The sequence below is a fragment of the Adiantum capillus-veneris genome, chromosome 6 (genome assembly GCF_014529385.1).
Source record: "Adiantum capillus-veneris isolate H3 chromosome 6, ASM1452938v2, whole genome shotgun sequence".
Lineage (NCBI taxonomy): Eukaryota > Viridiplantae > Streptophyta > Polypodiopsida > Polypodiales > Pteridaceae > Adiantum > Adiantum capillus-veneris.
This window is the reverse complement of record NC_140936.1, coordinates 159570738-159642826: the sequence shown is the minus strand read 5'-3', so window position 1 is coordinate 159642826 and position 72089 is coordinate 159570738. Positions and strand designations below refer to the sequence as shown.

The window sequence follows — 72089 nt, the reverse complement described above, 5'->3', positions numbered from 1 at the left end:
TATTGTTTGATAAGTTGATATTGGTTGATATGAAGGTTTGGTTGATCATGTTTGAAGAATCATCTAAAGAGATGAATTATTGGAAGGATATCTTTTGTGCCTTGCGGTTAGCAAGATGATTCCGCGGTTAGCGGAGATTAAGCTGAGGTTATCGGCTCTCTTTTGTTCCTCGCGGTTAGCGGGATGTCTTGCGGGTAGCGAGATGCCTGCAGTTAGCAAGATGCCTCGCGGTTAGCGAGATGGGAAGGTTGCGCAATTCGCGGTTAGCGAATAAATCCTTTGAAAGAGAAAGAGAAAGTCTGCGGGTAACGGGGCAAAATCATAAGAAATTGAAAAAGTTATTGAAATATAGGACTGTATTCATTAGGCCTTGTTTGAATTGTTTTGGTATTATTTGAAGGGCTGTATAAAAGAACGTGTGTACGGAATTAATTAAGAAACACGGTTTGTATATGTAAAACAGTGTGGTAGTAATTAGAAAACAAGCTAAAAAGTGTGAGTGTGGGGTGGAAAGTGGCGGATGGCTCAGGATGTCAGTCAAGGATGGGTGGTCTCGATTAGTTGAGAAACTCTTCACTCCCCCTTATTAAGAGAAGAAAAATTAGTGACTCATTGTGCCAAGAGTCAAGATGTCCCAAATATACGTGCACCTGAAATCTATGGACCCGATCAATTGGATACTTTTCACAAGATTACTAGCTAGTTTAGACTATGTCTCATATCATATTCAGGGTTTATGAATGACGATCGTGTCTCTTAAACGTGGGGGAAAAGGCGTTTATGTTACATGGATGCAAATGATGGGGGTTGCAGAGACAGTAGGAGATCTACGTATGGCTATCTTTTCATATTTGTAGAAGCCATTTCTTGGAGATCATCTCTACAAGATTATACGCCTTCTTACACTATAGAGGCTGAGTACCTTGCAGTGTCACATGTCAGCAAGGAAGCTATATGGTTGGCACGATTAGTGGAAGATTTAGACATTCGGCAGGTTCCAATTTTGCATTGTGATACTCAAGAGTGTCATTGCTTTGGCAAGAAATCCCGTGTTTCACTCCAAGTAAAAACACATTGAAGTGAGGTATCATCTCATATGGGATGCATTGACGGATAAGCACTTAGTGCTTGCCAAGGTCCAAATTGATGACAACCTAGTAGATGCTCTTATGAAGAGCCTAACTACAGAGCAGTTTGGGCATTGCATCGAGTTAATGGGTATAGGGTGAATAAATTTGTACAAGGGTGAAGTTATCATGCTTCATGATTGTACATACTAGCTGTAGTCGCTGCCACTTATGGCCACATTGGCCTTTAAGTGGGAGATCCTATTCCCTCTAAGCCCACTAATTACTAACTCTTCTATTGTATACTCATATATTTTAAAAAGAGATACGCAAGCTCCTTCTACCCCAAGGTGTTGTGTTTCCCCCCTTCTACTATGTTCTTTCCCACTTCCCCACACATGAGCATGGATGTAGCAGCCTTCACAATCTCTTTACACAATCAACCATTAGGTATGAGACTGGAGATAAGCAAGTAGTTATATTACTTTAAGACTTTCTGAGAGGAATTAGAAGGAAGATGACTAGATTGGGAGTACTATGCTCTAAGGAGCTCGTTGAATTGATGGCTCATACAATCTTAAGGAGGTTTCCATTTTCATGTTTGAGTGATTTAATGACCAAATGTCAACCTTATTACGAATATCAAAATTCATAGAAAATTCTCAAATTCTTTAATATGGTGTTAAACATAGTTTATTCAACTCTAAACAGTACTATTCTCATCTTTTAACCAAGAGAGGTAAGGCCTCTCCCTACCTGCTTACCTATAGTCTGTTTGCCCTACTTGGTCACCTTTAAATAAAATACATTAGCTGGGAATATACCCCCCAAAAATACTTTTGCCCCACCCTTCGTCATCTCCTCATCACGGTTTGTGCGCCAGCGCGGCCGGTGTCCCTGCCCTCCACCCTCCCTCATGCAACAACCCTCCTCCGTGCAGGCCTCAACCATCTCCAGCACCACGTCCTACTACTTACACAAGTGGATCGAGAGAGAGAGAGAGAGAGAGAGAGAGAGAGAGAGAGAGAGAGAGAGAGAGAGAGAGAGAGAGAGAGAGAGAGAGAGAGAGAGAGAGAGAGAGAGAGAGAGAGACGTCCTGCAACAGCTCATCAAGTCTATTTTATACAACCCCCTACCAACAATCTGCAAAGGGTATTGGCTATCTCATCTAAGTGCAGGTTTGTGCTGAAGGTCACGTAAGGGTGGAGAGAGAGAGAGAGAGAGAGAGAGAGAGAGAGAGAGAGAGAGAGAGAGAGAGAGAGAGAGAGAGAGAGAGAGAGAGAGAGAGAGACAAAGAGAGAGCCCAGACCTTGCCCTGGTCTTTTCTCTCTCCTCCCTCTCCCTCCATGCCATCCAACCCCTCAAATCTTTGCCCAAGACAACTACTCCAGCCTGTAGACGTCGCATGGAGAGGAGAAGAAGAAGAAGAGTTCCAGCCTGCAGACGTCGCAAGGAGAGGAGAAGAAGAAGAGAATTTTAACGTCGTAGGAAACTATCCGAGAGAGAGAGAGAGAGAGAGAGAGAGAGAGAGAGAGAGAGAGAGAGAGAGAGAGAGAGAGAGAGAGAGAAATGGCATGCCAACCGCTTCACAAATCATCTTCCTCTTAATGAGCCTATTATTTTATTTTATTTCAGCTAGTACCCCCTACTGTCGGGTCCATTTTAGTCTTATTATGGAGAATCTCCGTAGATACATTTGCCCCAACCTAGCGAAATTATCAATCGCGAAGCAAATTCTAGGACTCACGATCATCGATCAAAACCATTCGGGCTAACAATGTTCTCGGCATTTCGTGACCCTGGGAAACGTACACGCTCGTCATGTCCGCAATCCCTGTTCCTCTTATCATCACAGCATGTGTCTTTCCCTACGCCTGTCGCCCTTGGGGCCTTGCCGGCCTCTGCACTAGACCGATTGCTCCTCTTTGTTGGCAATACATATCATCAGTCGATCACTTAGTATGCCATTCAATTACCAAATCCTAGAGGAGCTATGCTCTAGAAAACCACATTATGATCATTTGCGTGTCTTTTAATGCGAGCATATGCACATGTGTCCAAAGAGCTTCAAAAAAAGCTAGACCCAAAGTAACACGAGTGCATTTTCCTTGGTTGTGATGCAGATGGAGAGATGGGATATCGTCTCTGGCACCCAAAATCTATCATCTCCAGCGCCCAAAATCTTGCAAAGTAATTCAAATTTCACATGTTATCTTCAACAAATCAAAGATGCACAAGAAACTTATTGAAGAGGTTGAGTACAAAAAAGTCACATTCGAGGACACTACCTCAAAATCTATGAAAACCCAAAAGACTAGTGATGTACCTTCCACTAGTAACGTTCCAATCAACAAGGTAGAGAGCAGTAGTTAGTCTTTGAGACGATTTACTAGATCCTCACATCCACCTGAGCGATTTCAACCATGGTTGGACTATGTCATGCTAATTGATTGTGGGGAGCCATATTGTTACAAAGAAGCCATGCAAATGGATGACAAGGTCAAGTGGGAGCAAGCCATGCAATCTGAGTACAACTCGATTGTTAGAAATTAGACATGGGACTTGGTTGAATTTCCAAAAGGCAAGTAGGCCTTACCTTGCAAATGGGTTTACAAGAAGAAGTTTACATCTGATGATCTCAAGCCTACGTACAAGGCTCAATTGGTTGCTAAGGGTTTCGTGCAGCAAAATGGATTTGATTTTGATGAAATCTTCTCACCATGGTCAAGATGACTACACTACGCACAATGCTTGGCCTTGTAGCCATGGAGGACATGGAACTTGTCCAAATGGATGTGAAGGCAGACTTTCCTCACGGGGATCTAGAAGAGGATGTCTACATGACGCAATCTGAAGGTTTTGAACAACTTACAAGGGAGGAGCTTGTATGCAAACTCAAGAAAGCACTTTATAGTTTAAAGCAGGGTTCAAGATAGTGGTATCAAAATTTGATCTAATATAGTCCCAAGAGTGGGACCGGATGCGGAGAGTGCATGAGAGGAAAGGAGAGAAGGGGGAAGAAGAAGACACAGCACTTGGTGGAGCTATTTAGAGTAATACCTATCAACTCCTTATTGACATTATAACCAAATGAATAAGAGTAAGTGGATGGGCGCCCGGCCATAACCGGCCATGGGGCTTGAAACCTAACAATCTCCCACTTGAGAGCCAACGTGGCCCAAAAGGCTAAAGAATGTAGGGGTTAGTTTGTACAAATGTACACACGTGAAGCATGACTGTAGCTTCACCCTACATCCATCATCTTTATGTAATGTGCAAACCGCTATAAGGCTAATCTCTTCGTTAGAGCATCCACTGGGTTTTTATCTGTGTGAACTTTGACTAACTCAATGCGTTTGCTAGCCAAAATATTTTGTACCACATGATACCTGATCTCTATGTGTTTTGACTTGGAGTGAAACACAGGGTTCTTTGCTAACGCATGTGTACTCTAACTGTCGCAATGTAGCATTGGAGTCTGGTGTATACTAAGGTCTCCCACTAGACGAGATAACCACACAGCTTCCTTACTTGAATTGAAAATTGCAACATACTCTGCCTTAGTGGTGGAAAATGAAGTGCAATTCTGGAGGCACGATCTCCAAGAAACTGCTGCTCCAGCGAACAAGAAAATGTAGCAAAATGTGGATCGCCTAGTGTCCACACAACCCACATAATCCGAATCAGTGTATCCAACTATGGATGCATCATTATTCCCAAAGCGTAAGCACTTGCTAGCTGAGGCCTTGATGTATCTCAAGATATGTTTCACTTCTTCCCAATGCTTTCTATCTGGATTTTCCATATACCTGCTGACCACTCCCACTGCATATGCAATGTCTGGTCGTGTGCTAACCATGGTGAACATGAAACTACCAACTACCAAAGAATACGACACCTTTTCCATCTTTGGCTTTTCAACATCCAATTTGGGACAATCGTGCTTGCTAAGGTTTTTGTATGCAACCATTGGGATACTCAATGTTTTCCCCCTTTTGCATATGAAAACATTGCAAGACCTTGTGAATATACTCTGCTTATGAGAGTTCAAGTATACCACGCTTACGATCTCTCTTGATACGCAAACCAACAAAATGGTGTGCATCACCCAAATATTTCATAGCAAACTGCTTGCTTAAGGCATCCTTGAGAAGTGCAATCTCATCTTTGGACTTCTCGGCTCTAAGCATATCATCCACGTACTAAATCAAAATAATGAGGGAACCATCGTTCAACCTCCTTGTGTACAAGCAGTGATCCTCTTTCCTCCGTATGTAACCCTGGGACTAAATATACTTATTGAACTTGATGTACCATTGCCTTGAGCCTTGATTTAACCCAGACAAAGCTTTCTTGAGTCTACAAACCAGTTCTAACCGTATTGGCATCTCGGGCTTTATCGCAAAACCTTCTAATTGTTTCATGTATACATCCTCTCCATGAAGAAACTATGTCTTCACATCTTTTTGGACCAATTCCATGTCCTTGATGGCTATTAAACCAAGCACAAGACACAATGTAATCATATTGACCATGGGAGAAACGATCTCATCAAAATCCACGCCTTTTGTTTGCCACAACCCTTTAGCACCCAATCTTGCCTTATACTTAGGCTCATGATCATCAGTGGTTTACTTCTTCTTGTACACCCATTTGCATGGCAATGCCTGTTTACCCACGGGTAACTCTATCAATTCCCAAGTTTCATTTGCTAAGATCGAGTTATACTCGGATTGCATAGTCTCTTCCCACTTCACACTATCGTCCATTTGAATGGCCTCTTTGTAGCAAGTAGGCTCACAGCAATCAGTGACTAGCAAATAGTCCAATCTTGGCTAAAAAGGCTCAAGTGCACGAGATGTAAGAGTAGATCTCTGAAGTGCCTGAGTGCTAGATTTCGCTCTCTTTGGAGCAACATGTGTGTGTGTGTGTGTGTGTGTATGTGTACTAGTGGAAGGTGCATCACTAGCACATCCAACATTCTGTGTAACTGGTGGTGAGGCAATATCTTCAAACCATACTCTATGATACTCAATGTCTTTCACTGGGTTTCTATGCATCTTAGACTTGTTGAATATCACATGTAAGCTACATTTAACCTTCTTAGATTATAGGTACCAAAAACGATATCCCATCTCTCCGTCCACACCATATCCAATGAAGATGTGTTTATGTGATTTGGGGTCCAGCTTTTGTTTAAGCGCTTTTGGCACATGTGAGAATGCCTCACACCCATATGCACGTAATCTGTCGTAATTGGGTTGTTTGCATGTCCACATCTCCTGCAGAACCTTGTACTACAATGGTGTACTAGGTAACCGATTGATAAAAAAGGTAGCCATTGTAACAGCTTCTTCCCAAAATTCTTGAGGTAATTCAGTCATAGACAACATAGAAGTGACACGTTCCTAAATGGTTCTATTCATCCTCTCAGCTACATCGTTCTTAGCAGGTGTATAAGGTGTGGTAAACTGTCTTCTAATGCCTTGTTTAGTGCAAAATACTTGAACTCGGAGGAGATGTACTCACCTCCATTGTCACTTCACAAAGCTTTAAGCTTTCTACCCAATTGGTTCTCAACCAGGGCTAAGAACTTCTGAAAGACACTAAAGATGTCGCTCTTCTAATTCAAGATATAAACCCACACCTTTCTACTAGAGTCATCTATGAATTTCAGGAAGTATAGTGCTCCCACTAGAGACTTCACTGGCATAGGTTGTAATGTACCCAGCATTTTTTCAATAAAGCTATTTCATTTACTTTGCAAAAGTGCTTAAGTTTCGCATTTTGTTAAGTCATAAAGCATTCCTGCGGAACGATCGGATTGAAAATCGGACTCTAGAACTATTAATTATGATCTTTATTCACTTGGAAGCAATAGGTTGAAAAAACTTAAGCCTCTGGTCTACTTCCAAAAATAAGAGTTGACCCTCAAGAAAGAAGGAGTGTTGTTAGGAAAGGAGGAGTATTTTTAGAAAACAGAGAGGAGGGAGTCAAGTTTAGAGTTCTTGTCTTGGAAGCCAAGCTTCTTTTGAAATTAGAGAATCAAAATCGTGTATCAGAATGCTTCAAAGCACACAAAAAAAAGAGCCGTGAATGTGTGTGAGCTTATCTTTTTGCTTTTTGTTATTCTTAGCTTATGCTTTTGGCTCTTAAGAGCCTGTATAAAGGCCCCTCTTCCCTCACTTTCAAGGACACACACACACAAAAGTTCCAGAAGCGGAAGCTCTCTTGCCATAATGTTGGAGTTACCTTCTCTCCCTCAACCTCTCAACCTCAACCCATCTCTAACTCTCTCTCTACCATCGTCGTGTTGCCCTTTGGATTCTTGAATTCTCTTTCTCTCTTTCCCTTTTCTCTTTCGCGATAGGATGACCCCGAAGCGAGTGACTCAAAGCTTGAAGGAGGCTCCCGTCGTTCCATCTTTAAGGAAGGTGCAAAAGAAGGTATCACCTACTCCAATCACAACTCAAGCAGAGGTATTGGCTCCACAAGAAGTTGAAGCCGTCCAACCTCCAACACGAGCAGTAATCGAACATGCCGCTAATCCGGTAAGACAAATTTATAATTCTGCATTGCTATTCATATTGACTTGGGAAGCTAAGCATAGAGGTTCCCTTAAACCATCCAACAAACGTGATTATATCACAAGAAACAAGCATATGTTTTCATAGATTAGTAAAAGAGTTGTTTGATAAATTGAAACTCTTTGTTAAATTGTTATTGCTTGATAAATTGTTATTGTTTGATAAGTTGATATTGGTTTATATGAAGAGTTGGTTGATCATGTTTGAAGAATTATTTAAAGAGAAGAATTATTGGAAGAATATCTTTTGTGCCTCGCGGTTAGCAACATGATTCCGTGGTTAGTGGAGATTAAGCTGAGATTATCGGCTCTCTTTTGTTCCTCGCGGTTAGCGGGATGCCTCGCGGGTAGCGAGATGTCTCGCAGTTAGCAAGATGGGAAGGTTGCGCAATTCGCGGTTAGCGAATAAATCCTTTGCAAAGGCTCTGTTGGTTAGACAGAGAAAGTCCGAGGGTAGCGGGGCAAAATCATAAGAAATTGGAAAAGTTATTGAAATATAGGACTGTCTTCATTAGGCTTTGTTTAAATTGTTTTGGTATTATTTGAAGGGCTGTATAAAAGAACATGTATACAAAATTAATTAAGAAACATTGTTTGTATATGTAAAACAGTGTAGTAGTAATTAGAAAACAAAATAAAAAGTGTGAGTATGGGGTGGAAAGTGGGGGCTGGCTCAAGATGTAAGTCAAGGATGGGTGGTCTCGATTAGTCGAGAAACTCTTCACTCCCTCTTATTAAGAGAATAAAAATTAGTGACTCATTGTGCCAGGAGTCGAGATTTCCCAAATATACGTGCACCTGAAAGCTATGGACCCGATCAGTTTGATACTTTTCACAACATTACTAGCTAGTTTAGACTATGTCTCATATAGTTTATGAATGGCGGTCGTGCCTCTTAAACGTGGGGAAAAAGGTGTTGTCTATGTTACTACAAGGATGCAAATTATGCGGGTGCAGAGACAGTAGGAGATCTACGTATGGCTATATTTTCATATTTGCAGAAGCCATTTCTTGGAGATCATCTCTATAAGATTATACGTCTTCTTTCACTATAGAGGCTGAGTATGTTGCAGTGTCAAATGTCAGCAAGGAAGCTATATGGTGGCACGATTAGTGGGAGATTTAGACATTCAACAGGTTCCAATTTTGCATTGTGATGCTCAAGAGTGTCATTGCTTTGGCAAGGAATCCCGTGTTTCACTCCAAGTCAAAACATATTGAAGTGAGGTATCATCTCATATGGGATGCGTTGATGGATAAGCACTTGGAGCTTGACAAGGTCCCAATTGATGAAAACCTAGTAGATGCTCTTATGAAGAGCCTAACTACATATCAATTTGGGCATTGCATCGAGTTAATGGGTATAGGGTGAATAAATTTGTACAAGGGTGAAGCTATCATGTTTCATAATTGTACATACTAGTTGTAGTCGCTGCCACTTATGGCCACATTGGCCTTTAAGTGGGAGATCCTATTCCCTCTAAGCCCACTAATTACTAACTCTTCTATTGTATACTCATATATTTTAAAAAGAGATACGCACGCTCCTTCTACCCCAAAGTGTTGTGTTTCCCCCCTTCTACTGTGTTCTTTCCCCCTTCCCCATACATGAGCATGGATGTAGCAGCCTTCACAATCTCTTAACACAATCAACCATTACGTATGAGACTGGAGAGAAGCGAGTAGTTATCCTACTTTAAGACTTTCTGAGAGGAATTAGAAGGAAGATGACTAGATTGGGAGTACTATGCTCTAAGGAGCTCGTTGGATTGATGGCTCATACAATCTTAAGGAGGTTTTCATTTTCATGTTCGAGTGATTTAATGACCAAATGTGAACCTTATTACGAATTTCAAAATTCATAGAAAATTCTCAAACTCTTTAATATGGTGTTAAACATAGTTTATTCAACTCTAAATAGTACTGGTTTTCCTCTTTTAACCAAGAGAGGTAAGGCCTCTCCCTACCTGCTTACCTATCGTCTGTTTGCCCTACTACTAGGTCAACTTTAAATAAAATACATTAGCTGGGAATATACCCCCCCCCCCCCCCCCCCCCCCAAAGAAAATACTTTTGCCCCACCCTTCGTCATCTCCTCATCAAGGTCTGTGCGCCTGCGCGGCCGGTGTCCCTGCCCTCCGCCCTCCCTTATGCAACAGCCCTCCTCCGTGCAGGCCTCAGCCATCTCCACCACCACGTCCCTAGTGCTTGCACAAGTGGATAGAGAGAGAGAGAGAGAGAGAGAGAGAGAGAGAGAGAGAGATGTCCTGCCAACAGCTCATCAAGCTATCTCCTCTAATTGCAGGTCTATGCTGAAGGTCACGTAAGGGTGGAGAGAGAGAGAGAGAGAGAGAGAGAGCCCAGACCTTGCCCTGGTCTTTTCTCCCTCCTCCTCCTCTCCCTCCATGCCATCCAACCCCTAAAATCTTTGCCGAAGACAACTACTCCAGCCTGTAGACGTCGAATGGAGAGGAGGAGGAGAAGAAGAAGACATCCAGCTTGCAGATGTCGCATGGAGAGGAGAAGAAGAAGAAGAAGAGAATTCTAACGTCGTAGGAAAAAAAAAAAATATATATATATATATATATAGAGAGAGAGAGAGAGAGAGATGGCATGCCAACCTCTTCACAACTCATCTTTCTCTTAATGAGCCTATTTTTTTGTTTTATGTCAGCTGGTACCCCCTACTGTTGGCTCTTATTATGCAGAATCTCCGTAGATACCTTTGCCCCAACCTAGCAAAATTATCAACCGCGAAGCAACCTCTGGGACTCACAATTGTGGATCAAAACCGTTCGGGCTAACAATGTTCTTGGCATTTCGTGACCCCTGGGAAACGTACATGCTCTTCATGTCCGCAATCCTTGTCTCTCTTATCATAGCATGTGGCTTTCCCTACGCCTGTCGCCCTTGGGGCCTTGCCCACCTATGCACTCGACCAGTTGCTCCTCTTTGTTGGCCTCCCTCCATTCGGTATGGCGCACCACATGCCTCCTTCTTGCCTGCCTTTTTGTGTCCTCCTCCCCGGCACCTGCAACTTTGCTTTCATTCATTTTTGCCTAGCAAAACAAAACTAGAGGTCAAGGGGGGTGAAGGTGAGGGTTTTTAAGCACACCCACTATGGTTTAAGCCTTGAGACATGTGGGTGTGGGTGAGTGGACGCAATCCAGTAAAACTAGTCAAGCGAAGCTTCAAATGGCTTTCTCTTTTTAAAAAACAAGTCCTTTAAATTGAGAGGGTGTGATATTTTTTGCAAAGTGGGAGTGGTCTGCCCTCCCATCCGCCGAAAATGTGGCGACTAAGTTGTTGTGCTCTCAGTTGGCGACAATTGTGGCAAGTCTACTGCTCGTTGGTGGCATCGTTAGATAGTGATGGTAGATATAAGGCTTCCCTTCAAAACCCGCGGTTTCTGTTGCTCAACTTTGATTTTGATTTTTGTCTAGTATGTTGGTGCCTCCTGTGCCAAGTTTATCTTTGTCGAATGTTGATGCATTGTACATGGCTATTTCCTTTTCCTTTTTCTTTTTAGCATTATTGTTGTTGAGTATGGGCTCCCTGTAAAGCCCTTGAATAGTATGGGTTGAATTGGTGTACTTGTAAACTGTCTGGGTCTCTCATGGCATTGTGGGTGCATCAGCTTGTTATATTTTTTGTTTTTTTAATACAAATTTAGTGTACACTATGTAAGTATTGCTATAAAATGAAATAAAGTTCATGTATATACCAAGAATATAGTAAGATTATTTACACTTCACACATGATCTTCAATGAATTAAAGAGGCATAAATAGTCTATGTAAGAGGTTGAGTACAAAAGTGTCACATTTGAGGATGTTGAGGCTCAAATTTGGTGACAACTTAGAAATCTAGTGAGGAGCCTTCCACTAGCAACGCTCCAAAGAGAGCAGAGAGCAATAGTCAAGGTTTGAAATGCTCTAGTAGAGCTTCACATCCACTTGAGCGATTTCAGTTAGATGTGGATTATGTCATGCTAACTGACTATAAAGAACCATCGTGTTGCCGTACGGATGGATGGTAAGTTGTAGTGGGAGCAAGCTATGCAATTAGAATATGATTGATTATAAAAAATGAGACTTGAGAATTGGGCACATGCAGTGGTATCAAAAGTTTGAAACATTTATGTAGTCTCATGGATATAAAAGGAGTGAAGAGAATCAGTGTTTGTATACAAAGAAGCTCAATCATACTTTACTCATTCTTCTTGTGTTATATGTTAATGGCATGCTAATTGCTGGGAAGAACTCTCACAAAATTGCCAATTTGAAGCAAATGTTAAGTCAAACTTTTGCTATGAAAGATTTAGGAGAAGTGTGATAGATTCGAGGGAATTTTTCAATTGTTTCAAGAATCGTACATTTGTCAGGGATTGCAACATTTCGATATGCAGGGGGGAGGCATTGTGTACCCCAATGTCGGCATATGTGAAATTTAGCAAGGATGATTCTTCTAAATAGGGTGCTGAGAAAACCAAGATGGCTATGATTTCATATTCCAATGATTGGCAAGTCTCTCTACAATTCCCTAAGCACTTTATAGGAGGTCAACAAAAAGGAATGACATCTTCAAAGCCCAAACTTTGAGATCATTGCAGTACAATTATATCAATGTTGTGTTGATGAGATCATTTAGCGCTCCATTCCTCGGCATGGGCAGGAGGCTGTGCTCACTAAAGCACATGAAGGGATTTGTGTAGGATATTTTGCAGGAGAAGCAATAGCACGCAAAGTGTTGCATGAAAGGTCAACTTTGTTCAAAGATGCAAACTTATAGGAGTAAAGTTAAAAGGTAGGTCTCAAAATGGTTGGTATGAGCTGGCAAAATCTTATATTAGACTCTTACGAATAAATCTATTTCAATGTTGATGACATACATGGCTATGCATATGCTCAATGGCATAACTTTTTCAATATTCATGCAAAGGAACATGTTGAATTTAAAATGTATTCGCCAAAGAAGCTTATGAAATTCCAAATTCAGGAAGGGACAACAATCTAAAATTATGAAATGAGTTCAATGTGATCTTTAGTCAACTACAAGCTTACAAGGTTCAAGGTATAATAAGCAATGTCTTGCGTACTACTTGTTAATCACTTGGGATACTTTTAGGATGATGTGAATCTTTACTTATTGAGGAATTGAACCAAAAAAATGTTGGGAGCTCTTAAAGTCAAGCTCATGCAATTAGAGAAAGATCCTATTCTACCATAAAAAGGTTATGTGAATAAGATTGATATAACTAGAAGAAAGAGAGAAAGAAGAATGAAAAGAAATTAAAAGAGAAGAAACCTTGCACAAAGCTGGCGGAAATTAATATAGTTAGTTTTGAATCAAGAGATTGTGACAATCTATAGATTCAAAACAACATCTAGCTATGAGGATAGTTGCTTTGACAACAATACTAATTGTACCCTCTAAAATTACACCACATATTCAAAAGCATCCATTTAATATGACTTTGGATCAGAATTAGTTTTGCTACATAAGATGCATCAAGAAAAGGTGTTGTGCAATTGGGCAAAATAATAATGCTTGCGGCAAAGTTGCATATTTGCTGTGCGCATTTTAAAGTTTTACCAATGGTTTTTCTTTTACATTCAAGGAAATGAGACATTTTTTCAAGCTTAATAAGAATTTTCATACTAAGTACCGTATCACTTTGGTCTGTTCTTAAAAAACTGGAGCCATATACATGCTACAAGCATAAACGGTATTGAACAAGTAATCACCGATATTAGTCTTGTCTCATTTTGGTCACATAATTTCACTTTTTTATTTGTGAATATTCTGGTAAACAAATACAACTACTACCTAAAACAGCAACAAGCAAAGAAGTGGAAATTTTAAGCTTGTTCACAATGATGCTATGGACCTATGCCTAGCTAGCTCTAGGAGGTGCTCGATATTTTGTAATGTTTACTGATGATAAACCATGGAAGGTGTGAGTGTTTGCTCTTAGTAAATTGGAAGTAGTTTCTTATTCTTATTCCGCTATTGATTATGTTCTGTGTTTGATGGACCTTCCGTCAGAGGCTGCACTTGGGATGAGATAAAAATAATCTGATAAATTTGAAGTATCTCACGGAATGTTGCACCAAGGTACAGGGAAAGCACAAGTAGTGTCCTTTCCCATAATGACGACCAGTGGAGGCTGAGAGCTATAGTACAGGGGAAAGGACACTAGATGCCCTTTCCCGGTCGTAAAGTGTCCCTGGGAGGGGGTAAAAAACTATTCCACTTTGGCAAAGGGAGAGGAGGCCAATTCATTCATACCGGATGTTGAACTGTCAGCTGTACAGGCGCTCTGCCATCGCCATCATACTTTCCTGCTGCTGATGTGTTGCATACTGATGAAATGCAGGCCTGCAGGCATTTGAACTGCTGACTTTGGCAAAGAACTGCAACTATGACCGAGGTAAATGTCCCACCAGAGTGATACCTGACATGTTTCTATGCTGCTGATCTCGCTTTCATTGGCCACATCAGTTCAAACAATTACATTTGCATTTAACACAATCCAAAGAGAACTGGAGTGCCAACAAAAAGGTTTCCCAAAATGTGCTCTGTAGATATTAAAAATGAATGAACACACAAGGGGAAAAAATAGTAGAGTCATGTCTGTAATGCTCACCAGACCATGACCAAGAATAACAATATTAACATCATAGTCCGGCATTGCTAGTTCCAATCACTTTGCATGTGCAAGTATTCTCTAAATCAATGAGCTACAGAAGCAAGCCTTTGCAATCTATTTACCTTGCCAAGTAAAGCACGTGACTCGCTGCCTGCCCGAAATTTTCATTCTTGCTCTCTGCGAACACTTTCGATGGTAAGCAGCTTGGTATGATCTTAGCACAAATGCATTGGTAAGCTTCAACTGCACAGCAACGATCTGTGTCAATTACGGGTAGCCTTAGTCATTAACCTCATCAATGCTCAAAGAGGAATGCAAGCTTAACTAATATCTCTTCACTTAAGAGTAACTTTGTTAAGTCACCAGCCTCCCACACCGAGATTTGCATGTTGATTGACGTTTTGCATCAACCTTGCAAGGACTAAAGTTGGATAAGTGCCATTACATGCTCATCTGTCATCAAAAGCTAGTGCTTCAGGAAGTTGGAAACTGGCACACATCAGCAACCTCTCAGAATCGAGTGACTTCACAGAGTACAATTCAATAGCCTCAGTCGCAAGTCCAAGCCTGTCGACAATGAGCTGGACAACATAACACTAGCATCAGTCGATCTATTCTGGACCATTGATTCATATTCATGATATATACCAGAGGGGCTTACCTGACCAAAGTCTCTTTTATAATTTGATGTGTCACTGAACCCATATACAGAGACAGTTGGCAATGGCTGATTAGCAGGCCAAGTCTTTCGATTGAATGCCCCTTTCAAGGCATCTGGTCAAAATATCAAACCAACATTTAATAGTTGGGCAAAAAAGTGTTTGACAGCACTTGCTGTTCCAAACATTAGATCCCAAAGCGTTGCGACAATTGATGAATGAAAGAAACACAGATCAAGTCAATCCACTTCAGTTAGTTAGATTCCGACTAAATACAGGTTTTTTTTTTAAAAGAAAAAAGAATTAATTGCACTCTGTGGAACAGGGATCTGGCTCCTTATCTATTAATTGCTCCCATCTCTCCTTAGCTTTACTCAAGTATGCACCGTTGAATTTGCGGAGGCTAAATTTCCACTTCTCTCAATGGCTCTTCCTTGGTGTTGATCTTTTGAAAATGAATTGGTCATGAGTCAATGCCAAGCTACATAGTGGGTACCACATGCATGCTTCACGCCGTCTCTCATTCATTAAGCACCTCATTTGTCAACCCCCCTAAAAAACTAAGCTTTCTTCCCTTCCAAATTCACGTACTAAAACTTCTTGCTTGAATGTGTCTGCCACTACTCATAGATGTCATCGAGTACGTGTCAGTTGCCTTTCCCTCTGGTTTTCAAATCCCTTGAGCCTCCCCATGTCTTTGGCAAATGCTAAGCACCATCCACTACCAATTAATTACTAAAACTTTTTCCTGAATGTGTCAACCAATACGATGTTATTGGTGATCTAGTCTCAAGGAATCACAGTACACTTATTCTGGGTGTCATTGAGATATTCAACCTACACACAAGGCCTTTCGATTGCCATGTTTTTCATAGAAGTAAAGACTGTCAGTTGCAGACATGCTTTTCCAGGGAGGCGAAGCAAACTTCACAACCAAAAGACAGATATATAAATCAACAAAAACAACTTGAAAGAGCAGAATGATTGTACCTTTGACAGTCTCTGCCCTTGTTGGCAGACTGAATACAATTTGAGTCATCAACACAGGTCTCTTGAAAGCGAGCAGCTTCCTCAGAAAAACACAGCACTCCATATTGTACAGCTGGAGTAAAACAGCTTGGGTCAATTCAACCACCAAGTACAATTTCACAAGACACTATACTTGTAGTACAGCCGTATGTCGACACAACTGTAGAACCACTCTGTTTTTGTGAAAAAGAGAAATAAGGCCACTCACAAGCCACAATAATTTGACACACGCACAATTTTTTCCAAGGAACACTGTCATTTTTATCCACATGTTAACATCACTCATTGTTTTCTAAGACAGATACAAAATGTTCCAGTCTTATTTGAATAGTATCTACCTTTTGAAATCAAGAACATCATCAGCTTTAGTATCATCCATCTCCGCCTCAGTCAAAAGTTCGCGTTTCAAGTGTTAAACGAATATAACGAATGAAAGCACCAGTGATGTGACCTGTAAAGGAGGCTAGCCACCTCGAGAGTCTAACCGCACAACACGTAAAAATCATGTGCCAAAAGCGCCAGAAACATGACTAGGGTGGCTTTTTTCAAGCCTATAAGCCTTTTCTTTAGCTATGTGATAGAAGGCCTCAGGATATAATAACAGTACCTTCATTAGAGCTCTGATGAGGTCGTGACTTGCCAGCTTGATAAAGAAAGCAGAACACCTTAAAAGCTCTACCTCAAACCAGATAGGTACCCATGCAGCCTGGACAAGTTTATGCCACCCTAGTTGGATATACTCCTGACAATAATTTAAAAAATATGTGCTTGCAAATGTCCACCTATAGGCCATTGTAACTTCCTCGCTAAGAAGAGGTTGAGATATGCACTACTGCTTTGCTTCTTGGCCATACTAGTTCCATCTCCTCAGGTGGGATCCTTACCTAGAACCTTGCTAATTTGATCATCTATCCAAAGAACCACAACGCCTCATCGCAATCTACCAATCACAATGCCACCTGCCACTGTCCAGCAATCTGAACAGCGGCTAAAAATTTCTTTTTAAAACTACTCCATTTGGTAGTCTCCCTCTCTTATCCATCCATTTCCCGCAATGGCTCAAGGACCACCCTACATACTAGCATACTCTTCTTTATTAACCAGAATCTTCACAGATCCACCCCCCCCACCACCACCACCCCTCTCTCTTGCAATCCCACCCCACCCCCCACCCCCGGCAGTTAAAGCAGGCAGTCAGAAATTCGCAGAAATTTTTTCAGCGCAGAATTTCAAATATTGCAGATTTTTCAGAAAATAGCAGATTGCTGAATTTCAGAAAATTGCAGAAATTGAATATAGTAGTCCAAAAGTGCAAAGAAGAAATGGCCGAGACCATTAACAAGATCAACCGCCACCTATTAGGGACAATAAAACTGCTCGAAGATCGCGTTTTGGACCAAGAAAGCAAAATCACTGCAATGGGAGATTGTGTGACGGCCCAAGACGAAGAGATTGCATCACTCAAGAAGGAGCTCGCTGAGGCACAATCACGAAACACGCTCGAGGAAGGAGAATTGCAACCCTTTGTAATAGAAGAACTCAACACAATCAAAGAGCACGTGCGAGCCATCAAAGAGGGGGAAGAGAAGCATAAAGAAATGACGACCTCTTGTGTGGACGTTATCACAAAGACTCAACAGAAAGCAGATGAGGCTGAGAAATGGATTGAGGTTGCCAAGAAAGGGAAAAGTAAGGAAACAACATCCACACCCACCATTATCAACCTGACACTAGAAGAGGAGCAAAGAAAACGAGTACGCTCTCTACATGTGAGAATTTGCGGCCTTAATGACAAAAATAATGTAGATGAAGAGGTAAAAGAACTCATGGCTTTGATGGGAGTTCATGAGCCGATGCACTCAAGAGCTTGGAGAGTGGGCAACAAGAAAAGTGAGAGCAAGGGGGAAACCTCGAAAGAAAGAGCACTTATCCTTTGTTTTCCCTCCATGGAAGCGAAGGACTTTTTGAAGAAGAGACCAACTCTTAAGAAGACAAGCATCTTTCTTGGGATGACCTTACCCTCTCACAGGTCGCCCATATGCAAGAAGTAATGCCAGAGATTAGAGCGGCAAGGGAAAAAGGCAAGATTGCTTTTTACCGAGATGGAAGAGTGGTGATATTGGAGCCACGCTCCACATGATGGTGTGAAACCTATGGGACCACACTCAAAGTTGCTACCTGGAATTGTAATGGATCTATGCGTCTTGATGTGGGTGCTTTTGAGGAGAGTTTTAACGAGAGAGACATCATCTTCTACTCTGAGACACACCACGCCCTTGGGCAGTCTATGCCTCACATGAGTAGATACAGATGGGAGACAGCTTGTAGACAGGAGACACGATAAGAGCACAGAGGGCGGGCTCAGGAGGAGTGGCAGTGTTATTCAGGAAGGAGTTGCAGCCATTGATACATATAGCTCGCAGGGATGAGCAAGCTAGGTACATGTGGGTGAGATTGAGGGCAAAGACTGGCAGATATCTCTACATTGCTATTCGCTACTTTCTCCCGAGTACGTCGGTATATGCACCACCCAGAGGACAGTCCCCCTTCTCTATTTTGGATGATGACATATGGGAATTCTCTAGAGATGGTGACATTATCATTCTAGGGGACTTCAATGACACTATTTTATGATACTTCAAAGGAGATGCTGAGAGAGTTGGATGTTGCAGAGACGGGCCTATCTAAACTATCACACGATGGGGAACATACTGAGTGTGGACGGCACTTGATAGACATGGGGACTGCGCATGGATTGGCCATCTTGAATGGTCTACAGAGATTTCCCGTTGCGGGAGGTTTTACATGCTTTCCACATAGACATGGAGCCAGCACAGTGGATTATGTCATGGCACAACCAAGCCTCATCTCTAGTATCCAGGATCTCATAGTTGGGCCCAAACCTGTTGGGGTGGCAGTGGATCATGCTATTGTGTCGTTGACCATTTCTTTCCAGTTCAGTGTAGCACACAGTCCACATGTAGCAGCCCCTACTCACTACACCTTCACGCGGGAGACGGATTCTGTATACATAGACGGGATCTACGCCTATGTACTGAGGAGCCAGGGCGACCTCTGGAGGAGCTTACTACTATACTGACACAGACATTACATGATGTAGCAGCAAAGGCATACCCACACACCCAGCCTGAGCATAGACGCCGTTCTGGGAGCATGCCTCAGAACAGCTAGCTGGTATGATGAGGAATGCCGCCAGACTAGAGCTAGACTTCAGAGGGAAGTGCTTTTGGGGGACATCACTCACAGACAGTCACAGATTGACTTCCGACGCCTAGTGCAGCGGAAGAAAAGGGCATTTTTGGCTCGACTATTGATGTGCAGATTACAGGAGATGGGAGTACCCATGGAGCTCATTTGGGGGATCATGGCATTGTACAGATAAGTAGTAGGGCATGTACGCACCTCAGAGGGTCTATCTACACCGATTCACTCCACTATTGGGCTGAAGCAAGGCTGCCAGCTCTCTCCTACTCTATTTGGTATGTATGTGGATGAGGTTTTTGACTACATTGAGAGAGATGGGGATAGAGGTGCACTGTTGGCAGGGACATGGATTCCGCTATTGTTATATGCTGATGATATTGTGTTGATCTACGACGCTCCGGAGGGGATGCAACCTCACTTGAATGCTTTGCATAGGTTTGCCCATGAAAGTGGTTTGTCTGTCAACCTTGGTAAAACCAAGGTCATGGTATTTAATACCACCCCACAGTGGATTAGGAGGTCAGCGCCCGCATTCACATACGGCCAAGAGACGGTGGAGTATACAGATGCTTACACTTACCTTGGAGTGGTTTTTAGTGGACTAGCATTTTCATTGAGGAGAGTAGCAGAGACTAGATTGACCAGAGCCCATTCCACATTGGGTAGATTGGAGAGGATGTGTTCACAGGTTCAGTTTCAGGATCCTCGGACGAAGCTCTGGCTCTTTAACACTTTGGTGGCTTCTGCATTGCTCTGTGGAGCTGAGATCTGGGGGCCTTCATTGGATCATCACGGGAGGACAGGTCGCACTCATGGATGGGGGGACATGGAGAAGCCCCTGGTCTCTATGGTCTCGCGGCTCATTAGAGCCAAGGCTTCAGTACCACGTGCCATTATCTGAGTAGAGCTAGCTGCCCCCCCACTAGTGGTTGAGGCGCTCACCAGATCTGTCTCCTTCATACACCGCATATGGAAACGTCCCAAAGACGGCTACGCCCACCTTGCACTTGAGTCCTCTTGACAGTTAGCCATGCAAGGAGATACAGCATGTTGGTACAGGGAGATGACATCATGGTTCCAGACGCATGGGTTCATTATAGACAGATTGCACCCCTTCCAGTACTCACTGGATGCACCCTCTTTGACTCTTACACAATCCGAGATTGCCAGGCTCATCCGTCAAGACCGAACTCAGCTAGACACCAAGAGGACATGGATACGGCCAACACAGGAGCTGGGCACGAAGGTGGCTTTCTACAGAGAACATCTTCTCCAGCTTACGACGGACGGTTTTGTGACAAGGCCCAGATACATGGACACCCACTTGTCTCATGGGATACAGTGTGCTATTGGCCAGATACGCACATCTTCACACCAACTGCAGATCGAGACTGGGAGATACAGCGGAGTACCAACAGAGGCCAGGACATGCCCCTTGTGTGACATGGAGCCTGAGACAGAGTTACACTACACATGCCACTGCCCCGTCTACTACGAGATACGAGGCCACTTCCACTGCTTGTTCAGAGAGGGCTTTGGACCACTCTCCAAAGTCATGAGGTACAAGGATCAGAGATGCCTGGGTTTGTTTCTGCTCGAGCTGCGCAGACACGGAGAGAGCCTGATGAGAGGAGAGGCCAGCCAGTCTCAGAGACACATCACAGACTTCTTTAGAGCAAACATTGGACACTCGGAGGAGCTACTACCACAGCAGATCTTGTCGCCTCACACCAGAGGCACACTAATCGACCGAGCGACTGAGTTGGGGAGATCCAGACGCCCACGACTGTGGAGGACTACACAGCATCGATGGAGGCTACATCAGAGGATTCGGATCACTTTGGCCCGACATGCACGACGCCCGATCAGACTGCTGACCATGGAGGAGATTGATGAGATCCGCCAGCGACCAATGCTAGATCTCTTGTGACTTGTGATTTAGCTATCCCGACTAGCTGCTTAGTTCACACCTACCAATTCATGATTTCATAGTATTTATATTTTATCATTTTGTCATTTCATTTTGTTACTCTGACTTTATATCAAATCCACCACATTGTAACACTCTGGTCTCATAGGTCATTTTGGCCTTTTGAAGACGTTAATATAACATTTCATTTCATTTCATCTCTCTCTCTCTCTCTCTCTCTCTCTCTCTCTCTCTCTCTCTCTCTCTCTCTCTCTCTCTCTCTCTCTCTCTCTCTCTCATCACATCACATCTGCTCTTCAGACATCAGCCATCAGCTCTTTCCTACACACCACCCATACAGGTCACACACCCCCCCCCCCCCCCCCACAGGGACCATGCCACAAAACCGTTGGTGTGATGATGAGTGCAAAGATCTCTACCGCCGGCTGCGTGCACAACGGACTCTTGGAGAGTCCACTGATTAGGAGGCCAGACACCAGATAAGACACTCACACACTGGCAAGCTTTCGAGGAGGCACAGGAGCTAGAGCTATATCACCTGTTTATGGGCATGGACAGTGCCACAGCATGGCGCACCCTCTAGGAGCCATGACCGACTACCCTCATTCAGGATCTATAGGTGTGGCTCGTCTAGGCATACAAACTCTAAGAGGTGCCAAACCAGCCTCCGATTCCACAACCTCCCAGGCCTCGACCCACAAGCTCCTCCTCCTTCACAGTGGAGATGGTCAAGAAGACCATCCACCGACTATAGCAACGCCGATCATCAGACCATACAAGTTTACAAAGTGAGCACCTCATTTATGCAACCGCCACGATAGCCCCGTTGATTGCACATGCATTCAACCGGGCTTTAGGAGAGGAGTGGACCAAGCACACGATTGTGCCGATCCACAAGACTAGAGACACTTTGGACCCAGGGAATTACAAGACTATCATGATCGGCCATACAATGGCCAAGCTATATGGGGCAGTTCCTGAGGTTGAGCTTAGTTCTTACGGGGAGGTTGAGGGCCTACGGGCTCCTGGCTAGGTAGGGTTCGGGCGGACCTTCTCTACTATTGACCACATCTTAGTTCTGAGCTGCCTCATTGATGGGGCAAAGGTGCGGAAGAAGAGGCCTTACTGCTGCTTTGTGGATTTCTGCAAAGCGTTTGACACCGTCCGATGAGAGAGTCTATTTCGACGACTCCAGAGTCTCGGGATACCTTCGGAGATGATATGGGCCACCTACGCTCTCTATGAGGGAGTGACTAGGAGAGTTCGTTGCCCAGGCGATATGTTAGAGTCTATTGTTGGCACCATTGGTGTTAAGCAAGGATGCCCCCTCTCCCGAACCCTCTTCGGACTCTACATCGACGAGATCTCCAACTACATCCTATGAGCAGGAGGGGCAGGAGCGGACCAAGCAAGTATCACAGTCCACATTATGCTATATGTTGATGACATTTTACTGATTTCAGAGTCACGAGAGGGCCTATAGAGCCATCTGAGAGCTTTAGATGAGTTTTGTACCATTAGGGGACTCACAGTGAATCTTGGGAAAACCAAGATTATGATCTTCCACACCTCGAGAACAGTACGACGAGCAGCCACATTTACAGTAGCAGTAGGACCAGTAGAGGTGGTCCATCTACCTGGGAGTCCCATTCACCAACAAACAAGGGCCCTTCTCCATGGCACAGGCCGCCACTAACAGACTCACCAGAGGATATGTAGCACAGGCCATGCTAGAGCAAAGATGCCATCAGGCACACTTTCAGGAGCCTCGCACGAAGGGGTGGCTATTCGACACATTAGTCACTCCAGCCCTGATGTATGCAGCAGCAGTGTGGGCACCCGGATTGACTGATAGCCAATGGGCACGGATTGAGAGACGACAGATCTATATGATTTCTCGCCTATTTCGAGGCAAGCACATAGTGCCTCCGAATATCATCAAGCCAGAGCTTGCCCCTCCACCACCACCACCACCCATGTTAGTGGAGGCACTCTTCCAGAGAGTCTGCTTCATCCAAAGAGTGCGAGAGCTCCCGACGACAGACTCACACAACAAGTATTTGAGTCAACTATATAGATATCAAAGACTGGATACGACAGAGCATAGTGCACACATATTAGAGCATGGTTCGGAGCACACGGCCTTGACCTGGAGAGTTTGCCACCTTTCCAGTATGACCCCGACTCCCCCCAGCTTAATCTCTCACGTAGTGAGAGAAACATAGTAATCCGATAGGAACTCTGGCAGCTCTATATAAGACAGACTATGATCGCATCCCCCCTCCGGCAGAAGATGTCACACCATAGAGACCATTTTCTTACCGTACTTGAGGATGGGTTCATGTAGCGACCATGCTATATGGACACCTACATGCCACATAGCTCACAGGTGGCAATTCGTCAGCTCAGAGTGTCATCACACAGACTAGAGATCGAGGTGGGGCAAGCTCTTCCCATGGAGGAGAAAGTGTGTAGAGTATACAAAGAGGAAGTGGAGAGCGAGGATCATTTTGTTTGCAGATGCAGAGCTTATGCGGATAATAGAGGCCGATACGAGCCCCTATTCAGAGGGAAGCCTACCTTCCGAGATATCATGCACTCTCGAGATCAGAGACAGCGGGGATGCTAGTTTGCCGGCATCTGTAAGTTGGCTCCATTCTTCAGGGCTTTGACACGTCAGCAGTTTGTGACAACTCATTTCCGAGAATTCCAATCCATCAATCAAACACCGAGTTCATACTGAGCAGAGTGTTTCAATCATTCAATTCTAGCTATGTGGCCATCTCATCCCTCGAAACTCTTGATGCACTTACGACAGTCCCATTCAATCATTCATCATGGTTCAAAATTCATGATTCTTATTGTTATCAGGTTCATTCTAGAGTTGTCATTGCTCCCAATTGCATTCATCATCATCGATTTCACCTGTTAACTGCACAAAAATAGCAAGCTCTTCCAGAAAACATTAATTTCATACCGAACACATTATTTCAATCATTCGGTCTAGTCATCTCATCCGTTTAGAAGTCTTGATGCACCTAGATCCCTGTGTAGCCATCTCATCCCGCAAGAACTCTTGATGCGCTCACCACAGTATCCAGTCATCTCATTCATATGGGAATATTGATGTACTAGAATCTTATTTCATCATTCATCATTCCTCATGCATCATCATTCAAATTTCAAAACAAAATTCATCATTTTTTATCTTGAATCGACGGATTCATTCCTGAGCTGCCATTGCTCTCGATTGCTTTTAGACCAATTTCCTTGCCATGTCACCCTCGATTTCACCTGCAAAACAAACAAAATTTTAAGCAATGGTTCACCTCGTGCAAAAGAGTTAATAACCGGCTCCACGCTTCCAAATGCTTTCATATGCATGTTCCTTGCTCCTAGTAGTTATTTGCACAAAGATAACAAGAGCTTCCAAAATCATAAATTCCACACATACTGAAGTTTAAGTTGTTGAATATAAGATCTATTCGTGTCACTGTGTAGAGCTTGTTGAGAGGATCAACTTTGCCTTCTATCGCATATCCAAATTCTCAACCGTTGAAGAGATTTTTAAGGGTCTTCCAGTAAACTTTCCTATCAAAAATTTGTCCTATTCTTCATTCTCTTCTGGAATTCCCGCGGCGGATTTCAACTTTTCTTTGCCTGCCCACCGAGAGATTTATCTCTGTCAGATTCTCCGTGAAAACGCATGTATACTCTTTGGCTTTTAATGGCTTATGCCCTATAAGACAGAGCCATGAAGACGAGAGCGCGCCCGATGCGCGATGAAGTAAGGATGGGAGTGGCTAATAAGTCCAGGGTCAGGACACCTAGATTCTTCAATACAATTTCCAAAGTGCCCAAGTGCCCTGTTTACTCTTTGATAGGACTTGTATGCTTTGAGAAAAGCACACGTCTAATGCTCTGATACCGCTGTAACAAGCTTGGGCACCATGGTAACACGGAACGGGCGGAACGGGGGGTAATCGTACCGAAACGACGTTCCGGCCGGTTCTGTGCCCCGAAACGGTGTCCGGAACGGAAAAGCGTTCCAGATCCGGAACTTAACAAGGGAACGGGCAGAACGGGCATCCGGAACGGCCAGGCGGGACGGGCAACAAAATTGAGAGAGAGAGAGAGAGAGAGAGAGAGAGAGAGAGAGAGAGAGAGAGGTAGCAGTTTGGAGGAGATTTCAAACCTCTCAAGACTAACACAAGGGAGGGGCCGGGGGTCCTTTTTTCTTTAAAAGCTATCAATATGGCTCAAGCGGAACGGGCAACCATCAATACGGCTCAAGCGCCATCAATATGACACAACTTACAAGCTTCATTGGGGGGGAAGGTGGGTATCCTTCCCATCCTCTCCTAGATAATCCAAACCCTCAAGCTCTCAAGAGTAAAAAACAGGCCCCCCCGCATGGCATATTTTAGGTTTACGGTTCCGGTCCCCCGTTCCCGTTCTACTGTTCCGAGGTCCCCCCCCCCCCCCCCCCCCCCATTTTCGGGAACGCTTTGGAGGCCCCCATTCCCGTTCCCGTTCTGTGTAACTATGTTGGGCACCCCACGTCGGGAATCTGGCACGACACACTAGAGAATCACTTAAAATACTTCACAATTTTATCACACTTTCAAAAGAGAGTTGACACGGCCCGGCGTAGTTCCGTGCCCAGAGGTATTGGCCCCAAAAGCTGGCGCCACTTATCGGTATTTATTTTTATATTAATGCTTGAGCAAAGTTACAACACCTGAGGGACCTCTGCTCTCAAACTATGCGTCCAGATGCTCTACAGAGTGAGGCCCCAAGGGTCTATTTATTCTTAAAAGGGATGCCCCAAAAGCAATTAAACTCAAAAGCATCTGGTCTAAAATCTTCCCCCAAAAGCAGTCACTACAATTTGCGAAAATCCGTACAGCAGCCACGTTAACATGTCAACGCATAATGCGAAAATCTGTACTGCTGACAGGTGTGAAACACGGGTTTGCCGCACAGCCTGCAACATCACTTATCTTGCCGCGGGTGGTCATGCCACGTCATCAGTTTATGACAAGTTTAATGATGAACAATGAACCAATATGTCTAAATTGGATAAGGAATGACAAGAATTTTTGCACACACGGCCTGATTGTTTCTCTGAAGGCCTAGAATGAAGAAAAATCAAGTAAAAGAACTTCTAGAAAAGGGTCTCATCCAATCTAGCATACGTCACCTTACTATTCTCTGGTATTGCTAGTACTAAAGAAAGACGGATCTTGGAGAATGTGCATTGACTATAGAGCTCTTAATAAAATCACCATCAAGAACCGATTCCCTATCCCAAGGATCGATGATCGATAGACTACAGGGATCCTCTTGTTTTAGCAGAATTGATCTAAAGAGTGGATATCATCAGATTCGAATTGCTCCACGGGATGTCTACAAGACAGCTTTTCGGACAACCTTTGGCTTGTACGAATATTTGGTTATGCCTTTTGGACTTACGAATGCTCCAACAAAACATTTAATCAGATGATGGATAGGATTTTTCGAGAGTATCGATCTTTTGTGGACATTTTCTTTGACGACATTATAGTTTTCTCCAAGAATGAAGCAGAGCATAGACATTATCTACTACAGGTCTTTCAAGCTTCGCGAAAGCATAGATTGGTTATCAATGCCAAAAAGAGTGAGTTTTTCTTACCGGAGATACATTTCTGAGGCACATCGTCTCAGCATGAGTGTAGATAGACCCGGCCAAAATTGACACTATCCGTGATTGGCTTGACCTAAAAAATGTTCATGAAGTTCGAAGCTTTTTGGGCTTGTGCTCTTATTATCAACGGTTCATTCGAAAGTTTGCAGAGATAGCTTCACCTTTGCATTTACCGACTCAAAAAGGAGTCCTTTTCACGTGGGGACCGACAGAGGTGGCCGCTTTTCAGACGCTCGAAGAAAAATTGACTACCGGACTAGTGTTGGCTTTGCCAGACTTGCAAAAGCCATTCGAAGTTTATTGTGATGCTTGTGGTCGTAGTCTGAGAGCAGTTTTGATGCAAGAAGGCCATGTTATTACTTATGAAAGCAGGATGTTTTCACGGCCAGAGTTGGTAGCACAGATCTATGAGAAAGAGCTATTGGCAGTGATCTATGATCTTACACAGTGGCGACACTATTTACTCGGAGTTGATTTCACAGTCTTTACGGATCATCAGAGTTTACGCTACTTGTCACAATAGCAGCTTTCGGAAAAGCAGATACGATGGGCTAAAATCCTGTCACAGTTTCACTTCCAGATCAGGGACAGAAGAACTTAGTGGCAAATGCATTGTCTCGAAAGTCCTTGGTTCTGGCTATATCCGTGATTCAACACCGAAGCTTCGAGGATATGGTTGACCAATACGCCACAGATCTTGACTTTGCTGACACTTTTACATGGATATAGAATAGGGAGACTATTTCAGGCTATTCCATATGGAACGGCTATTTGATGCGGAAAATGATGTTGTGTGTTACACAACCTTTGAGGGTAAAGGTCTTGACAGAGTACCATTGTCCACCTTTTACGGGTCACTGTGGCATAGATACCACCTTGAAGGGTGTGGAGCATTACTTCTTGTCACGTGACACATCCCAACCCTATGTGTCCGTGGACAAGCTACACCATAGCAGGGTTCCCGTGAGTTCAATCAGTCTAGAATAGCAGTGATCTGGCACTTTTGTGAGTCTATTCGTAGACCGTGCATGCCCAGTCACTTAGCATAGATGCATATCCTTGGTTGCACACACCATGATCATCGGAATTCCCATCAGAATCCATTCGCATCAATTAGGGGAATTTCCAGTGTATTTAGCCTATTTTCCTATTTTTGGTTATTTTCACTTATTATTTTTAAGTGACTTTCCAACAAAAGAAGGTAGGGCAATTTTGCTAAGTTAATATATAAGCAAACCCAAGTTAGCACTTTCTGGCAGAAGAGGCAGCAGGAGCTTCCCGCTCAACAGGCAACTTCTCAACAGTACCCCCCCTCAGCATCAGATCCATCGCCATCACCACCCCTCCCTTGGCGTTTTTCTCCCACAGCTTCCTAGATCCAGCATCGCCATCAACCACCATTGCCTGGCGTTTTACCCACAGCAGATCAGCGTTTTTCTCATGACAATCATTAGCGATTTCAGCCATTGACTAACGCTAGCTAGCTTCAGTAGCAGATTTCAGCGTTTTTGTGGCAGATCAGCAGTAGCGTTTTTGGCAAGTAAAAGGACAGCCCAGCGTTAATGATTCTCAGCCAAAAGGTGCCACAGTTCAGCGTTTTTGGACCAGCCCTCTCAGCGTTTTGATCAGCAGATTTCAGCCTTGAAGAAACGCAGGTTTCAGCAGACCAGTCGCAGTAGAACCACGCCAAGTTGGTTGCCGAAGTTCCCCCCAGCTTTAGCCCAAGAAAACGCAGCCAAAACAGTCATTTTCAGCCACCAAAACAGTCCCCGAATTCAGCGATTAGAAGATCCCAGATTTCAGCCGTCACCACCGTCGGCGGCGGCGGCATAGTCCCATTGCATCAGTCCATTGCATTCGCATTGTACACCTTTGCAATCAAAGTAGACCACTCTCGCCGACGAGAGTGGGGCCTTCGGAGGAGGGTTTTACAACCTCTCGGGTGTCGTATCTCTTCTCTCTCCTTCTCTCAGTCTCATTCACTTGCACGCACAATATCCACTCACTTTGTTCGTGATCATGGCACTCTCCATAAGACGGAAAGCTCTCTCTTTCCCTAAAAACTAAAAGGAACCTTGAGCAATAAAGATCACTAATCTTGAGAAAATACAACATTCATTCCGCTACACATAACACTTCTATTGGCCGAGGCTCAAAACAGATGTGGATGACTTTGTTCGCAATTGTTTAGTATGTCAAAAAGTCAAGATTGACAGGCATAAGGCACATGGACTTTTACAGCCTTTACCATTCCCTTCCGCCCCTAGGAAAGCATTGCTATGAATTTCATCTTTGATCTCCCCAAGACTCAAAGTGGGCACGATGGCATTTGGACAGTCATTGACAAATTTAGCAAGCAAGCTCACTTTATTCCAATAAAGAGGACGGTCAAGCCTGATCACTTGGCAAGACTGTTCATTGCTCAGATTTTTCGGTTACATGGCATGCTTAAGACAATAGTTTCGGACAGAGATCCTCGATTAACAAGTATGAAAGCAGAGCCCCAAAAGCCATAAACTCAAAAGCAAGGAGTCCCAAAAGCAATTGACTCCAAAATCTTTCCCGAAAAAGCATCAGCACAACCTTCAAAATTCCGTAAACGCAAAAAACTTGGATTCCGTAAAGGCTGCCACATCAACCGTCAGCGTGTTTCACAGGCGTCCATACAACTGCCACGTCAGCGCGCCGTACATCCTGTCAACGCCATTGCGGTGGTCTTTATTGTCTGCCACATCATCAGACTACAGTGTGTCTCCGGGTGGCACTGCCACGTCATCAATTTGTGACATACCCCCCCCTCTTGAAAGAATTGTAATCGCCCTCGATTACGCCTGCAAAACAAACAAAGGCCGTAAACCATTTCAACAAACACTGACTCTAGGTACCGACGCACTAGACATGACACATCTAGCACTTGTACAAAGACAACAGTCACATCACTGCACATGACATCACAGGACATCACATGACAAAATCAATCACAAAAAAATTCATTCCAAATCTCAGACCATGACTGTCAGCAACGTATTTAGTAACCGCATCTAGATCCATCCCGGACCTCATTGATGTCGGATTAACTAATCCTTACTGCGATCATGTCTATAGAGATTTTTAAGACCAAAATGCTGAAGTCATTTTGTCTTTCAGTTCCTGCACTCAAACAAGTCACATGAGAGAGTACAAATCATTCATGTTCAATTTTGGGAATTCCATTTCATAAAGTCATACATTAGAATACTGTCAGCACAAAAGTATCCCTGAAACCCAAAGGGATATCAGTGACTCTATTCAATCCAAGTAATCTGTGACAAAGGAGCGAAGTGACTCTCCTCTTGTGCAATCCTCTGCACCAGATTCAACCCTTTTGATCTGCGGAATCTCTCAGCGCAGACACAGGTAAACCAAATGCTTCAAGATAAAGTTCCAAAATCTAAGGAGTATCTCTAGGTCCTCCTCCTCCATCCACTTCGCATCTAATGCCGGATAGTTCTTGAATTTAACTAAGAACCGGCGAACCACTTTACCTTTCACTTTTCTTTCCTTGTGTGCCAAAATCTGTTCAGGAACGAGTATCTCCTTGCTCTCTTCCACTTCGGGTTGCTCATCTTGCTTCCCATCAACTGGCACCTCACCTTTAGAAGGTTTCAAGAGACTCGCATGGAATGCATTGTGAATCTTCCAAGTATCTGGCAGCTTGAGTCAAAAGGAGACGTCATTTATCTTTTCTTTAATCTGGAAAGGGCCATAATACCTCATACTAAGCTTTGGAAAAAGCCACTCCTTTCCCTTTCGTTTTCTTAGGCGTGCCTTTTCAAAACGTAAGAGCACCCAATCGTCTTCCTTTAATTTCAAGTCGCGTCAATGTCGATCTGCTGCCTTCTTGTGTCGTACTTGAGACTTCTATAGAGCCTTGCAGACCTTGGCAAAAGCGATGTCCAAGTCCCTTTGCACTGGTAGGCTTCAAAAATCTTGTCTTTAGTGCTGAGAAAGGGAGGAACCTTCTGAGCACCTTCAATTATTTCAAATGGCGCTTTCCCCGTTGAAGAATGAACCGTGTTATTGTAGGCAGATTCCACCAACGGCAAAAACAGTCCAAATGCCATCGTGCCCACTTTGTGTCTTCAGGAGATCAAAGATGAAATCCATTGCAATACTTTCCCAGAGGCGGGTGAGAATGGGTAAAGGCTGTAGTAATCCTTGTGTCTTATGCCTATCAAACTTCATCTTTTGGAATACTAAACAACTGCGACAAAGTCGTCCACATCCTTCTTGAGTCTCGGCCAAAAGAAATAACGTTCTACTCCCTTCAAGGTGGTATCAATGCCGCGGTGACCCGTAAACGGTGGACAGTGGCACTCTGTCAAAACCTTTTCCCTCAAAGGCTGTGTGATACACAACATCGTTTTCTTCCTCAAGTAGCCATCCCATATGGAATATCCTGGAACTGTCTCCCCATTTTGTAACAGAGTGAAAACATCAGTAAAGTCCGGATCTGTGGCGTACTGGTCAACCATATCCTCGAAGCTTCTATAATAGATCGCGGAAATAGCCAAGACAAGGGGCTTCTGAGACAAGGCATCTGCCATTAAATTTTTATGTCTCTGAACATGGACAATCTAGAAGTGAAACTGTGACAAGATGTTAGCCCACCGCATTTGCTTTTCCGAAAGCTCCTTCTATGACAAGAAGTAGCGCAGACTTTGATGATCTGGCAAAACTGTGAAATCGGCTCCGAATAGATAATGTCGCCATTGTGTAAGAGCATGGATAACCGCCAATGGCTCTTTCTCATAAATCTGGACTACCAATTTTGGCGTTGAAAACATTCTGCTTTCATAAGCAATCACATGGCCTTCTTGCATCAAGCCAGCTCCCAGACTACAACCGCAAGCGTCACAATAAACTTTGAATGGCTTTTGCAAGTTTGGCAAAGGCTAAAGCCAACACTCGTCCAGTAGTCAATTTTTCCTTAAGTGTCTGAAAAGCAATCGCCTCTGTCGGTCTCCCACGAGAAAGGGACTTCTTTCTAAGTCAATAAGTGCAAAAGCAAAGCTATCTCTGCAAACTTCCGAATGAACCGCCAATAGTAAGAACACAAGCCCAAAAAGCTTCTAGCATCATGAGCATTCTTCAAGTCAGGCCGATTGCCGATAGCCTCAATTTTAGCTGGATCCATCTGTAATCTTGCTACTGAGACGATGTGTCCCAAGAAATGTATCTTCGACAAAGAAAAACTCGCTCTTTTTTGGCATTAATAACCAATCTATGATCGCGCAATGCCTGAAAGACTCGTAGCAAATGGTGTCGATGCTCTACTTCATTCTTGGAGAAAACTATAATATCATCAAAGAAAGTGCCCACAAAAGATCGATGCTCTCAGAAAATCCTATCCATCATTCGGTTAAAAGTTGCTGGAGCATTTGTAAGTCCAAAAGGCATCACCAAAACTTCGTATAAACCAAGCTTGTCCGAAAGGCCGTCTTGTAGACATCTCTCGGAGCAATCCAGATATGATGATATCCGCTTTTCAAATCAATCCTGCTGAAACTAGAGGATCCCTAGAGTCTGTCAAGAATATCATCAATCCTTGGAATCGAGAATCTCGTCTTGATGGTGATTTTATTGAAAGCTCTATAGTCAATGCACATTCTCCAAGATCAATCTTTCTTTAGTACTAGTAAAACAGGAAAGTAGTAAGGGGAAGTACTAGGCTGGATGAGACCCTTTTCAAGAAGGTCTTTCACTTGGTTCATGATTTCTTCATTCTGGGTTCGGCTAACACGGTAAGGTGGCTGGCTCGGTGGTGTGGTTCCAAGGATCAGATCAATAGTGTGGTCCTCAAGACGAGATGGAGATGACTCCCCTGGTAGGCCTTCTGAGAAATAGTCAACATGTTTGTGCAGAAATTTTAGTCGTTCTTTGTCCAATTCAGACATGTTCGTTCGTTGTTCATCATTCAATTCTTTCAAATAGATCGAGTAAACAAAAAGACTAGATTTCATTAATTTTGAAATGGCCGAAGCCGATAAAATAGGGACGGACTCACCCTTCAATTTTACAAAAAGTACAATTTTCTTGCCCTTCTCATTGGTCAAAGCCACTTTCTTGGCCCGATAGTCGACCACGACATTGTTCGTGGTACCAAGGGATCCCTACACCCTTCCAAAGGCATGACGTAAAAGTCCTTGTGCCCTAAATAACCCTGACAATGCAAACAAAGTTTGCCAATGACACGTGTAATGGGTACATCCCATCCGGGCGCCGCAAGAACTGCCTCCCCGGTGGCCCCATCCTGTCGGGTGTTATCTCAAGTCGAGCCACCAATTCATATGAAATGAAGTTGGCCTTGGCTCCTCCATTAAAGAAAATGAGGGCTTCCTGATCTTTTACTTTGTCCCATGCACGGCAAAGTTCCGTACTTTCATCCATCTGACTTGGGTCGGTTCCCATGCAATCCGGTGCGAGTCATGCTCTCACCTTGCCGTTTTTGCCACGTTTTTCCGCTACTCTAGAACTCTCGGGCCTTTCTTCAGTTTGTCCTCGTTGTGCCTTTTGGGGGCACTTTGCAGAGATGTACCCTTGTTCCCCACAACCAAAGCACTTCCCCTCTTTGAGATAGTGGGCTCTCTGTTCTGCAGTCAAACGGGATCGTGCATCCTTCTTTTTTTGGGAATTCTTCTTCTTTCTATTGTCGTTTGTCGAGGTCTATTTGGTCCTTTGAGTCAAAACTTCATCAATGGGGTAGGTCAAGTTACCCGAATGTATCGAGAAACCCCGCTTCGCATGTCCCATCAGTTGTTGTATTGCAAGGTGGAACCATACGTGTTGTACGGTACGTAGAAGTACGTACTGTACGTCTCTACGTATGGGTAAATTTTTTATGTACGCAAAAATACGTGGCATTGGTAAATAAAGGTAGAAACCCCAGAAATGACTGTTAGTTTCAGAGACGAAGCTACAGAATTTGTCAATTGGATGTTTCACAACTTTGAATATGTCTAAACTCTATACACAACAGCTAGAGACTCATGAATCACATACCTGAAGTGTGATATGCGCCAAAGAGCACTGAACTTTTACCTGTGTACCTTGAATAATAAACAGGCTTAAAGACTCATGAGTTATCACTTTTAAGCTCCTATCATGACATCAAAAGATCAAGACAATTATGAGTTAACTTTTATGACAACTTGACATTCACAAGACAATGAAAAATAGGGCATACAAGTAACAATAGTAAATACGCAACAGACTAATGTGAAATGTCAAGTCTAGTGTCTGAGAGTCTCAGCTGACAACAGCTATGAGGCTATGAGCTGTCGACTACAAGTCACAAATCACAAATGTAAAATCAAGAGGCAAGGTAGCTCCTCATAGAGCATCAACATACATAAAATAAAAATAACTAGTTGGCTGCTGCCAACTAAAATATCTAGTGGATGATGACCTCAAAACTCGTCATCAGAGGCAGAGGACGAGGAAGCTGAAGAAGGCATGTCCCCATCTGTCAAGACATTGCCCTCCCCGTCATACTCTAGCTCTACCATTACAGGGCAAGACACCTGCTCCACATCATCTAGATCAACATCCTCCTCCTCTCAGTAGTGAATGAGACCAACTGCCTCATTCGAACGTTGCCGAGGGGTACAAATAGGTAATTTCCCCTTGCGAATACTTTGTCGCCATGCAGTCTCTGGGTCAACAGCTATCTTACGGAGTGGAATACTGTAAGCACGTGCGCGTGATCTAGTCACACGCTTATCCACACTCTTCAACTCCTTGTGGAGCATGCAAAGAATCTCCTCCTGGTCGTTTTGAATTTGTTGAGCTGTAACAGACTTGGACACTCCAAGTCAAGAATCAATCACGACAGCACCAAATAACCACTTCAAAGTTCACAGTTTACAATAGATTTGCACTGGCCCGCCAGAGTTCCGTGCCTAGAGATATTGGCCCCAAAGACTGGCACCCCTTTCGGTATTTCTTTTTGTATTAATCACTGTTCAAAGTACAAGAGTGGTTCGGGTCTCACTCTCAGACTCTGCGTCCAGATGCTCTACAGAGTGGGAGCCCAATCCACATATTTGAATGTTTACAAGGGATGCCAAAAGCAGAGCCCCAAAAGCTTCAGATCAAAAGCTCTCTCTCTCCCTCTCATAAATTACAATCTCTCACTTTTAATAAACTAAAAGTAAGCCCAGCGTAGCCAAAAAGCTGCAGCAATGAGATCTCCACGCAAAGCTGGCCTTTCCGTAATCCACGCCGCAAAAAGCGGATTTTGCCGTACTGTGCCACGTCATCAGATCTCCGTAATTTCCGGGATTGAGCCCTACTGCCCTAGGATTAGGGTTGGGGTTCTGGCAAATTTTAGGGTTTGCAGGTTTTAGGGTTAGGGCTTCCAGAAATTAGGGTTTCAGCTCTTGGGCAGACACGTCATCACTTTGTGACATACCCCCCTCTTGAAAGCATTGTAATCGCCCTCGCTTACGCCTGCAAAACAGACAAAGGCCATAATCGGGACCTCATCGATGTCCGATTGACTAACCCCTATTGCAACCATGTCTATTCGAGATCAATCAAACCAAAATGCTGCAGACATTTCGTCTATCACTTCCTGCACTTAAAAAGAAGTCAAGAACAAATCAGTATCATAATCAAGAATTCCATTTCATAAAGTAATACAGCAGAATACTGTTAGCTTTCAGTATCCTGAAGCTCAAAGAGACATCAGTGACTCTAGTATCAAAATCAAGGCATCTGTTGACAAAGGAGCGGAGTAACTCCCCTCTTGTGCATCCCACTGCACCAAATCTCCGGCCAAGCTAAATTCTGGGTTCCATTTGGAGTAGACTATGCTAAACCAAAAGCCTCGAGGTAAAGTTTCACAATCTGAGGAGTATCTGCTAGGTCCTCCTCCTCCATCCACTTCGCATCCAATGCAAGATAGTTCTTGAACTTAACCAAGAACCGCCTTCAGACTTTACCTTTATTCTTCGTACCCTTATGTGCCAAAATCTGTTCAGGAACAAGGATCTCCTCGTTTTCTTCCACTTCGGGTTGCTCATCAGGCTCCCCATCATCAGGCACGTCACCTTTAAGAGACTCACATGAAATGCATTGTGAATCGTCCAAGTATCAGGTAAAATCCGCTCCGAATGCCGCCACTGAGTAAGAGCATGGATAACCGCCAAAAGCTCTTTCTCATAAATTTGTGTTGTCATTTCCGACCTTGAGAACAATCGGCTCTCGTAAGCAATGACATGGCCTTCTTGCATTAAGACCGCACCGAGACTACGACCACAAGCATCACAATATACTTCAAATAACTTCTGCAAGTTCGGCAAAGTCAAAACTGGTCCCGTAGTCAATTTCTCTTTCAATGTCTGAAAGGTAGGACTACCTTTGTGGGTCCCCATGAGAAAGGGACTCCTTTTTGTGTCAAGATATGCAAAGGGGAAGCAACCTCATCAAACTTTCGAATGAACCGCCTGTAGTACGAACACAGTCCCAAGAAGCTTCTAACTTCATGGACATTCTTCAAATCGGGCCAATCACGTATAGTCTCTAGCTTGGCCGGATCCATTTGCACTCCTACTGCTGCTGAGACAATGTGTCCCAAAAAGTGTATCTCTAGTAGGAAAAATTCACTTTTCTTTGCATTAATCACTAACTTGTGATCTCGTAATGCCTGAAAGACTTGAAGCAGATGATCTCTGTGTTCTGCCTCATTCTTGGAGAAAAAAATAATATCGTCAAAGAACATGCCAACAAATAGCCTGTACTCTCGAAAAATCCTGTCCATCATCCGGTTAATGTCGCAGGAGCATTGGTTAAGCCAAAAGGCATCACCAAAAACTCAAATAACCCAAAAGTTGTCCAAAAATTTGTCTTGTAGACGTCTCCCGGCGCGATTCTGATATGATGATATCCACTCATCAAATCAATCCTGCTAAAGCACGAAGATCCCTGTAATCTGTCGAGTATATCATCAATCCTAGGAATTTGAAATCTGTTCTTGATGGTGATTTTGTTGAGAGCTCTATAATCGATGCACATTCTCCAAGATCCGTCTTTCTTCAAAACCATCAACACTGGAGAGTAATACTGTGAAGTACTAGGTTGGACAAGACCCTTTTCGAAGAGGTCTTTCACTTGGTTCATAATCTCTTCATTCTGAGCTCGGCTTACACGGTAAGGGGGCCGGTTCGGTGGTGTGCTTCCAGGTATCGAATCAATGGTATGATCAGGACGAGCAAGTGGTAACTCGCCTGATAGGCCCTCTGAGAAGCAATCGACGTGAGAGTAGAGAAAATCTTGGCATTCTTTATCAAGTTTAGACATATTTGTCCTATCCTTATCATTTAGTTCTTTCATAAAGATCGAATAAACAAACAGACTGGATTTCATTAATTTAGAAATGGCCGAAGCCAATACAATAGGGACAGATTCGCCCTTCAATTTAATGTCAAGTACAATGGTTCTACCCTTCTCTGTAGTCAATGTCGCTTTCCTCGCCCAATAATCGACCACGGCGTTGTTCTTGTGGTACCAGGGAATCCCTAAGAGAACATCACAACCTTCCAAAGGCATTATGAAAAAGTCCGCATGTCCCAAATACCCCTGACAATGCAACCGAAGTTTGCCAATGGCATGTGTAATAACTACGTCCCTGCCGGGTGCCGCTAGAACTGCCTCCGCAAGTGGTCCCATTTGATCGGGAGTGATCTTGAGCTGCGCCGCCAATTCCGGTGAAATGAAGTTGGCCTTGGCTCCTCCATCAAAGAAGATCAGGGCCTCTTGATCTTTCACTTTGCCCCAAGCTCGGCAAAGTTCTGTACTCTCGTTCATGGTGTTGGGATCGGTACACACACAATCTGGAATCAGTCCTGTTTTCATCTTGCCTTTTCTTCCACGTTCCTCGGCTGCTCTCAAACTCTCAGACCTTTCGTCGTCCTTGTCATTCTGTTCTTTCTGTGCCTTTTTAGGGCACTTCGCGGAGATATGTCCATGTTCCCCGCATCCAAAGCACTTCCCCTCCCTGATGAAGCGAGCTCTCTCTTGAGGAGTAAGCTTGGGTCGTGCATCCTTCTTTTCTGGGTTGCTCTTTCTCTTTCTACTTTCATTCGCTGAAGTCTGTTTGGCTCGTTGTGTCATGACCTCATCGGTGGGGTAGGTCAGACTGCCATGGTGAATGGCAAAACCTCGTTTCGCATGACTCATCAACTCCTGAATAGAAGCTGACTTCTGTTTCAAGCAGTGATCTCAGATCTCTGTAGGTAGACCCAAGGTAAACAGCTCAATCTGTTCTATGAACGAGATCTTCTTGAATGAAGAGGCGGGTAGAAAAGAGCTCCAAAATCTCTCGCAATAAGCGTCCACTGTATCTCTCTTCGTCATCCGAAGATGGTTCCAAGCAACTCGTATATCGCGTTCATACTCTTGAGTCAACCAAGAAGAAATAAAAAATTTCTTAAATTTCAGGCATTTAATTGGCGCAGTCTTGTTTAAAAGAAGCGTGGACCACCAAGTTCAAGCATTCCCCTTAAAGTAAGAGGCAGCTCTCCGAATCTTGGAGTGCTCTAAGTAGCGTCCTCCCGCGAAAATGATGTCCGCCTTCGAAGCATCTTTATATCCTGAAAAAGTGTCAAATTTGATCGATTGTCCACCTTCCTTAAACTCTTGGACTTTCTTGCTTTTATCTTCCAGAAAGTCATACTGGTTGGCTTTATAAAAATTCTTCTTGTTCGCATAAAAATTGCCATCATCAGAGTCTGAACTATCTGTAGACGAGTCCTCTGTAGAACTGTCACTCACTGGGCGATTTAGACTTGTTTGCCTTTTTCTTGCCCTTTCCGAAGCGTTGTTTCTTGCTTCGCTTTTTGCCTTTTCTATCTTCTTCGCTCGAATTTGAAGAGCTAGAAGAACTGTCAGAAGAAGAAGAAGAAGAAGAAGAACTAGGTACTCCTTCAAATCGAACACATTTCTTCTGTTTCTTTGCCTTATCAAATGTTGACTGACGACCCAAATAACCCGGGAAGTCAGTGCCTTTCTTCTGCTTCTTGCCGTGCTTTTTAGCTTTGTTCTGCGCGTCAAAAAGCTGAGCAATCCGTGCATCAACCACCTCTTCTAATTCCTTCTCTGAATATTGCTTGTGAGCACAAGGTTTCTTGAGAGCGGATTTCGGGGATGGTGTTGTGGTTTTCTGCCACTGCTCGTGCACTTCCTGAAAAGAAGTCTCGCTCATATATTTTGCGAATTTTGGGTCCTTCGCAAAACTGAGCATCATCTTTGTCGCATCGCCGATCAATTGACGATGCTTTATCTCTCGTTGCTCCGCCTTAGTAGACCGAGGCGCGCCATACTCTCTGCCGGAATCTTCGTTGTGATCCCTGCCCGCATCTCCGGATGCAAAGGGAGTCGACTGATCCTTGCATGAAGCCATAGGTGCCGTGGAAAAAAAATTGGGATCGGATTTCCCGTAGAAGAGACATCAGCCATGCTCTGATACCACTATAACAGACTTGGACACTCCAAGTCAAGAATCAATCACGACAGCACCAAATAACCACTTCAAAACAGTTCACAGTTTACAATAGATTTGCACTGGCCCGGCAGAGTTCCGTGCCTAGAGATATTGGCCCCAAAGACTGGCGCCCCTTTCGGTATTTCTTTTTGTATTAATCACTGTTCAAAGTACAAGAGTGGTTCTAGTCTCACTCTCAGACTCTGCGTCCAGATGCTCTGCAGAGTGGGAGCCCAATCCACATATTTGAATGTTTACAAGGGATGCCAAAAGCAGAGCCCCAAAAGCTTCACATCAAAAGCTCTCTCTCTCCCTCTCATAATCCACAATCTCTCACTTTTAATAAACTAAAAGTAAGCCCAGCGTAGACAAAAAGCTGCCGCAACGAGATCTCCACGCAAAAAGCTGGCCTTTCCGTAATTCAGGCCGCAAAAAGCGGATTCTGCTGTATGGTGCCACGTCATCAGATCTCCGCAATTTCCGGGATTCAGCCCTGCTGCCCTAGGGTTAGAGTTAGGGTTTTTTGGCAGATTTTAGGGTTTGCAGGTTTTAGGGTTTTTTGGCAAGTTTTAGGGTTAGGGCTTCCAAAAATTAGGGTTTCAGCTCTCCGGCAGACACATCATCACTTCGTGACATGATCCAACGTCTCTGTAGTCGGATCATCCATCATCTTCATGTGTGTAGGATCAGCCTGTTCATATTCAAAGTATAAACATGAAGAACTTGTAGACATCATTATACATATTACATACTATATCGTGAACAAATCTCATTGGCTCAACAAACCTGCTTGAGTGTCCCCAAAGCATGGTAGGCACGTACAAGCTTCATATTGGCCGTGCAATATACCAGCTTCTATAGCTGTGAAGTGCTAAGACAATTGCGGATTTTAGTACGAATCAAAGAGTAAGCACTCCAATTGCGCTCACAAGCGCCTGCTGAGCAATCCTACAATGGCAAGTGCCAATGGAAGCATCAATACCAAATTCCAATGATCGGTAACTTAATTCTTGAAGGCAGTAGTTGAAAGTTCATAACTTCATACCTGTGAGATCAAGCGTAGAGCAGTACGAGTGAGATGTGGAAGGCCCTACCTACCATACTTCTGCCACCATGTGAGAGGAAGCTTCGTAGCCTCTAGACGCAACGCCACTGCTCGTGTAAATGACGGCCCCAAGCTATTCATGAAACTACTCATCTCCGCATCTATCTGCAATTGCTCCTCAATGCTAAACATGAGGTTGATGTATTGGTCCTTTAGTTTCAAGAGACTACTCTCATGAAACAACTCTGGGGTCTTGTAGAAAGGATAGAGTATTGCAGCCATCCCATGAATGGGACGACTCATATACTCCCATCGACTCTCTACAAGAGCTAGGACATCATCTCGACTGCAAAAAAAAAAAAGATTAAGGTTACAAGTAGAGAAATAATCATGCCATGAGTATTAAATATTAAGCTTTGCTTACCGTTCTCACGACAAGGATTGGCAAGCCATGATATGCCCCTTCATTTGCATGACGAGGTGATAAACCAGGCCTAATGTGATCCCTCCATATCCGTGACCCGTAGCAACACGTAAATGGGTTGCAATGCCACTGTCAAAGTCTGCACCTCAGTCCACAAAGCATAATCTAGCACCCGTCTCTGATTGGCTTTGCACTTTAGATCCACAACAGTTCGAAGAAGCGAATCCCTCAGCTTCAAGAGTCTCTGCAAAACTAGGTACATGTACGCAAATCTGGTCTTGGCGAGCCGCACCATGTCAAGGGCACTATGGCTACGAAATATGGCTAGAGCTTGATGCTTCTTTCGGAAAAATGTAGTAATCTTGGTAGCATCAGACACTGTGGGCTGCACCCAAGGTAGTTTGCCTATATCCTCTGTAACAAACTGCTGACGTGTCAAAGCCCTAAAGAATGGAGCCAACTTGCAGACGTCGGCCGAGGGGCCTAAACCCTAAGAAGAACAAGTAACAGAAGAAGTCCTCTCAAAAAATGGGGACCCCGTCCGATGGGGCCCCAAGTGACAAAAGGATTAAAATAAAGCAGGATCCGGACACAGGCCAAAAACTGATGACGTGGCAGATTTTCGAAAATTGCGCTGACATGATGACGTGGCATGCTGTACAGAATTCCGCGTTTTGCGTTGGCTGATGACGTGGCAGGCTGTACGGATTTCCATAAATTACGTTGGCAGCTTTTGGCATTGCTTTTTGGACCATAAGCTTTTGAGTTTTGAAGGCTTTTTACTATAACTGCTTTTCAAGCCAAGGGCCTTTAAATTATGAGGTTAGGGCTCATTCTCTGGCATGCTTCTTGGCGAAGGTGCAGAGTCTGGAGTATTGGCTTGTACTGTGTTGATGCAATATAAAGAAATACCGAAAGGGGCATCAAGGTTTGGGGCCAATACTCTCTGGGGTGGAATTCCGCCACTCCGTATCGCGTGTCGTCTCTCTCTCTTAGTTCAGTTGTTAATGAAGTGCTAAAAGTCTGTTCTTTTCTATTGACACGTGGTGCTCGTCTTGTGACATCCTCCATAAGCAAATTTAGACAATGAGCTGCACATGGAGTCCAAACAATACCTGGAAACTGCATCTCCATCATTCTCCCCATTGCTACACAGTTGGATGCATTGTTTGTAATCACCAATACCACATTTCTCGCTACCCACTTCCTCAATGGCTTTCTTAATATGCTTGTAAATGAACTCTATTGTAATCTTCTCTCCTGCCTTCCCTGCGTCCACAGCGCGTAAGAAATAGGTACCAAGGCAAGAGGAGACAAGTATGTTGATGATATGGTGCCTGCGTATGTCACTCCAGCTATCAGAAATAATAGTGCAACTAAATTGTTGCCAACCTGCCTTTACTGGGACCAATGCCTTGTCTATCAAGGCTTTCTACTCGTCAAGCGCAATGGTGCGCATCTTCCTGTACTCAAGTTTTGACCAAGATTCTGTAGCATTAACCTATGCAATGGCTCTAACCATCCTTTTCCATTGGTCAGTTCTCAAGACATTCAAGCTAATGTTGTACTCAATAAGAGTGCGCCACTGCGCGCAATCTCCATCTCAGCCACTCTCTGCCGCTCCTTCACCCAAGACTGGGAATTTACCTGCGAGCGACGGCAAGGTGGTCTGCCTCGGCGCATGCACTTCACTGTCCTCTTCATCCTCCTCTTCTTCCACGATCCGCGCTCTCTTTCTACTATCAGATGGCTGCCCCATTGTACTTGTCTGAGACTCAAAAATGTCCTCTCTGAAAAGAGCATCTTGCAAGGCATCCTGTGTCTGCTGGGGCCCTTTAACATTGGCTGCCGCTGATTGTTCTGGAAAGTTCTCAGCAATTAGCTTATCCTTCACAACTTGGGGTACTTTCTTGCATGCACTACAATTGTTCGTGCAATTAATCCCTATCAAATGCCTCACAACTCACATGATTGTACTTGTGACCGAGAAATTACAATACTTGCATGACCATTCGCGGCAACCGGAACCCTTTTGAGTTGGAGTGTTGACGACACGGATAATATTTGTGTGTTCCTTCCAGTAGGGATTGGTCAGCTTCGGCATTCTTGCTCCTGTTGCAAGATTCAAGAGTATTGAGCAAAAATCACACGAACAAAAAGCGTGTGTGTAAGAGAGAGACGGAGGGAAACACGAGAGGGAAGCTCCAACAAGTGTGGAGTAGAGAGAAACACACACGAGACACATACCTTCACTTTGTAGCAACTCTGCACAGGCTTTTTCTGGTTCTGTTTCAAAGTTCCGTCTAACAGAAAGGCCTCTGTTTCGAAAAGTGGGTTTTGTGGGATTCGAGAGAAAATTTGGGAGAAAATAGGGATCGCTTGGCCAATTTGCTACCTTCCGCGGCCAAAAAGGCCCCAAAAAAAAAAAATTACGTACAAATCGTTCCGTACGTACAGTATACGTTATGTACGATACGTACGTACGGTACGGATCCGTACATCCAACCTTGTTGTATGGACTCAGACTTTTGCTCAAGGCGATAATCTCGGATCTCGGTAGGGAGTCCACATCAAAACCGCTCAATTTGTTCTTTGAAAGTGACCTTCTTAAACAAAGAGGTCGGTAGAAAAGAATCCCAAAACCTTTCACAATATGCGTCCAAAGTGTCAGCCGTGGTCATCCGAAGATGCTTCCAAGCGGTTCTCATATCTCGTTTGTACTCCTGGATCAACCAAGAAGAAATAAAGAGCCGTTTGAACTTCAACCGGGCTTCTTTCCTCAGAAGAAGAGTGGACCATCATATTCTTGCATTTCCCTTCAAAAACGATAATGCCCTCCTGATCTTGGAGTGCTCTGAGTAGTGTCCTCCGGAGAAGGCTATATCAAACTACTGAATGAAAGCCAAAGCCTTCGAAGCATCTCGGAAGCCGGAAAAGGATTCAAATTTCACTGATTGTCCACCCTCTTTAAATTCCTTTGTCTTTTTGTTCTTATTTTCGAGGAAATCATATTGGTTGGCTCTATAAAAGTGTTTCTTCTTTGCCTAAAACATGTGATCGTCGGAGTCCGAACTATCAGAGGATGACTCCTCCGTAGAACTATCAGAAACTGGTCGAAATCTGATCTTCTTTGCCTTTTTCTTGTTCTTTCCAAAACTTTGTTTCTTGCGTCGCTTCTTGCCCTTTCTGTCCTCCTCGCTCAAGTTGGAAGAGGAAAAGCTAGAAGAACTGTCGGAAGAAGAGGAAGGGTAGTCCTTCAAAACGCACACGCTTCTTCTGTTTTCGTGCAATTGCATTGACAGCCCAAGTAATCGGTGTAGTCAATCCCCTTGTTGCGCTTTTCCAATTGTTTCTTCGATGGTTTCTTTGATGGCTTCTTCGTGTCTAGAAGCTGATTGATTCGGGTCTCAACAACATCGTGAAGTTCTTCTTCAGTGAAGATCCTCGGAGTAGGAGGTTTCTTGATTGCCAGTTTGATTGGTGTCAATGGCCTCCTGTCACTTGGTATGCACTTCATCCATCAACTGTGGGTCAAAAATTTTGCATACTGGGGATCCTTGGCAAACTGAAGCATCTGCTTTGCGCACTCGTCAACCCGCTGTTGACGTTGCATCTCCATGAGTTCATACTGTGAGGGCCGGGGTGACTTGTACTCATTCTCCACTAAATCGCTTGAGTTTCTCGTACTGCCTCCCACCTCAAGGGTGGGAGATGGAGTCGTCTGATTCTCTTCGGAATCCAGAAGTGCTGCGAGGATTAGATTTCCCTGTCACGTGACACATCTAACCCTATGTGTACGTGGACAAGCTACTTCATGACATGGATTCAGTTCAGTTAGATTAGGAAGTGTTCTGGCACTTTTGTGAGTCTGTTCGCAGACCGTGCATGTCCAGACACTTAGAGTAGATGCATATCCTCTGGTTGCACACAACATGATCATCAAATTACAATCAGCACCCATCAGTAGCATTTTTACAGTGCATAGACATATTTTCCCTATTTTTGACATTTTTCACTTATTATTTTTAAGTGACTTTTGTTGGGAACTAGGTAGGGCAATTTGAGTCAGGAAATATATAAGGAAACCCTAGCGCTAGCATTTCTGGCAAAAGAGGCAGCAGGGACCGGACATCCACGATGCACCTTCTCAAGCAAGACCCCCCCCCCAAACTGAAGACTTAGCGTTTTTGCATGATGCAAGCCTAGCGTTTTCACACAGAACCAGCCCTGGCGTTTTTGCACGGTAGATCAGCCTCGGCGACAACAAGACATAGCAGATCAGCCCTAGCGTTAGCAGGTTCCACCGCAAGACAATTTTCAGCCCTAGCGTTTTTGCATCAGCATAGCGTTTTGCAGATTCACCGCAACGGAACACCAAGAAGCATCAGTGTTTTCAGCTTTCAGCATTGACACATCGTAGAAGAAGTCCCGAACCTCGCAGATCTCACCTTCCCGCAGCAGATCCTCGCCGCACGGTCAGATCAATGTGTCGATTCCTAATCGTGTTTTTGAAGAGTGACAGGAAACCTTAGAAAGAAGGGCTTGTCCAGCCTCCCCTTGTTTCTCTTTTCACTCATTGAGAGCGGACCGTGCACTTAGCGGCCTGCCAATCGACGTGAGGTGGGAAAAAGCAACCATAGTGTGAGTGCAAGGCCGCCAAGGGGTGCGCCCGCGGAAAAGAGAAGAACTCGGGTGAAGAGAAGATCCTTCTCTAACACAGATTGCAAGCTAAAGAAGAACCTCAAGATCCTCAAGAACCTCAAGACCCTCAAGAACCCAAGAACCCAAGTTCTTCGTGAACTTAAGAACCAAAGATCTCAGTGGATGGTCATCACCAGAAACGGAATGGATACTTCACACGGAGGTGGTGAGCATGGGAGTGGCGAAGAAGAGTTTTCCCCACCAAGAGGTTCTTCTGACCCTCCCCCTTCCCCATCTACGCCAAGGATTGCACTAACTCCTATGGAGGCTTTCGACAAGATGATGGACAGGAAGATAGAACACGAAACAAGAAAAGCAGAAAGAAAGGCAGAACACACAGAAAGAATGGCAGCCATAGAGCATAAATACAAAAAAAGAAGAGCCGAATTGGATCGCGAGCGCGAGCAAGTGCGCTTGGTGGTCAAACAGGGAGCCCGACACATGCAAGAGTTGTTGCGACTTTTTTCTATTGTGCAGACGCAGTTTGAACAGAATCAGGAAAAGGAGACTCTCAGTCTCTTCTTTTCCAAAGCATGACACACATGATTTGCCTGATAATAATAAGCATAATGATTTGCATGATCAAGATGTGATTATTCACGAGCATGATGATTTGCATGATCAAGATGTGATTTCTCACAAGCATGATGATTTGCAGGAAAAAGATGTGATTGTTCACAAGGATGATGGTTTAGTTGATACTTTTTCAAGTGAAGCTAACTATCACCAGGAGGTGTATTTTTCCTGTTGCCTTCCGTAAATAAGTATTTTTATTTATTTTTATTTTTACTTGTTTTCCCCGGAACCCTTGAAAAGGCGCAAGTGGACATTGCATGGCCAGTGTGAAACGGCTACGGCCGAATAGGTTTCTCACAGCGGGAGTCTGGGTCGGTCAGTCTGGGACTGGTCGGGCCAGTTAGCACTGAATTCTGATGTGTGGAAGCCTGTGCGCGCCAAATGAAGTCTGGGCCACTCGGAAAGTCACTTATAACTTTATAAGTCAGTGGGAACTAGAGAATTAACTCAAAAGGGGCAAACTGGACACATGGCGGCTCCAGGCAGTTTTGCCACTTCCAACATGAAGAGGGGGCGCCCAATTTGAGAGAGGAGGCTGATTTTTGAACACAAGTGACCTACAGTGTGTGTGTGTGTGTGAGTAGTGGGTGCAGGTCTACAGCTTTAATGGAAAGCTTGCCTTCTCCTCTGTCTCATGTAGCGCGATGACTTGCTCTCATGCATCTCTCTCCCCCCTTTGGCACATATGGTAATGGCCCACTAGTTGGGCTACTCAGTTGAACATGTACAGTTCTGGGGGTTTATGCGCGTTTGTCAAGGCAAGAGCCTTCAGAACAGGAACCGGATTAGCTAATTGCTAATCCCCCACAGGTACGCACACTTCCATCGCGAAAGGTTGCGAGTTCGGAGAGTTTTCTCGCGTGAAAACTCGTCCAATTCACACGAGAACTGTCCCATTGCGTGCAGGAGCCCTTGGGACACGCGTAGGCGTGTTCACTCCGCTAAAAACGATCCGAAACAGCGAATTACAGCCTGCTGTGTTTTTCTGCAGGTTTAGGGTTTCGCACCTAAACTACAAGGGAACACCGGGGGAGCCTCGTCAGAGCCTTGGGATGTGTGTACAGGCTTTTGGGCACCCGGCAGTGAAAAACAGGGAATTACAGCCCGCTGAAATTCTGTGACAGCTCACCAGAAAGCTTCCAGATAGCGAGGGAATCCGCCCTAGACAGGTGCTTTTGACCTAAAGGGGTTTTTGTGCCGTTATGCTGCCAAAATCAGGTCGAAAACCTGCGTTTTCAGCCCTCGCCAGGTTTGGACAGCTTTGTGAAAGCTTGTGCGAAGTGGTCGGATTGTCTACCTTAATTTGAATAAAGAAATACCGAAAGGGGCACCAGTCTTTGGGGCCTATAGGGTGTCGGTCTCGTGTGCGCAGTGACATTCTAGTCGTTGGACGCAACTGTGTTCTCTTCCCTTCTCAGTGTTCTCTTCCCTTCTCAGTGCTCTGTGTAAAGTTAACAGGTAATTGAAATAGTACCGCCCTCTACGTTGTACAGGCAGGTTAAATGGTTCCATCGACAGGATAGTCACTTTTTCTTCAAAAAGTGCAACGTGGATTGTTGTGGGTGAAAGCAACACAGAGCTTGTCGTTATGGCAGAGAAGAGAGACCAAGTACCTGAAGAGGGATCTTTCTCACATGGCACGGAGAAAGTTCCTTCAACTCTTCAAGAAGAGGACAGGTTGTTTAGAACTCAATTGCGTTGTTGCATGGACATGTTTCAACAGTTGGCTAACAACCCAAGGATGCAGGAGTTGTTACAGGCTCCGACACAGGGTTTTCAACCTCCTACACAGGGCATGACTGAGCAGTTGCAGAAAAAGGAGATTTCCAATGCGCAGAGGACTCATGATGCTCGAGGGAAAGCCCATGTGGTTGAGCAACTAGCGGTGTCCAATGATCCAAAGCAGCTTGCTTTAGCTGGACAAGAACCGTTTGTGAATGGTCAAGGGAGTAATGAACACGCTATGCGTCAGACCCTTCCATTACCTAATACTTATCTTGGTTATTTTGGAGGTGGTTCTGTTTCAAGCTATGGCTGGACCTTCCACAGGTTATATATGCCAGGGAATGTGTTCGGGACAATGCAAACAGGCATGGGTAACCCTATGTACGCGAACATGGGTGTCCAACCAGGTTTTCAGGGTGCCTATGGCCAGTTTCGAGTGCCTGGAACACAATTTGGTATGGCTGGTTTTTCGCAGCCATACGTACAAAATGCAGATATGACAAGGAAAACAGTTGATGCGAGTGCTGGAATGAACACTCATGGAGCACCACTGTTACAAGCACCTGTTTATGATAATGTGGCTCCTTTGAGTCAGCTGAAGGATTACAAGGAAGGTGGGCAGGGAGTGAAGTTTGAAACTTTCAGAGGAACTGAGGACCAATTGAAGGCTTTGACCTTCATACAGCAGTTCGATGCAGCTTATGTTGGAGGAAACTTCACGGAATCTTCAAAGATACGCAAGGCTGCCACTTTCTTGAAAGGGAATGCGCTTCAATGGTGGACCGCATTCTTGAACCAGGGTCAAGCCCCAACAACGTGGGTCCAATTCAAACAGCTTTTTGCGCCTGCATGGTTGACAAACACTTTTGAAGTGGATGTGATGACAGAATGGCACGAGTTGAATGCTAAACAGTGTGCGAGCTTGGAAGAGTACAATAAACAGTTTTGGGCCGCGTTGTTGCCAGTCACCTCTTACAGGTTTGTGCCATTGTCAGAACAGATTGAGAAGTACTGTTGCGGATTGCCCAAGAAAATCAGGGACTACTGCACAAAGACTACTGTCATGAATATGTTTCAGTTGATAGAGAATGCAAGAGTGGCCAGCAATCTGTGGAAGGGAGATTCCGATGGAATTAATAGCCACAAGAAAGGGTCCCAAGGCAAACAGTTTTCAGCCAAGGGCAATGTTGCAGCAAAGCCTTCTGAGCCTCCCACAAAGAAGCCCTCCACTGAAGAAGGTGATACGTCCAAGAAGCAGTCTAAGTCTTCTTCGGGACGAGGACAAGGACAAAAGAGGCATTTTTTTGGCAAAACTTTTGAAGAACGGAAAGCTCTTAGGGAGGCCAAGAAATGCTACATTTGTGAACAGGAAGGACATTTTGCAAATGAATGCCCACAGAAGAAGTCACAGGATAAGGATGACAAGTCAGACCATAAAGGGAAGAAGCCAAAGCCAAGTGCAGGACTTGTTCCAGATTTGGTTGGAGACCAGCCAAACACAGATGCCACGGAGCTGTGCAGAGCTTGGGGCAAAGTTAGAGACCAGACAGTGTTGGTTTTCTTTGATCCAGGAGCCCGTGCAAATTTCATATAACCAGAATTGGCATCAAAGTTGGGCATTCGTGCAGAGGAGATGGGTATGACAGGAGAAGCAGGTTTGGCATGCCCAGATCATTCAGAGCCTGTTACTACCATTTTGGGAAAGCTTCGTCTGCACATTCAGAGCTATGTGGATGCGGAAGAATTTCATATTATGCCACTTGAGGGCTGTGATGTGTTACTGGGTATCCCATGGTGTTACAGGTTGCATGCTATGGTGGATACTTACAACAAAAAGATTACCCTTGTACATAGAGGAAAGACTCATGTCCTTGATGTAAAGCTTAAAGGCGAGTTTGTTCCAGTTGTTTCTGCTTCTGCTATTTCATCTGTAATAAAGAATCATCTTTCTGCGTACTTGATCTTTGCAAAAGAAGTACCTCAAGTTGTATCTAATTTGTCTACCTTAGACAAAGACAGGTCAACTTTTTTGAGTGGTTTCACTGATTGTTTTTCGGACTCTTTGCCAAGGGAGTTACCTCCTGAGAGACCTGAGGATCATAACATAGATCTTGTGCCAGGTTCTAGTCCACCGAATAGACCACCATACAGGGTTAGTGCAACCAAGCAGAAAGAGATTATGAGTTAAGTCAACGAGCTTTTAGAGAAGGGGCTGATTCAGCCCAGTTCATCCCCTTTTTGTTCGCTTGTACTCCTAGTGCAGAAGAAGGATTGTTCATGGCGCATGTGCATTGACTATCGCGCCTTGAATAAGAATACCATCAAGAACAGGTTCCCCATACCGAGGATAGATGACATTCTTGATCGGCTTGAGGGAGCGTCATTGTTTACAAGGATAGACCTAAAGAGTGGGTACCATCAGATACGCATTAGGCCAGAAGATGTTCATAAGACTGCGTTCAAGACAACATTTGGTCTCTATGAGTTTCTTGTCATGCCATTTGGTCTCACAAATGCTCCTGCCACGTTTAATAGAATGATGGACAGAATTCTTAGACCACATAGAAACTTCGTGGGTACCTTCTTTGATGACATGATTGTCTATTCAAAGTCTGAAGAGGAGCATAGGGATCACTTGACTGCAGTTTTCAATGAGTCACTTCCTTGGGCACATTCTTTCAAAGGATGGGGTACGCATGGATCCCGCTAAAGTGGAAGCAATTAGGTCATGGCCAGACTGAAGTCCGTACATGACATTCGAAGCTTTCTAGGCTTATGTTCCTACTACAGAAGGTTCATCCGAAATTTTGTTGAGATTGCTTCTCCACTCCATGCACTAAAAGGAAAAGGAGTTACTTTCAAGTGGACAGCCAAGGAAATTTTAGCGTTCAAACACTTGAAAGAGAAGCTGACTTCAGATCCGGTAATCATTTTGCCAGATCTTTCAAAACCTTTTGTGGTTCAGTGTGATGCGTGTGGCCATAGTCTTGGTGCAGTTCTAATGCAAAATGGCCGAGTAGTCGCATATGAGAGCAGAATCCTTTTGAGGACTGAAAGAAACTTGCAAGTCTATGAGAAAGAATTGCTGGCAGTAATTCATGCTCTCACTAGTTGGAAACACTATCTGCTAGGGGCTGATTTTGTTGTCCAAACGGATCATCAAACCTTGCGATATTTTCTCACACAGACGAAGTTGTCTGAGAAGCACATGCGATGGGCAAACATCTTGTTAATGTTCCATTTTCAGATTGTGCATGTGCAAGGGAAAAAGAACGTGGTGGCTGATGCATTGTCACGAAAGGCCCAAATTTCAGCAGTGTCAATTCCGTACCATTGTGAACTAGACGAAATGAAGACACAATATGCTGAAGATTCAGATTTTGCAAGGATCTATGACCAGCTTGTTGATGGGAAACATCATGAGCACTATATGCTTAAGAATGACTTTCTCATGATGCATGGAAAGTTATACGTTACTAAACAGTTACGGCCAAAGATTTTGATGGAAAGTCATGCTCCACCTTATGCTGGGCATCGTGGAATTGATGCGACAGTGAAAGGGGTTGAGGCATTCTTCTATTGGCAAGCTTTGCGTCAAGATGTTGACACATTTGTAAGATCGTGCTTAGTATGCCAAAAAGTCAAATTTGACAGACAAAAGCAACCGGGATTGTTGCAACCATTGTCGATCCCAGATAGGCCATGGGAAAGCATAGCAATGGACTTTATCTTTGATCTTCCAAGGACGCAAACAGGCAATGATGGGATTTGGACTATTATTTGTAGGTTCAGTAAGCAACCCATTTCATTTCTGTGAGGAAGAAGATAAAGCAAGAACACATGGTCAAGATATTTATGAGCAATATCTTTAAATATCACGAGATGCCTCAGTCAATTGTCAGTGACAGGGATCCATGTATGACGAGTCTTTTCTGGAAGGCATTGTTTGAGAACATGGGCACTACGCTAAAGTTCTCTTCTTCGTTTCATCCGCAAGCTGATAGACAGTCAAAAGAGGCAAATTCTATTGTTCTAGACCTGCTCAAATGTTATGTGTCAGAGCACAAGGCAACTTGGGAACACCATCTTCCATTGGTTGAATATGCTTACAATAACACTGTGCATACGTCAACAGGTAAGGCACCATTTGAGATAGTGGAAGGAGGGAAGAAAGTCCAGTCCATTTTGCAAACTAAGGACAACATTTTTGAGGCAGACAAGTATGTGCAAGATATGGATGAAACATACAGGAAGATAAAGATTGCTCTTGAGAAGACTCAGGCTAAGCAAAAGAAAGCTGCTGATCGTCACCATCGTGAACTTGTATTTTCACTTGGTGATTGGGTGCTTTTGCGCTTTGAAAAGGCCAGGTTAAGGAAAAGTAAAGGCAAGGAACGCTTGTTTCCTAAGCTCAGTATGCGATATTATGGTCCTTTTCGGATTTCAGAAAAGATCAGCGATGTAGCTTACAGGTTAAAGCTACCAGAAGGCTGGAAAATACATAATGCTTTTCATGTCAGCCTTCTAAGACCCTTTGTTGGTAATGTGCCAGAGAATATGCTTGATGAGGAACAACCCGAAGTGGAAGAATTGGATGAAATCCTTGTTCCTGAACAGATGTTGGCACATAAAGAAAGAAAGGTTAGAGGAAAGGTTGCAAGACGCTATTTGGTGAAGTTCAAGAACTATCCATCGTTGGATGCCAAATGGATGGAAGAGTCTGAATGGTTGATTCACCTCAGCTATTGCAATTGTATCTTGAAGCCTTTCAGATGGAACCCACAGTGACTTGATCTAACCTTTTCTGGAGCAAGGCAAGAGCATGGTTCATGATGCTCAAGAGAGTAGTTAAGCAATTGTATCTACTCTTTCCATACAGAATTTAGATAGAGAAGTTTGTGCTTGAGAGTACACTAGAAGACTTCTATGCTTGATATATGTGTCGTAGCCAGGTTGGTGGGATTGTTTAATCGTCCAACACGACATTTCCAGAAGCATGTATATCTTGGATTCCCATCATAGAATATATGTGATATCAGGAGATACCGCATGTGTTATTGGCATGCAAGCGAGGTCGCTTGCAGTATTTCAAGGGTGGGGTGTGTCACCAGGAGGTGTATTTTTCCTGTTGCCTTCCGTAAATAAGTACTAGGTATTTTTATTTATTTTTATTTTTACTTGTTTTCCCCGGAACCCTTGAAAAGGTGCAAGTGGACATTGCATGGCCAGTGTGAAACGGCTGCGGCCGAATAGGTTTCCCACAGCGGGAGTCTGGGTCGGTCAGTCTGGGACTGGTCGGGCCAGTTAGCACTGAATTCTGATGAGTATGGAAGCCTGTGCGCGCCAAATGAAGTCTGGGCCACTCGGAAAGTCACTTATAACTTTATAAGTCAGTGGGAACTAGAGAATTAACTCAAAAGGGGCAAACTGGACACATGGCGGCTCCAGGCAGTTTTGCCACTTCCAGCATGAAGAGGGGGGGCCCAATTTGAGAGAGGAGGCTGATTTTTGAACACAAGTGACCTACAGTGTGTGTGTGTGAGTAGTGGGTGCAGGTCTACAGCTTTAATGGAAAGCTTGCCTTCTCCTCTGTCTCATGTAGCGCGATGACTTGCTCTCATGCATCTCTCTCCCTCCTTTGGCACATATGGTAATGGCCCACTAGTTGGGCTACTCAATTGAACATGTACAGTTCTGGGGGTTTATGCGCGTTTGCCAAGGCAAGAGCCTTCTGAACAGGAACCGGATTAGCTAATTGCTAATCCCCCACAGGTACGCACACTTCCATCGTGAAAGGTTGCGAGTTCGGAGAGTTTTCTCGCGTGAAAACTCGTCCAATTCACAGGGGAACTGTCCCATTGCGTGCGGGAGCCCTTGGGACACACGTAGGCGTGTTCGCTCCGCTAAAAACGATCCGAAACAGCGAGTTACGGCCTGCTGTGTTTTTCTGCAGGTTTAGGGTTTCGCACCTAAACTGCAAGGGAACACCGGGGGAGCCTCGTCAGAGCCTTGGGATGTGTGTACAGGCTTTTGGGCACCCGGCAGTGAAAAACAGGGAATTACAGCCCACTGAAATTCTGTGACAGCTCACCAGAAAGCTTCCAGATAGCGAGGGAATCCGCCCTAGACAGGTGCTTTTGACCTAAAGGGGTTTTTGCGCCGTTATGCTGCCAAAATCAAGTCGAAAACCTGCGTTTTCAGCCCTCGCCAGGTTTGGACAGCTTTGTGAAAGCTTGTGCGAAGTGGTCGGATCGTCTACCTTAATTTGAATAAAGAAATACCGAAAGGGGCGCCAGTCTTTGGGGCCTATATGGTGTCGGTCTCGTGTGCGCAGTGACATTCTAGTCGCTGGACGCAACTGTGTTCTCTTCCCTTCTTAGTGCTCTGTGTAAAGTTAACAGGTAATTGAAATAGTACCGCCCTCTACGTTGTACAGGCCGGTTAAACTAACCTTATTGCAGTTTCAATCAATGACGAAAAACCGATCTTGGCTCTCGAGTCGAGGTCCACAGCACCCCCGCAGGAAGATTCAATCAATCACGGAGAACCGATCTTGGCTCTCGAGTCGAGGTCCAAAGAACCCCCACAGGAAGTATTATGTGTTCGACTGATTAGTCAATATGCATTGTTCAAGTGTTTCATTCGTGATGCTTTCCTGTATTTTAGTCACCGTCCTTATGTAATCCCTTTTCACAGGCATGCCATATTGCACATTGAACACGATTCACTCATGAATGAGCACGAATGTATGCGGATTACTCATGAAAAGCTGAAATGTTTGTATTCAAGGAATTCACATTCCATGTCTCTTCCTTGGCATGACACAGTATCCGAAAGCGCACAAGAAGGATTGAGCATCAAGCATCGGCATTTCCATTTTGTTTTGCCACAGTTGATTGATTTAGATCAGAAAGTCAAGATTCGAATCCATTGTTTGCGTGTGTTTGATGAGCGGTTTGGCACTCCGTCTCTATGTTCATCTACATTGCATGCACAATCTTTAAAGAAGACTAGAATTTTTCCAGTCACTTTACATGGAATGGGTATGTTCATGTTTTTGTGTTGAAAGTGGTTTTAGGAATTTTCATCCTCGAAGATTCTTGAAGAAGGTAGACGCATGACTATCGACGAAGTTGGAGCATTGAAGGAGCCACAGATGACTTTGTGTCGCTTTCGGCGCGGCCCAAAGAAGCAAGCGTTGCAGACCTTTATGAAGTTCAAGTATCGCATGACCCACGTATCACAGTGGGCCGGTGAAGAGTCATTTCTAGGATTCCATACGCTATTGGCAATCTCCCTCGACGCCACACAGTTCGGTACCAGTACCTCACTTTGAAAAGGAGGGGATGTCATGTGACACATCTAACCCTATGTGCACGTGGACAAGCTACTTCATGACATGGGTTCAGTTCAATTAAATTAGGAAAAGTTCTGGCACTTTTGTGAGTCTGTTCGCAAACCGTGCATGTCCAGACACTTAGAGTAGATGCATATCTCCGGTTGCACACAGCATGATCATCAGATTACAGTCAGAACCCATTAGTAGCATTTTTACAGTGGATAGATCTATTTTCCCTATTTTTGACATTTTTTACTTATTATTTTTAAGTGACTTTTGTTGGAAACTATGAGTCAGGAAATATATAAGGAAACCCTAGCACTAGCATTTCTGGCAAAAGAGGCAGCAGGGACCGGACATCCACGGTGCACCTTCTGAAGCAAGCCCCTCACCCCCCCCCCCCCAAACTGAAGACCTAGCGTTTTTGCATGATGAAAGCCTAGCGTTTTCACACAGAACCAGCCCTGGCGTTTTTGCATGGCAGATCAGCCTCAGCGACAACAAGACATGGCAGATCAGCCCTAGCGTTAGCAGATTCCACCGCAAGACAATTTTCAGCCCTTGCGTTTTTGCATCAGCATAGCGTTTTGCAAATTCACCGCGCCAGGACACCAAGAAGCATCAGCGTTTTCAGTTTTCAGCATTGACACATCGCAGAAGAAGTCCCGAACCTCGCAGATCTCATCTTCCCGCAGCAGATCCTCGCCGCACGGTCAGATCAACTAACATTTGCAGTTTCAGCCCGGAAAACGCAGATTTCAGCATCTGCGTTTTTAGTGCGTCGTCGTTGGATCGTCGTCATCGACATCGTCGCTGACATAGAGTCAGAATTCAGTAGATAAAGATTTGCAAATTTCAGCCCTTAGCATTTTCAGACTTCAGCCAGTCTCGTCGTCGTCGACATCGTCGGCAAGTCCAAGCATTGTAGACATTTGTGCAATCAATAGTAGACCGCTCTCGCCATAGAGAGCGGGACCTTCGAAGGAGGGTTTGACAACATTCTGGTGTCGTATACTTCTCTCTCTATCTCTCAATCTCAGCACCTTCATTCACAGTGTTTATCCACTTTGTTTGTGATCACTTGCCAATTCTCACATTAAAGGAACGGAAGGCTCTCCCTTCCGTAAGTAAAAAGGAACCTTGAGCACAATTCGGAGCACTCATCTTGAGCAAAGTTCAACATTCGCTTCTGCTGCACCTTACATTCCCGATAGAAGAGAAATCGGCCATGCTCTGATACCACTTTAACAAACTTGGGCACCCCAGGTCTAGGTTCTGTCGCGACAAAATAGAGATTCAATTAAATCACTTAACAATTTATGAGTCGACACGGCCCGGCATAGTTCCAAGCCAAGAGAGATTGGCCCCAAAGACTCGCGCCACTTTGGTATTTCTTTTTGTATTAATCTTTGAGCAAAGTACAACTCCCACGGATCCTCAGCTCTCAGACTCTGCGTCCAGATGCCGTGAGAAGTGAGGCCCTTGGGCCCTCCTTATTCTTACAAAGGGATGCTAAAAGCAAAGCCCCAAAATCCATAAACTCAAAAGCAAGGAGTCCCAAAAGCAATTGACTCCAAAATCTTTCCCCAAAAAGCATCAACGCAATCTTCGGAATCCCGTACCGTTTTGCCACGTCAGCAGTCAACACAAAAAGCGAAATTCCGTACAGGCTGCCACGTTAGCAGTCAGCGTGTTTCGCAGGTGTCAGTAGAGCTGCCACACCAACGTGCCGTACAGCCTGTCAACGCCATTTGCCGACGTCCGTATTGTCTACCACGTCATCAGACTGCCGTGTGTGTGTCCATGTGGCACTGCCACGCCATCAATTTCTTACACATTCCAAGCCAGGCACTTGGTTGGAACCGAGGGAATGGAAACGGAACGCCATTCCCTTCCTAGGCATAATCGGAACGGCAAGCAGAACGCGGAACGGCAGCATCTAGAACGCCCAAGTTTGAAAACATGGCTATTTGGGGCAGCTCTTTTAAACTTTGGGAGGGAAGGGGGGAGTGCTCTTCCCATCCTCTCCTATATAAAGAAGGGCTTTAAACCCTCTCTTTCAAGCTCTCAACCTCACCCTCTTCCTCTCCCTCAAGGCTTCAAAGTTCAACCCTCAAGGCTCAAAGCCTCAACCTCCATCACTCTCAAGCCCTCAACCTCATCCTGTCCCTCTCCCTCTCCCTCTCCCTCTGGCCTCTAGGCTCCAAGACTTCATTGTATATACCTTCATAAGTTCAGAATAGTCTGAACTCACGAATTATAAGAGGGAATAAAGCACTCATAAAACTATAAAAGCAAGGGACACACGAAAAGAAAAGAAAAACAAAAACAAACAAACTAACTAACTAAATCACTTTGATTGCTTCGAAACAAAACTAGATAAAACAAAACATTATTAACTTAAAAATGTTTTCAAAAAAGGTATGTGTAAAATAAGTTGACGCAACTTACTTGGCTTAAAACAAGTACTCAACTTTAAGCAAAAAAAAAGGATAAGACATCTTTAAAAAAAAGGATAAGACTTCATTGTAGTTCAAGCCTCAAGGCTCAAGCTCCATCCCTCCCTCAAGGCTCACTCTAGAGTCTTAAGCTCCATCTGGCATCCCTCCCTCGTGTAAACCTTAAGCATTATTGAAGAGCATGTCTAAATAGGACTCTACTTGGACTAACGGGAGTTCTACTAACACATAGGTTCAATCCACCATAATTTAGGCATATTTTAGGTTTACCATTCCAACCCCAGTTCTCGTTCCGGTACCTCGGGGTTCCCTAGTTCCGGAAACATTCCGGAACTCCCCGTTCCCGTTTCGTGTAACTTTGACATGTAGAACTCTATAGCCTATCAAGTATACCATCGATCATGGGTATTGAAAACATGTTCTTGATGGTGATTTTAATGAGAGCTCTATAGTCGATGCACATTCTCCGAAATCCATTCTTCTTAAAACTAGAAGCACTGGGGAGCAATAAGGTGATGCACATGCTCCGAAATCCATTCTTCTTAAAACTAGAAGCATTGGGGAGCAATAAGGTGATGTATTAGGTTCAATTAGACCCTTTTCAAGCAATTCCCTCACTTGGTTCATAATTTTCTCAATCTGGGCTCTACTTACTCTGTAAGGTGGCCGGTTCGGTGGCGTGCTGTCGGGTATCGAATCAATCGTATGATCTTCAGAGCTCTCAAAAAGTAGCTCTCCAAGCAAACTCTCAGAAAAACAATCAGCTTGAGCTTGCAAAAATCCTCGTCTTTCTTTCTAAATAGATCGAGTCAACAAAGAGACTTGATTTTATTAATTTGGAAATGGCCAAAGCCAAAGTGGGACAGACTCGCCCTTCAATTTTACATCAAGAGTTATTTCTTTGCCTTTCTCATTCTTCGAAGTGGCCTTTCTTGCCCGATAATCAACCACGACACCGTTCTTGTGGTACCAACGGATCCCCAAAAGGACGTCACACTCCTCCAGAGATGTAGAATCCTAAATACCCCTGGCAATGCAGCCGAAGTTTGCCTATGACATGTGTAATGGCGACATCTTTCCCTTCTGCCGCTAGAACTGCCTTCATTGGTGTTCCCACTTCGTCACGCGTAATTCCAAGTCGGGCCGCCAAATACGTTGAAATAAAGTTGGCCTTGGCTCCCCCGTCTATAATAGATTTGGACATAGCCGAAGGTGTAGAGCAACACAGATGAGAGAAACTGAAATAACTGAACAAAACTGAGAGAAAGAGATGACACCACACAACACAGCAGAGTTCTACTCCAGAGCTATAAGTGTAGTAAGGGCAATGTCCATTGGTCCTCTCTCTATCATATAGGGATCCGTCATACGGATCATAGGGTGCGGAAACAATTTTCTTTTATAAAATCATGCTTTGGACGGTCGTTAGGAGACGCTTTTCACGTGCAAGGGGTTTTGGGCCTTAAAAGAGATTAAAAAATAGGCAATTTGGTTAAAAATCCCTACATCCCTTAACACCAAAACCACTTAGTACTAAATTTGGTTCCACCTTGTCTGCCTGCCTGAATCTTTTCCTTGCGCAATCCCACGGCAAGCATAGTTGTATGTAGTGGGAGTGTCACACATTGTGTCGAGCATAATTGTCTCCAAAAAGCTTGTCAATAGCGTTCGAACACAAAGGAGCCATCTCAAGGTAGAGGCACACCAAAGATAAATCCTTGAATCTCGAAGTAGTTCACGGAATTGGGGCCAAATTGAAGAAGACCTCCAAAGTGGACAAAGAAATTGAATGTCAGCCTCCTCCACACTGAACTAACCCCAGGGGTTTTAATAATTGAGATCCAAATAGACTAGAGCATAGTGTTCTACTCTCTGTAGCATTCAACGATCATGTCTAAAAATGCAAAGAGAAAGGGAGAGAGGAAATCGTTGGAGAGGGGATTGTTGGGCTGAAAACCTCGCGCACGCCGCACACACCTCTGTTAAATGCTTCTACTTCTCAAACGTTGCGCAATGAACTCCTCCTTTTGGTACGCTGCTGCCTCCATATAGCCTTGCTGTTACCGCCTCCCCCAACGGATCTCCCACTACTCGCTTGTCTTCTCGCATCAGCACTCCCACGATCAACAAGCCGAAAGCTTTGATACCATGTCATAGTAGACGATGCAGAAGCAAAGAGATAGAGAGAATGCACGAAAGAGAGAGAGAGAGAGAGAGAGAGAGAGAGAGAGAGAAGAAGAAGAAGAAGAAGAAGAGTCTTTTAACGTCGTAGGAAACTATCCACAGAGAGAGAGAGTCTCTAAACCAACACACTCGGGTGTCTGAAATATTGTGCAGGGCATTGATGTACCTCCTAGTTCTGAGGATGTAGGCGATGTTGAGGATGTTGCAGGTCTTGCTGCAAGGATTGTTGTTGTTAGAGTTGTTTTGCCTACGGCAGAACAAGCTCGTTGGGATGTAAAAGATGCACAGGCTCATGCATTGATTGCGTTGTCTGTGAAGCACACTATTACTCCTCACATTCGTTTAGCCAAATCTGCAAAACAGGCTTGGGATATCCTAGTTGGTCTTTATGCAAATCACAATGAGGCAAAAATTGCATTGCTGCGTAAAGAGTTGGAGTCGAAGATTATGCATGAGGAAGATAATATGAACACTTTCTTGCTGGTGTCAAGGATATCAATGAGCATTATTTCTGAAGGTGAAGTCATTTCAAACAGTTTCCTTGTGCAGACTGTTCTTGATGCCTTGTCAGATTCTTACCAGACTTTTGCTAGTACTTGGAGACTTATGGACCAAGAAAACCTTGAAGTTGTCAAGTTTGATGCATTATACACATTGCTATTGCAAGAGTCGCTTTCCAAAAAAAACAAGACTAGACAGCGTGCAGTTGAACATGCCTTTATTGTTGCTCAAAGAAGAGGTGGTAACAGTAATGCAGCCACTTCTCCTGGTTCTTCTGCGAGTGGAAAATCACTTGTTCTTAATGCTTCTGCTGGCAGCAATTTGTCTAGAAATTCAGGTGATAAGGGGCAAAAGAAAATGCGTTGCCATTATTGTAAAGCTAATGATCACTTGATCGAGCAGTGTCCTAAGTTGAAGACCAAAGAGGATGGTTCCACAACAAATGAAGCTATTGTTGAGTCTTCTGTGAAAGGAGACTGTGATGCTGATGTTTATGCAGAATGGACTTTTAGTGCAGAGTGCACTTATAATCCTCTTGTCCATTATGCATGTATGTCAGTTGTTGCAGATTCACATGTGTGGTATTTTGACAGTGGTGCTACAAAGCACATTACCTCACATCATGATTTGTTCACCTCTCTTGAGTTTGTCCCTCATGGGAATTCGGTTACTTGTGCCAACAATGCCTCTTACCCGGTTCAGGGAGTTGGAATAATTGTGCTTACTGCTGCAAATGACAGTTCTTTCACACTTGTTGATGCACTTTATCTACCAGGGATCAAGAAGAATCTTTTGTCTATATCTGTACTTGCTAGACTTGGTCTTGTAGTCAAATTTGTGGATGACAGATGTACAATACATGATCTCAGTTTTGGTGATGAAATTGTTGCATTTGGTATTTTATGTTGTGGACTGTATAAGCTCACTTTATATGACAAGTGTTGGCAAAATTTTGCAAATGTAGTTGGGATTCAAAGGCTATTTCAGATGCAAAACTTTGGCATGAACCTTTTGATCATCTCAATTTTGTTAGTTTCTTGCGTTTGCAGCAATCTGATATGGTTGCTTCTTTGCCGCCTTTTGTAGCACCTGTAAAACATGTCTGTGAAGGCTCTATTTTGAGTAAGATGCAGCGTTCTAAGTTTCCAAAGGATGGTTCAGTTAAGGCCACATGTAGGTTGCAGCTTGAGCATAGTGATGTTTGTGGGCCCATGCAAACTCCGTCCTTGGACAATTACCTTTACTTCGTGACTTTTATTGATGATTACTCCAAGCATGCATGGGTATATCGGCTTAAAGCGAAGTACGAAGTATTTATGTGCTTCAAACAATTTTTGGCTATGGCTGAAAATGTCTCGAAATGTTCCGATCGAGAGGGGAGTATATGTCTCATGAATTTTAAGCATTTCTGGCTAGTCGTTGGATAAAACACCAATGTACAGTATACGCCCCAGCAAAATGGTGTTGTTGAGAGGAAAAACAGGTTACTTACGAAAATGGCACGATTGTATAAATTTAATGCATTTCTGGCTAGTCATGGGATAAGACAGCAATGTACAGTGCCTTATACGCCTCAAAAAAATGGTGATAGTTGAGAGGAAAAAAAGGTTACTTACGGAAATTGCACAATGTATGGTCAAAAGTCAAGCTTTGCCACATTCGTTTTGGCTTGAAGCCATCATGTGTGCCACTTATGTACTTAACATGTGCACTCTATGACTCCACATGAAGCATGGCATGATAGAAAGCCTTCTATTGAGCACATGCATGTTTTTGGTTGTTTGGCATATGCTTTGTTGCCACAAACAAAGCGCAAAAAATTGAATGACAAGGCTGTCAAATGTATTTTTGTTGGTTATAGTGCTTAAAGCTAAGGTTACAAGTTGTATCATCCACAAACAAAGCGTATTCTGGATTCACGGGAGTCGGCTTTGGTTCCCAGCACTAGGTATTCAAACAGATGAAAAGGACCCATACTTGATTTACGTCAGCACCAAAGATGCAGGGTCCACTGAACCATAACAATCGCAGCACTGAACAAGCATGCTATGTTTCTTGATGCACGTTTCAGTCATAATATTGAACTGATCTTCATTTCTCACCTGGATTAAACTTTAAATATGTTTTTTTAACGTGCCTTGCATAGGCCACCTCATGTTGAAAAAGGAACTAAACTCTCCAGTAACAGCACTAGCTTTTCCCAGTTTCTATGCACCACAACATTATACCCTTTCATGATCAATTTTTAAGCCACTGAAAACACTTTTTAAGTATGAAGACCAAGGGTTAATCTCTGTAAAATTCGGTTGCCCATTGCATGAAGCAAGTACTACCATCAAACTGACATAAAGAATGCAACGCAGGCACTACCAATATTTTTCCTGCTCAAGATAAAAATGAAATATAACAGCTGAATAGTTCCACTAATCTTACCCACCTCAACTTTGGCATGGAGCTTATTATCATTCACGTTTCTTGCAAGGTACTTCAGAGCATCCGAATTTGGATCATTTGCAAACACTCGCCAAACCTTCTTCGCTGATGACAAAGCTAGAGCACCTGCTCCTGCATAGACGTCACCTGCCATATCGACCCATTACTGCTAAGCAACTAGCTTGTGCGGAAAATGTCAGGTTTTAATTCCACAGCAATAAGAGCGCAGATTGCCTATGAGTATATGTTAAGTTCCTGTAAACAGAGATTTATACTAGGTTGTTTAATCGCGCATTATTATAAAGGACACAGTCTGATCGTTTTCCAAGAACAGATAATTTGCGAATTTTAGTTTTTCTGATGTGAAATACAACGTTTAACAACATGACCATGAACAACCGGGATTGTTAAAAAAGACATATATATAAAGAAAATAAGAGGAGGCTTTAGTGCTTAACAATTTTCCCTTTCATACTTGTATAGATAAACCTCAATAGGCAATATTTACATGATCTTCTTTCAGGTGTTAGAGTTCTGATTAAACACCTAGAACCATGCATAATGGCCACCACTTATTATAATAACTTTTTAAAGCAAACGAGAGAGCATAAGAGATGAACACCAAAATCTATGGTCAAAATGACTTCTCCTTGACAATATCCAAGTAAAGAAAAAAATATGTGTCTATTTCAACAAGACACACTTACACAAGAATCAGAAACGTCGACAATGAAGTAACCAGAGCATTCAAGTACAAATATCAAGAAGAAAAAAGGTAAAACTTCTGCTCTTTAAAACAAGTTTGGGAAGGCACCTACATACAATATCCTTACTGCTGAACTTCTGGATAAGACGCTTCCTTTCACCTGCAAGCTCTGAATCCCAATGCCTGCAAGCATCAAGTCTACTTACCACCAAACCTCTTGCTTTGAACATATATAATATTAATAACGTATGTCATGCATCGGCTTAAACAAGGTAACACTGCAGCCAATAATGAAAATGTAGCCAACCGAAACGAAATAGAAAAAATCTAAGCTTATGTCACTGATTGCGGAGACATGTTGTATACCTTGTTCTCCACTGAGAAGATAGCTACTATATTGAGTTAGAACTCTGGTACTAAGTAAGTTATAACGATATCCAGAAGCTAGTGAATAAAGCAGCTCAATTGTCAAGTGCAACACTTCCACAATCCTTTACTTCCTTTCCTTGCGTTAGTGATTCCTTTTAGCTTGAATGATGGTTCCTTTTACCTTTCCTTGAAGAGATGGAATAAGAGAGTGCGGTAGAGATGTGTAGAGGGAGAGAGAGGGAGAGAGAGAGAGAGAAGAGAATGACACCCGATGGGGTCCCAATCAACCCTCTCAAGGGTCCTCCACACCGTTCCCGATGTGGTATTTGCTTTAGATCGCGTAAATGGAATGTACACACATGCAATACCTCAAGGGCAAACTCTACTGACTCAAATGATGATTGTCGCCACAATAACTCTTCACGACGAGGCACCTCCGGGGCTGATTTGATGCACCTTTGGATCCTTACCGATGTGGGATTGTGGATAGCCACCAATGGGTAGATCTGGGGCTGAATAGCGCTCTCAATGTGAGAGGAATGAAGGGCTGAAAGCTAACTGCAAAAACATAGATCTGAAGCGTAAATCACAACAGATATCTCTTTTAAAGCAAAGCTGAAAACACAGACCTGATGATGCCAATGATGGACAACAATGGAGCACTCGAAGCCGGTGAGGGAATGGCTGAGGGGAGGCTCAATGGGCTGCCGAAGGACTGGACCGCATCTATGAGGGCTAGCGCTTGCAAATCTATGCACTCCCGGCGACGAAAGGGCTAAAACTGAAAATGCTGGCCGATCTGTGGCTTCTGGAGCTAGCACTATGCTGAATCTGCAAAACGCTGGCTACTGGGACTCCAAAACGCTAGGGCTGATTGGAAGCAAGGAAAATGCTCGGGCTGATTTGCTCTACTTGCTTGCGCCACGCAAGCAGTGTGAAATTGCTAGCCTAAGTGCTCCCTTTATAGGCCTGAAATTTGGGTTATAAACCAACTAAGGGCTAGGTAGGGCAAATTGTCCACCAGACCCAACATTTAAATCATAAGAATGATTTATTAATAAGTTTGGCCAGGGAGTCGGTTTCCCCGGCAACAGTCGCACATCTGCCTACCAGGGAATCCGATCGAGGCGGGGAATAGCTCATTGGATTCCTCTAACCTAGAACTATATGCACGTCATGCCAGATGCCCGAACAAGCTCACAAAAGTGCCGGTACTAATCCTCCTAGGATTCTAGAAACTCCCATCTAGAAAGAAGTGGAAAACTGACTCTGGAAGTTGATGAAGCATGTCCACATGGCACACAGAGCCATGTGCACGTGATATCAATAAGTCCCTCAAATAGTCTCATCATGCACTTCTAATTTCATATTTAGTTCCCCTAGTCTACCAACAATCTGGTAATAAATGACAGCAAATCAAACCAAAAGCAAAAAGTGCATACATTGTTGCCAAGTTGATGATGAATTGCATTTCATTTTCGACAATGCTTGTAACAAGTGAGTGGTTCCCAGCTAAAACCTCAAAAGTAGGGAGACTCCAACCCTCCACTGGTTCTGGTTTATTAATCACCGTCTTTACTTTGGGGCGATGCTTATCCAGAATCACCTGTCATGCAAGTTCTTGGCAAATCAAACATCAGATATGTGATCTGAATTTCACAAATCATGCTTTGGCTACTGAAAGGGGCTGCCGGCGGGGGTGGTGGTGGTGAATGTGGGCCTTGTGTTGAGCATGAAAAGGTTGGGCTGTTTTCTGAGTCTCACCCAAAATTATAAAGAGGGTAAGATAATTGCTGCATTGTCACAAAGAGAAGCAGCAAAAGGGAAAAAAACATTAAACAGAAAGAATAAGCAGATATGAAAATATCTTTCAAAAACCCACTAATACCTTTCCTAGGAAGAATTTCACAGAAGAATATTGCTCTCCCAGCTGTAAAACTGCTACATGGCCCAGAACCTTGATGGGAAGTGGTAAGGTTTCTCCACTTGGAAGAAGAGAGCTTATGATCTGTATGTGCAGGAATAAAGTATAGATTGTTTTGTATTATAAAACTAAGATGAAGTGATCATAAAAGATAATATTCTTGCCAATGTGTTGAAAGAAGTGTTTGGTAGCAATCAATCTTACCTCTTCCATTGACCAGTACTTGTAAAACAAAGTCAGAGTACAAGACACGATTTCTCTCCTTGGTCCTCCTTTTCCATGACCCGAGCATTCGTTTAGCAACATCTACAAATGCAGCATGAGATTCAACAAGATAGTCTCCCTGATACAACTTGATCTCAGAATCAACTACAACAACTCAAAAAAGAAAAACAAATAGTTTATCCAAAAAGCTATGAATTCATGACGGACAAGCTGGTACCAAAATCTCAAAAAGTGAGAGGAATACGAACCTTTACGGCCATAGGCAGCATGGATTTTCCTGCATATTTTGGATCCAACAACAGCAGTCGAAAAGGGCCTCTCCACCTTCCCATGCTAGAACCAGGAAGAAGAAGGCCAGTGTCCAAGTATAGCTCTTCAGTCTGGCCACAGCTGTCTCCTAATTCAACCATATAATATTTCTTTGAATGTTGTTTTCCGGTATTTAGTCGACTCTCTCTCTCTTCTTTAATTTCTTTTAAAGCCTTACGACCAGGGCGGGAGATGCACTCTAAGTACTTAAGGTGACGAGAGCTCAACTTCTCTCCAGAGTTGGCACGCTTCATCATTTGCCCACTAGGAGCTTGAGTCCCATAGACAGCCTGAAAAAGTGAATCTTCCACTCCCTCTTTGCTTCTCCTCTTCCCGTTCGCCCATAACCTCACGGTGTCCCAATCCATATCATCTCCCTCCACCCTTGCAATATTGCTTATTCTAGGCCAATTAAGTAAGTGCCCTTTCAAGCGATCGGCAAGGCTCTCACACTCTGCTAATGATACTTGTAGAGCCACTAACCTGTAGGTACGGGCAAAAAGTAATCGATTGAAAGCTCTGCCTAATGGAAGGGATGGAACATCATCACAAAAACTGATTTCTTGGGATAGAAGGTTATTCCTTCCGCGTGAAGCACGTGCAACAACACCACTACTGCGAGCATAACTATGAGCCATGCCTTGTTCGTCGTATTCACAATTAGTTGTATGTGCATCTCTTCCACTTGCAAGATTTTGAATTTTCACATCCCCAGAAGAGACCAGCTCTGAGGATGACTGGAACTGCTGCAGTTCTTTGGGTGTTTCAATAAGATTCTGGCGAGGCACGTTTCTTTGAATTGAAACCTCACGTTCAGAAACATCCCCAGGCACTCTCTTAAGCTCTTGTTCTAATTGGAATCGTGGAATGCCCAAAACTTGTCCCAAGTATTTGCCTGCACCAGAACTTGGATGCTTTCGCATTTCACCATTATAATCATGACTTTCATCATCTTCACCATAGTCAGAATCCTCATACATGGGTACATCATCGAATGAGAACAAATCAGAATCGTCGACATTACCATCTCCAGTGTCATCATTTGAGTCTCCCCTGATTGGCAGAGAGACTCTGCCCCGGGCAGAGCGCCTCTTGTCTGCTTGTGTGTGATTGCGATTGAGATCGACACTTTTCTTGGGTGGTGGTTTGGAAATATCAACCGCAACTAGACGTGCATTCAATCGCGCCTTTTCAGCTAGTAACAGGGAATCCAAGAGGCGTGCAGGGAGCCTCTCTCCTTCCTCAAAGATGGGCCTGTGTTCGTAATCAAAGCGGACGGCTAAACAATGGTGATGCTTGAGCTGTGAGTGTACAGGCAAGCCCCTACAACACTGGGGCGCAAAATCAAAGCAAAATGTGGGGCTGTTTACTGCTAGTCCTTGCATAGGAGAAGCTCAGCGCAGCCGGAGCAAAACTAGCTGCCAACTGAACTAGAAAAGATTCAGAAGAGCAAATTGAGCCCAGAGACTCCCTCTCTAAGGGTGGGTTCATTAGAGAGGTGGGTTCAGAGTCCAGAGTGACGTGAGTCGGATTTGACGGCCATCCACCATGCCAAAGGCTTTCAAATTGTCATAGGAACGGCAAAGAAGGAACCAAGATGTTCACAGCATGGTGGAATGGAAAATCGCCCATCCACGTGGATTGGGAAGATTTTGAGTATATTGTCTACTGAATGGCATCCACAAAAATCGCTTGTCCAAAACAAATTTTGATATATATATTTATATATATGTTAAATAGTTATAAAAGACATTACAGACTTCAAATTTTAAAGCTAAAGCTCACGAGTCACTAGTGACACTGCTCCAATGCTCACCCTAAAAGAGTCAAGGCTAAAGCTCAATGGGACCTGGGCCCAAAATGGGGACTAGAGCCTAGAGGGAATTTGGAAAGTAGAGGGAAAATCAATTTAGGGGCAAGGCTACGAACTCCGGAGTCCGGACATCAATTTGAAACCTGCTTACAAGTTTTACACACAAATTTTAATTTGAAGGATAATAGGCTACACTGCTAATTTCAGACTCTCTCTAAGGTGGGTTCAGACGATGGCGGCGGTAATCTTTCTCCGCCACCTGTCCCCTTGTTCACAAGAGCTCGGTTAGGTAACGAATGAGCTGCTGGCAGCAGCAGGCGGTACTCTTCCTCTTTTCATATGCCACCTGTCCACCACAAGAGCAAAGGCAACATGCATGAGGTTGTAGGCCCCACATGGCAAAGTGATTGCGTGTATGCCAAGCGTATGTACTAAAGCACAAGTTCTTGATGAGCTAATTGTATGAGGTGCTTAGAGATGCTTTGATTGCACATATGCCAAGCATGTGTACTAAAGCACAAGTTCTTGATGAGCTAATTGTCTGAGATGTCGCCTCTTGGATTGGAGTAATTGCAAGGTATATCCACACAGACGAGAAGGCTAGAAGCTCTTTGCATTTTTTAGCAAAACACACAACCAAAGCTTTGTTCGAAAGGCAATCACTTGTGCTTGCAATTTAAGGCATGTGACAGTATGAGTACGCAAATCGTTGATGTGTTTGTCAATCAAGGCTGTTGCAAGACTTAGTGTTACTTGGCAATGCTTTCTTTTATATGTATACTAGGTGTGGTGTCTTGCTTGAAATCTTTTTTTTTTTCTTGAAGAGCTTTATGTCCCAAAAGTGTGGTGTACTTTTGAAAGCACATCACATTTTGGAGGTGTGCCTTGGTTGCAATGTGGTCCTTGGAATGCATGTCTTCATTTTATGTAATGGAAAAGGCCTATGAACATTGAGGATAGCGGAATTAAGAGAACTATAGTGAGCATTTTTATGAGACTACTTTGAGAACATAGAGGTTGAACTTAATTAGCAGTAGTAACATAACCATTATACTTAATTAACTTGGCATGAACAATACTTTTGCAAGAGATAGAATTAGAGAACTTGACAACAGTTGAGAACCGGATTTATGTGGAGCCGGTCCCTTCTCCAATAGGCTTTTGTATTATAGATTCTCCCATGAAGAGAGACCTGATACAATACAATCTTTGGGTTCCTTGAGACCTAGGTGATGCAATGAAGATGGAAAACTTCATGCATCACAAGCACAACATAACCTTTGCAAAAGCATTAACCATCCATGGCCTCAGTCCCAAGGCCTCGAACACCTTCAAAGGTGGAGAGAGCTAGCAGAGAATGAGGGTAGGGAAGAGGAAGAAGAAGTAACATACGAGAGAGAGATAGTTCCTCACTTATCATCACTCTTGTTGCATAGCATAGCATAATAGCATAATAATGATGATGGAGAAGATGGCAAGCTTAAGCATTGAAGCATAGTTGTTGGTTGGATTTGCATTCCATATCCAAGAGTGTTGGTGTAGGCTCTCAACTTCCCAACTTTGTGAGAAAGTTATGTATGAATCCCATGCTCCTCCTTATGTGGGCATAGAGGTATTCGACCTACTCTTTGAGGAGTAGATACGTATTTCTATTGGCTTACCATGAAAGTGGGCATACAAGAGCATGTTTCAAAATGCGTAGTATGCCAAAAGACCAAGCACACCCCCAGCTCGCTTTGGTCGAGCCCTCCTTGTAGCTCATCCTTGCATTTGATTGAACCCCTGCAAGCTTAGCCAATCACATGCATAGTGCATATCAAGCAACCATGGTAGCATTTGGACAAGTGTCCTCCTTTCCCCTTTGAGAGAGAGGGATTGAAAAATGCTTTAAACAATTAATTAAATAACTAAATTCTCATTGGACCCCTCTTAGAGGTCAACCAATAGGCTTTAGGCACCTTATGAGGGCAACATGGAGAGGAACTTGACATGTGTCCTTGTTGTCTCTTTAGACTTGTCTCGCATGGAGTGTGTGTGTGTGTGTGTGTGTGTGTGTGCGCACGCTCTCTCATGACAAGCACCTTAGTCAGCAAAAGCACGACAAGCACCTCAAGCACCTTAGTCAACAAGAACAACAAGCACCTCAAGCTTGGGACGAGTTTCCACCCCAAGCACATCCCTAGCTTGCCTAAGGTCCTAGGTCTAAGGACTTTTAACACTAACCTTTGGAGGTCTTTAATGAAGCTAACTAAAGTTTTTAAGCTCCATTAACTAGCATTGCTCTTTGACAAACCATCTCTCATTTGGACCCATTTACTTTGGCCCCGTGTTGAGATAGATCCATAAGCACATGTCTATATTCTAACTCTTGTCCCATTTATTCTCCCACATTAAATGATCATTTTAATATGAGAAAATAATTTGGGTTTAGTTAGATATTAGATTTTATGATATTACCTCTCTCTTGAAATCATAGTCGTCCTCGACTATGAGGTAGAAGACATAAAGCTTTAGTCATTAGTCAATGTTTCTTAGCGGTTAGAGGATCCCTTTTTATCCTGTGACATCATTCCAAGATGGATAACTAATCCATTTGGAGCTTAGGAGGCTTAATTAGATGCCGCAAGCATGTCTGCTCTTGAGTCCATTTCATTCTCCCAAAGTAGAGTGATAAATCCTACTTGGTGTTTGAGAGACGTTGTCATCATAAACATGATTCTAAGCATGCATACTACTTAAATTTGTGCACAATAAAAAGAGAATTAGTCTTATAAGACAAAAACATTGATCATTTAAAAGAAAGATTTATATTTGCTTACTATAATGTAGCATTATAAGCATTGACAAGGTTCATACTATCCTTAAGCTGTATTCCTTGCATCCATCTAGCATCTTCAAAAGGATAATTTTTGAATTTATTAAGATATCGTTGGATAATCTTATCATGCCGTAGCACCTTGTCCTCATGCCGGAGAATAGCTTCGGGTTGCAGCACCTCTTCTTGGTCTTCGATTTCTGGGGGGGTCTTCAATAATTGGGTTTGTTGGTGGCTCTCCTTTGTAAGGCTTGAGTAGGCTCACATGAAAAACTTTGTGTATGAGCCAATGGTTGGGCAACTTGAGTTGATAAGCCATGTCATTGATTGGATTCAAGATTTAAAAAGAACCATAGTATCTTTTTGCTACTTTAGCATAATACTTTTGGTGGCCCGTGGGATTTTTGCCCGTCATTTTCCTCAATCGAGCCTTAAGAAACTTGAGCAAGACCATCATTTTCTTTGAACATGAAGGCCCTTCTGTGCTTATCAGCAGCAACTTTTTGCCTTTGTTGAGAGATGGATATAACCTCCTTAATATTTTGGAAAGATTCTTGTAGGTCACGGCTATACTCATCGGCAACGAAGATCTTCCCATGTACTTTAAGTATCAAGGGACTTTTGGTCTTCCCTCTATGATCTCAAAAGGTGCCTTTTTTGTAGTAGTATGGACAATATTATTGTACGCATACTCTACGAAGGGGTAAGTACTTCTCCCATTGTGAGCATTAATCTACTTCTGTAACATAAGTCTTTAGTAAATCAAGAATCATAAGATTGGCTATCTCACTTTGGACATCCGTTTGTGGATGATAGACCGAAGAGAACTTCAATCTTTTACCTAGATTTTTAAAGAGACCTTTCCAAAAATTAATGGTCATTCTAGGATCTCTATGTGAAAATCTCATATATGAAGAGGGGGGCCATTTGGTGTGCTTTAATAGTCTTTTTGACAGGAATAAAGTGTGCTTGCTTGCTAAACCTATCGACTATTGTCCATATTCTCGTATTCCCATGGATAGACTTGGATAATCCAAAGATAAGATCCTCTCCCATGGCAAATTAGGGATTGACGGAGTAATCTAGGTTGTTTCCCTCTATCATACTTTGTCTTTGGGCATATCACACATTTGGATACATACTCTTGTATGTCCACTTTTATGTTAGGTCAATAGAAGTATGTTT

At 43.7% G+C, this 72089-nt stretch overlaps 1 protein-coding gene across 6 annotated transcripts; it reads right to left on the bottom strand.

Moving 5' to 3' along the window:
* Positions 1-13497: 13497 nt before the first annotated feature.
* LOC147456602 (tRNA (guanine(37)-N(1))-methyltransferase 1-like) lies at positions 13498-67754 on the bottom strand. 6 transcript variants are annotated; one of them, XM_086515037.1, is made up of 13 exons: positions 66216-67754; positions 65947-66048; positions 65707-65826; positions 65261-65424; positions 63562-63632; positions 62748-62890; positions 15954-16065; positions 14966-15078; positions 14812-14885; positions 14681-14715; positions 14427-14562; positions 14110-14137; positions 13498-14033 (listed from the first exon to the last, which is right to left on the bottom strand). In XM_086515037.1, the coding sequence occupies exons 1-13, from the start codon at positions 67659-67661 to the stop codon at positions 13938-13940; spliced, it is 2640 nt and encodes an 879-aa protein (XP_086371163.1). In that variant the 5' UTR covers positions 67662-67754; the 3' UTR covers positions 13498-13937. The 6 variants fall into 6 exon arrangements, with proteins under 6 accessions (XP_086371163.1, XP_086371159.1, XP_086371158.1 ...); XM_086515033.1 differs by lacking the exons at positions 13498-14033; positions 14110-14137 and having other exon boundaries at positions 14218-14562; positions 14681-14725; positions 66216-67750; XM_086515032.1 differs by lacking the exons at positions 13498-14033; positions 14110-14137 and having other exon boundaries at positions 14218-14547; positions 14630-14725; positions 66216-67749.
* Positions 67755-72089: the final 4335 nt, after the last annotated feature.

Bases quoted from the DNA above. Each gene is read 5' to 3' on its own strand.
- LOC147456602 (XM_086515037.1), bottom strand. From the start codon at position 67,661: ATGCAAGGACTAGCAGTAAACAGCCCCACATTTTGCTTTGATTTTGCG. The intron at 66,049-66,215 runs GTTCGTATTCCT...CTGCATTTGTAG, and splicing joins TGCTGCCTATGGCCGTAAAG to ATGTTGCTAAACGAATGCTC. The intron at 14,716-14,811 runs GTTGCTGATGTG...AGTCCTTGCAAG, and splicing joins AAGTCACTCGATTCTGAGAG to GTTGATGCAAAACGTCAATC.